The following is a 71,032-nucleotide window of genomic DNA, read 5'->3' on the forward strand; positions in this document are numbered from 1 at the left end:
GAGTTCTATAAATTGTACTGAACCCTGGGTATGAAACAGTTTGTACAGATCTGTAGTGGTGCCTTGTTTATGGCTGCAGAAAAGTCAGTCATCTATGTTATAGAGTTTTTGTAGAGCTCTGCTTTTATGTTCATACACTGATGGCTGGTCCACACTAACCCCCCAGTTCGAACTAAGATACGCAACTTCAGCTACGTGAATAACGTAGCTGAAGTCGAAGTACCTTAGTTCGAACTACAAGGTACTTACCGCGGGTCCACACGCAGCAGGCAGGCTTCCCCGTCGACTCCGCGTACTCCTCTCGCATCGATGGCAAGCACTTCCGGGATCGATTTATCGCATTTACACAAGACGCGATAAATCGATCCCAGAAGATCGATTGCTTACCGCCGAACCTGGAGGTAAGTATAGACCTCTTTCTGTCTCAGCCTGCTACCTCTCTCAGAACCCTGCCTCTTTTTAAAAGCTCATATTGAATTTTCATCTTCTACCCAAGATCAACAGATGACACAAGGGCTAAATGATCAAATAATTGCACTCAGTTTGCATGTCTGCAAAACTTGAGGAAAGTGTGCACAATTCGAGGCAGGTAGTATGTCACACTGATGTACAGTGAGAGGAAAGACATGGACAAAAGCGCAAAGCAGGATGAAAAAAAGAAAGACCAAAGGGGAAGAGGGAGAGACAGAGCTAGAAAGACAGGCACGGGATGGTGTGGGGAAGACAGAGAAAAGTAGAGAAACATTTAGTGGGATAAAGGTGCCCAGGGCTTCTAATATCCTAATAAATTGTCTTGGTGGTTTGGGCAACACATGAGGCATCAAATGACCTTGCTTGGACCTATGGTATTTATCAAATAAAATCACCAGCTGTAACAAATCAAAGCAACCCTAGTTTAAAAATAACCCTTCCTTCTCTCCCACCAATACTAAAATGACTTGGATTTAGCAAATAGAACAGATAGCTGTGCAACACCTCATTTGTTGGCAGGATTGTCACAAACATAATAGAGGTGAGCATATTCCAATGCTTCCTGGTATCCTGCTCTTTTTCGTTCTGTCATGGGTACTACCTGTGCTTTCAGGCTGTTGGTTCAGTTTGTTGGGTTTGATATTGACTAATTGACACTCCCTCTGGCTGCTGTGCCCAAAGTGCTGAGTGTTCAGTAGAAAGAATTTGTATTTCTGTAGTAATAGGTTACTTTTTACATGCTGGAAAACTATTCCAACATGCCATGTATGCCTCATAAGTAAGAGACCAAAAATGACTTGCAAAAAACCAAGCAAGAAAATAAACACATCAAAGAAGATTGTTGGCTTCTTTTATAATAATTTTTGTGGAATTATTATAGGAGAAATTGTGAGATGTTTTTATTTTATAAAAGCTTTTAAAAATTAAGTTTGACTTCAACTGCTGCATTTGAGGTCAAGCAGTTGAGTAGACCCTTAAAAATCAGCAAATTAGTGGCTGAGGTGAAATGAGCTGGTCAAGTTCCATTCCATATATATGTGTCCACCTTAAACACGTACAGTAATCACTAGTGGCACTAATTGGAACCCTTGCTAGCAGTCTCAATGGAAAAGTCAAGTAGGGAATGTGCAGGGAGAGTGAACTCACCCTTCCAGACTTACAGGGTTTTCAGGCACACTGGTGTGGCAAAATGGACACGTTTTCACTTTTACTGCCTTTGCTGTGCGTGCTGTGTAACAGACTGTATCTGTGCATGAATAGATGTCTCTAGGACTGTGAATCTCACATCTTTCATCAGCGTTATCCACCAAGCTCAGGTTTGGACTCTGGGGAAGCTATGTTGTCATTCTTATCATGTATGGATTTTTTATTGTCATGGTTTTTAGACCAAGTGGAAGCTCTAGTGCATTTGGAAATGACCTGTTCTTTCCATGTAGAGGCTTCTGTGTGTGAGACAGACACACTAATAAGTTAATTGATATGTTTACTGGAGGGATTTGCCTAGTGGTGGTGTCCTGCTTCTCTCTGATGGAACGAAATAGGCTTTGCTTCCAACATGGACCTTTCAAATGCTGCTTTTCTGGCAACAGCTCTGAAACGATGAGAGAAAGAGGCTGGTTTTCAGATCATGCCCAGTTTAAATCCACCTCCACAGCACCGTCTCTGCCCCTTCCCAGGACTCCTGCGCCGGGAGCAGGCCAGCATGAATATATCATCTCAGAAGGCAACCAGCAGTAAATCTGCTTGAGGCTTCACGTCATAGTGGAGCCACTTCGCATTTGAGAAGTTTCCTTTAAAGGCATTCCAAGGGGCAGTCTCTGCTGAGGAAATTTTTGCAGTGTAGCTTCTATGGAGACAAACTGCAGCATAGCTCAGAATAGCCATGGAAGAACAGAGCATCTGCATGGATTGCACAGGTCTTCAGGGATTCCCTTACACCCATGTTGATCCAAGAGGATCCATAATTTGTTGTTTTGTTTTTGGGGTGGGGGACTCACATGCACATACCTCAGTGGAACAATTCAATGGGTCTGATCCAAGGCCCATAGAAGTAAATGAAATGACTCCCATTGATTTACATGAGCTTTGGCTCAGGCTCCATAAGGGAGGCTCAGAGATTCATCCTCAAACTTCTGACCTTCAATTTGCAGGAGGGCATGCTTGGGTCCATCATTTTTTTAATTATTGTTGTTATATATGTAAAGTAACCCACCATTTTCAGGCCACTGTAGAAAATGATTAGATTGGGTTTCTGGTTAGTGATATATATTTTCCCTCCTTTTCCATGTCTATGTTTAGGCAAATTATGGGTATAGTTTTCAGGAGTATACAAATATAAAAAAGACAGTTTTCTTTTGTTGTATCTAAAGGAGGACCCTTTTAAAGCCTCACTTTCCCAAGGATGAGGTCTCAGTGATGGTGGGAGAATTTTAGGGTCTGCAGACACCTTTGCTAACAATTTTCAGCTCTTCAAATATGATTATCTTGGTATGGATTATGTGCATTTTATAAAAGCATATTCTCAGATGTTTGCTTCAGCTATGTTTTAGTCAGTTGTAACCTAAAACCTACTGAAAGGTGTTATATAAATGTAAGATGTCATTATGTGATGATGAATAAGACCATCCACTGTTCTCCAGCCTTGTAGAAAATAATTAGGGTTTCCTTTCTGTTTATTTTGTCCTAACTTTTGGTGATTTTCAGGCAAGTTATTGGCAGTGGTTTTAGAAATGAAAAACCAAAGCCCTGATCCTGAAACTGGTTCCCTTTAGACAGACCTCTGAACACATGTAGCACCCCATTAGTGTTTGGAACATTATGCAGATCAGAGGTCTGCCAGTCCAGAGACAGTTGCCAGGATTGGGGCTGTGGTGTCTAGGGTTAACAACAACCCCAGATTGTTGAACATTAAACATTTTCATAAAAATATAATCTTCAATGAACACAGACAACTTGAAACCCAGTCAGTTTCAAGAGAGTTCTGGAAGTGGTTCTGGATACCACACCTCCCCTCTCCTTACACCCCCTCCCTCAATTTTAGTGGTTTCTCTCTCTCTCTCTCTCTGGTTGCTGTGTTAAAGACCCACACAAAGCAACAGGAGGATATTCACAAGGCCCTGATCCTGTGCTGTTCCTTGTAGGTGGGCCTCTTATGTCTCTATGGAACCCTGAATCAGGTGCTAATTGGCTGTCGATCAGGAAGCGTGGAGCTGCCCCCAAAGCATTCTTGAATGCACCAAGAAACAGAAAGGGGGGCATGTTCTCCTCTCATCTCGTTCAGCCACACAGATCTTGGGGCAGCAGTAGGTGAGGCAGATTTCAGCCAGAAGGGTGGCGGTTGAGGTTAACGATGCCAGGCAGGGGTTATCGTGCTCCCACAACCTAGTCAGGGCTCTGGAGGTGGATTGAGCGGGACTGGGGGGTGCCCCACTCGGGGCTAGCGCTGGGTGCAAACCCCGGGCTGCTTTGGCAGCCCCGCGGTGACTGGCTCGGCCTGGGTGAGATTTCAGGCCCCAAGGCAAGGGGCTGCCTGCAGGGGCGCGGGACGCGCCATGGACCCGTGGTGGGTGGGCGGTGACACAGGAGCCACTTCCCCGCACCGCTGCACTGCCAAACCCTGCAGCAAATGGGGTGAGGGGCGGCGCCAGGTCACTCCGCACTCTGATTGGCGGCACAGAGGAATCCGGGTGGTGATTGGTGGGAACAGTTCGTTGGCTGCGATTGGCCGAGTTCCTTGAGGGGATGTAAGCGTTGATTGGCGAAATGGGGCGGCTTCTGATTGGTTACCGGCGAGTTCCTTGGCCTTTCCTGTTCCGGTGCGCGCTGACCTTGGAGCTGGCGGGTCCCGGCTGTTTGCTCCCTGAGGCCCCGGAACCGCAGCCATGGTGGCGTACTGGAGACAGGCCGGTGTCAGGTACCGGCTGCTCGCGCCCAGCCCGCGCCTGCCTCATACCCCCGTCTCCTGCCGGGGAGCGGCCGCACGGGGGCGCTGAGGCCTGGCTCGGAGGTGCCTCAGACGCTCGTGGGGCAGCGGCGCCTCAGTGTCCCTGAGCGGAGGGTCTCTAGCCCGGGACAAGGTGTGCGGTGTGGCCCTGGGCTGTAGCCGCCCGGGGTCCAGGCACGGCCGGGAGGAGGCCCCTGGGGAGCCGCGGTTGGGAGCCCAGCCTGGCCACTGCCAAGCTGGGGAGCGGCCCCGGCTCGTGGCACTGGAACGGATTCTATAGTGAGGTGCGGGAAGCCAGTGAACGAAACGAAACCCTGTATATGATGGAAGCAATCTCAAGCAAGGCGGTGCTGCCACGCCCCTAATTTCAGCACCCGTGGTCTGGTGGGGCCTAGGGCGAGAGCCTGTTCCCCCGTGTGATCACACCCACTGTCTAGCTCACAAGGCAGAGGAGGGCGCCTCGCTGGGAAGGGTGCTCTGCTGCAGGCCCTCACGTAGGGAACTGCCTAAAAACATGGCAGTGCAGTTGTTGGCAGCACCTTTGCCTGCTCCTGGCAGAGCTAGAGTCCCTGGAACTGATTATGTTAATTCTTGGGGCCCCACCTGATTTTTCATCCTGTTTATTTCCTCTTTTCAGCTACATTCGCTATTCCCAGATCTGTGCCAATGCTGTCAGAGCAGCGATGAAACCACAATACAAAGCTGAGGCAGAAAAAGCTGCTGGGGCCACTATAAAAATAGTGAAGCCTAAAAAGGAGTAAGATGTAAGTAAATAGTATGGGAAGGGTTTTTTGGATCCCTTATTATAGGTTCCTAACTTCTTCTCACAGTGAGTGATATTGAGGAATCCTCTCATATTACCTTTCAGGTTAACAGCAATCTCAAACCTGCAGGTAGCTTGTACACTGTGTGGAAAGTGTAGCCCAGATCTTGGTGCATAAGACTGGTTGCGTAGGCTATTGAGTAGCATGTTGAGTGTAGATTTCTCAGACTACCGGTTGGCTCAGGGATAGGAGGAAACTATTTAATTTCAGCTCAGTAAAATGAGATCCTCTCAGCCTTCAAACAAGAGCTTAGGTTGTGTGGACTTTGAGCTCTATATGTGTCTGGGTCAAACTGTTACAGGCGGCTTAAAAGCTTTTAGCTTGAATAGCTGTCTTTTTTTTTTTTTCTTGTTTTTTAGAGTTCCTCCACTTCATTTGAACAAGACCAAGCGATTGATTTGGTCCCTGAACTGTGCCGCCCCACCCCACCCCACCACCCAACCTAGCACACAGAGCCAAAGTTGATTCCTAAATAACTCTTCCCCAGATGGTTAACAGGCAACTTAATCTCATCTACATTGTTTTTCTGTTGAGCAAATGTTTTGTGCTTGTGAAAGGTGGATACTATTTGTCCCTTCACTTGTAAGGACATGTACACTGCAAACAATTAAAGAGGAGTCTTTCCAGATATCTATGGACTGGAATGACTATGGATGAGAAATCTAGTGTGTACCTGTTGGTTTAGCCTGGCTAGTCAAAACAGACCAAAGACTATATGAAGTCATGTGACTAGAACTGCAGTCTAGTGGAGATACTTATCTTTCTCAGTAAAGGTACCATATTTTTCTTCAGCATCATGGCCAAAAGTCCCATTGTATTTATGTTGATAGGAACCATGTCTGTATAGTGTGACTCTTCAAGAAGTTGGAGCAATATTATCTAAAAATTTGCAGATAAAGGTAAAAACTGAGATACAAACTTAAGTAGGATCATCTGTTACAAATGTTGACAAAGTAAATAACTTCAGACTTCTTAGTGTTTTTCTGTCCTCTGAACACACAGGGCTAGATTTACAAATGGGGGCACTCACTTGGGAGGTGGGAGCTCCTAGTTTGAATTCCTGAATTGGAGTGGAATTTGAACAGGTGACTGTCCTAACCACTCAGCTGTCAGATATTCATGGGTGGGTCTCTTTATGTTGAAGCTGTTCCATGTTGAATAAATCATTGTTCATTGAGCTAGGGAGAGAGAAAGTAACTCTCTCTAGTTCAGTGGTTAGGGTATTTAATGGGATGTGGGAGAGTCATGTTCAAGTCCCTGCTCCAAATCAGGGATTCAAACCTGGATCTTACCTCCCAGGTGAGAGGATTTACCAGCCAGCCCCCAAAATTGCTGTCTGTTTGTGAATGTAGCCCGAAGTAATGAATTTCTCAGGGGCCCTTCAGTCTAGTCTTTCTCTACCACAAGGATGACCACTGGGTGAGGAGGCTTAGCAGTTCTAAAAATACAGGGCAGAACCTTTGCACTTGAACTGAGACAACTCTTTTCCCACCCCCATTATGAATAAATACTACTCTTTTGTTTAGAAACACACTGCAAAAGCTAACATCCTGTCTCCTTACCGCAAATGACTTATTACATTCTTTAAATCTCTCATAGGATTGTCCCCGTGATGAACTGTATGGACAAAATATCAAGTGAAGACAAGGTCATGGGTCTGAAGATGTGCAATGTAGTCTCTTCGTGTTAGCTATAAAATCTGTCTGCATGTGTAAGTCAACATGCTAATAAACTGAGCTTCTAGTTCACCATGACCATAGCAGCTATTGTGGTTTCTCTTTGAAAGCATGAGTTACTATCTTGGGTAGGGGCATTTACTTTTACTTTTGTGAGAGAGACAAATCGTTAGACTTTTTCTTAAAGGAAATTTGAGTGGCTTTTATGTTGGAAATTAATGCGCCATCTAGTCTAGATGGCTTAGTTACTGCAAAAGAGTAAAATGGTGAATTTGAGGAGTTTAATAAAAGCTGAGAGGGGAAGAATTGTTGGGTTTTTTGTTTTGTTTTTTTAAGTCAGACTACTCAACTACTTACCTTCCATGACTAATGAACATCTTGGAGACTGGTATTCAATCTTTACAAAAAGCCGTCTATCTCCTTTGAGGCACTCACAATAAACTTGTTCTGTGATACACCTTCACTCCCAACAAGTCTACTACCAAAACCCAGGGATACCAAAGTTGACATTCCTGGTATTTTGAAAGTGTAAAAAAAAAAAAAAAAACATGAGGGAAAAAATAAAGGCACAAATTCAGGTTCTTCATAGGTTACCTTTAGGAGTTGATGTTCCCAATTCACTGCAAGCATTAAACAAACTTCTACATTCAAAAAATGGTAAATTTTTGGACAGATTAACAGTTCTAAAATGTGATAGCTAAAGACCAAATCTCTCTCTGAAGATTATAGCTTACTTCAACTTAACACCCGTTACAGTCTTCTATTGACAAGTGTCATAGCTGTGTATGGAAAGAAATGGAAATTATTCCATTAGGGTACTTTAGCTTCCTCTGAAGGAATTTCATATGTTGAACAATACTCTCATACCTTGGTCTGAAGGGAGCTCTCCTGTTTCTCTGGATTGTCCTAAAGGGTGTTCATAAGTAGCAGTAACACCATTACTGTTTCTGAGTTTGGCACCAGCAGGGTGTCCTCTTTCCCAGAATGCCTGCACAGAGCAAGGGGGCAGGGAAAGGGGCCTTTTCTCTGCAAACTCCAAGGAAGCCCCTTTCGCTCCATAGATATCTACTTCCCAGGTTGTTCAGCAAGTGAGGTCAGGATTGAGGTAATGTGTGTGGCCCTAAGAACTGTTCCTTGCTGAAAAGTCCCTTAAAAACCTCTGCAAGGAAGCAGAAAATTCTAGTACTACTTAAAAAGAAAAAAATAAAAATTCCAGGCATGCTCTTGAAAACACAAGAATTTTACCAAATTGAATATTTTTAAAAAATAATTGCAATGTGGAAATGATTCAAGCTCATAGACTTTGAGGTCAAAAGGGCTCATCATCATCTAGTGCTAGTCTGACCTGCACACTGCAGGCCATAGAGCCTCACCCACTCCTGTAATAGACCCGCAACCTCTGGCTGAGTTACTGAAGTCCTCACATCATGATTTAAAGACTTCAAGTTAGAGAATCCACCATTTATAGTAGTTTAAATATGCAAGTGAGCTGTGTCCCATGTTGCAGAGAAAGGCAAAAAAAAAAAAACCAGGGTCTCTGCCAATCTGACCCAGGGGAAAATTCCTTCCCTGAGACTATCCCTTTTAAAATAGTCAAAATTGAGGGAATCTATAAACTATCTTTGCTGATAAAAGTCCACTTTGAAATAACATTGTAAAAGTTTTGCCTGGGATTTTCAAAAGAGCCTAAGTGACTATTTAGGTACACTGGGACTTGTGCTTCTAAGACCCTCGCTTGCTTTTTAAAATCTCACCCTTTTTTTTTTTCCCCTTGAAATTTAAGCAACAATCACAGTTAAACTCTACTCAAACACTGGAAAATTATGGGTATCTTGTACATGGTATTTTTTGCCACACTTGCTGAATCTTTCTTCAAGGTTGGTATGTTTTATGGGGCAGTTAGAAAGAGGTTATGGGGAGGAGGTTTCCATAGTGGTTGAGTGGCCCTACCATCTATCAGCCAACCTTTTCATTGTAGTTACAGGAAACAATAAGAACCCACAGTGTTCCAGTAGAAGGTGACAAAACATGAATTTGACTAATAAAGTGCATCTCATGGTTTTTTTTGTTACTGAAATCACGACTCTGACAACCCCAGTACTAAGTACAGTGCCCGAGGGTTTGTTTGGTACCATTCGATTACTATCCCTTCCCCCAGTGTCTAGTTGTGTAGCTTCTAAAGATACAAGTACTGTATATAAATGTAATAACATCTAATGCTCTGATCCCATCTTTAACACTTAAACGTTCATCAGCACTCACACATTATTGTGTGGGCAGAATAACAGGAAGTTGGGGTATGCACCACAACCAATTCTATGGGTCATTTCTTGTAAATTGACAAAGTGTTACTATTGTCATTACTGTAGGTCAAAGGATAGGATACTCAAATATGTTCACCAAAAATAGAGCGGTATGGGAGTAGAGGGGAAATAGCAAACAGCAAAGAGGTCTCACAGTTAGAATGTGGCTCTCCCAACTACTGCGGACTGTATGGCCCACAACTTTGCTAGCCTATCTTAATTCAGATGAAGTATATACGAGCCATCTAAGATTCTGACTTCATTCAGCTATTCCTGTTTGCATATAATGATAGGGAAATGGAAATAGCATATGCAGTATTGTCACTAAGTCGAATAACTAGTTTTCATGAAATGGCAGCACCTTTAAAAAGAATTCACAGTGTCATTGAGGCTTTCATACTCCTAACTTGTTACTTATCTCTTTGCTACAGGAGTCCTTTCAAAGTTAATCATTCAGCAACAGAATATGTGAGCTATGTAATATTGTCCAAGTTTAGTTATACAGAATAGCTGGGTCACTGGGCGTGTTCACTTGTATGACCAGACTAATGCAACTGAAGTGTCAAGCATTTTGATCTGGACAATAAACAAATCTCAAACAAGTTTTTAATGTTCTTGGCTCCTTGTATTTGAATTTTTTACAGAAGAAAAAGTTACCTTAAAGGCATATATAAACTTCAGAGTGCTGCTTGGCTTGTAATACAGTTATCTAGACAAAGTTCAAGTTCCATTTCTCAAAACAGAAGGCCAAAGAGTAGCGCTCTAGATGTGACAGAGGAGGTCATTGCACAAATGAAGTACTGCAGGAGAATCTGTTCCTTGGAGTCTTTCAGTATAACCTAAGCTGTGATTCAGAAGAGTAATGCTACAGATTGGCAAAAAGAACAGGAGTACTTGTGGCACCTTAGAGACTAACAAATTTATTAGAGCATAAGCTTTCGTGAACTACAGCCCACTTTTTCGTGGGCTGTAGTCCACGAAAGCTTATGCTCTAATAAATTTGTTAGTCTCTAAGGTGCCACAAGTACTCCTGTTCTTCTTTTTGCGGATACAGACTAACACGGCTGCTACTCTGAAAGCTACAGATTGGGTTTCTGAGTTGGGAGTGAGTATGAGTGATAAAGTTTAGTGCTCAGAGAGAAACACTTTGGCTGGGATTTTCCAAACAGCCTAAAACCTTTTCTAGCTTAGGATGTAAATGCGTGATGTTTGCTAATATGTGCTAGCTAACATGTTTGAAAAGCCTAATGTAGACAAGACACACTGTGTTCAATGTACTGATCAAACTGGGTTAAAGTTGCGATTCCTCCCAAGTCATTGAGACTTGTGCACCTAAATCAGGCTCATTTGAAAATCTCACCTTTTGTTTTTAATGACCCTTTTCTGACAGAGGGAATGCTGTGGACTACGTTGTCTGCATTTGACGCAAGAGACTCTTATAAATAGGTCAGACCTGGCTCTTCCACAGATAACTGGCTCAATTGCCTTATTTCCCAGATAAGTAGTAACCAAGTTTTGTGGTTTGGGCTGAGAAAAATAAATGTCTCTTTTATCCATCATAGTGGGGATTGAGTAATCTACATATGTAGTCATAAGCCATTTGCATAGCAAGACTTATTTAAGTGACCTTGCCATTCACCTCTCACTGGAAGAGAATGTAGTCAGTTGCGTTGGTACAGCCCATAAAAAGATAGATGAAATCACATTTTTAAAAATACTTTCAGAACATACACAACTGAACTATGATTCTATAGTTGATTCTAATATCCAGTGGCTGTAAGATTTTAAAGTGTCCATGTGTTAAGTGGAATTGCATATTAATGGAACTTGCATTCATCTTTTAAGGTTCTACCCTAGAAAAGGTTAATTATTTCATCTCCAAGCAAGTGGCAAAGTTAGAGCTTGAAAGGATGGGAAATAAATGACCTAACAATTTTGTCTTTTCTTTTTATTTTAAATAATGCATAACTTAAAAAAGCTCAAATTTGTCTGGAACATAAACATTTGTTTTGTATGAGATTTAACTTTTAATGAAGCACATTCGATAGACAAGGAAAAATATTTTCAAAAAAGTTTTGTAAAGTAGTTAGAAATTATTTGAGTAAACTGTTACATATTCGTTTAAAGTGAGGGAATGATCAGGAAACATCAAAACACCACAGTAATAATTGCTATATTATAGTGTTGAATGGATAACACCACCACAATGGCTAGCAACAGGATCGGTCTTTGAGTGAGATGCATTGTTGTTTTTAACTTTCCTAAATTTTGTAAACTGAATTGTGACATTGGGATTACATCTCAAACTAGCTGCAAACCATTCTATTTAGTTCATTGTATGAAACAATAAGAGGGAAAGTTATAAATACCCTATATAAAGGGAGAGGGAGGGCACCAAAATAAACTTCTAGATAAAGTTCACAAAACTGAGCTAATATAAACCACTCTAAATATTTAATTGAAGATGAAATATAAAAACATTGTGAATACAAAAAAAATCTTCCATAATATAAAACAAAAAGAAAGTGATTCTATTGGTTAATACTCTTTCAGTCTGTTAAGAAAAGTTTTAGAAGGTACCTTAAAACTTTTTTCTACACTCCTTAACAGATACTGATTCAACTTGATGATTGGAGTGCAGAACAAAATAGGTACATACTGTTATAACCTGATGGGTAAATACACATGTATGCTTCTAAAAATCACAAATTCCCAAATGAAAAACCTAAATCCGCATTTACCTGAGAATAAATAATTGTTATGACAGTTTAGACCATATTACACCAACACTCATTGTCATGACTTTTGTCACACACAACACACTGCTACATTCAGAATCTGACTATACCATTCTAAAAGCTAGTAAATTGTGAAGATGGCTGACCACAGTACAACTTGCTCTCATGGTTGTTATTTTTGTGGGGTTTGCTGTACCAGACATTGTTTATGAGGAAAAGGCACCATGGGTGTTAATTTCAGCGTCACTATACTTCATACTCGTATATACATTGGATATGCTTTGGTTTAATATAGAAAAAAGTAGATACTTTTAAGAGTTCTCCCTTCAGATACGTAGGTGAGTATTACTGCTTTTTTTTTTTATAGAGGACGTACATTCAATAAGTGTTCTTGTATAGCGTTCTGATATTAAAAATCTTTTTCATCTGTTTCTTGTTCTTGGCTAACTTCCACTTCTACCTCTTTATATTCATCTACCTCTACTGTGGCATCCTGATACTGTTGATACTCAGACACCAAGTCATTGGTGTTGCTTTCTGCTTCAGAAAACTCCATCTCATCCATACCTTCTCCAGTATACCAGTGGAGAAATGCTTTCCGTCTGAACATAGCTGAGAACTGTTCAGAAACTCTAATGAAGAGCTCTTGGATGGCTGTGTTGTTGCCTATAAAGGTGGCTGCCATCTTCAGCCCTCGTGGTGGTATGTCACACACTGCCACTTTCACATTGTTAGGGATCCACTCCACAAAGTAGGCACTATTTTTGGTCTGGATAGCCAGCAACTGTTCATCCACTTCTCTGGTAGACATCTGGCCTCTGAAGATGCATGCCACAGTCAAATAGCGTCCATGACGAGGGTCACAAGCTGCCATCATGTTCCGTGCATCAAACATTTGTTGGGTAAGCTCTGGGACTGAGAGGGCTCTGTATTGCTGACTGCCTCGAGCTGTCAGTGGAGCAAAGCCAGGCATAAAGAAGTGCAAGCGAGGGAAAGGCACCATGTTCACAGCCAGCTTCCTCAGATCTGCATTGAGTTGACCAGGAAAACGGAATGAGGTGGTGACACCACTCATGGTCAGGGACACCAGATGGTTGAGGTCACCATAGGTGGGGCTGGGGAGTTTTAGGGTTCTAAAGCATATGTCGTACAGAGCTTCATTGTCAATACAAAAGGTTTCATCTGTGTTCTCTATCAGCTGGTGGATGGACAGTATTGCATTATATGGCTCTACCACTGTGTCTGATACTTTGGGTGAAGGCACTACGCTGAAAGTATTCATAATCCTATCAGGGTATTCTTCTCTGATTTTGTTGATAAGGAGTGTGCCCATACCAGATCCTGTGCCTCCTCCAAGTGAGTGGATGAGCTGAAACCCCTGCAGACAATCACAGCTCTCACACTCATTCCTGACCACATCCATTACACTGTCAATCAGCTCAGCGCCTTCTGTGTAATGGCCTTTAGCCCAGTTGTTGCCAGCACCTGAATTACCTGTGAACGTAATTACAGAAAACCATCCACAAATGTAACAGGCCACATGTAAAAAGTCGTTAATAAGGACGCTGCCAAATATTGACAGATGTAGAAAGGCCATAGGACAAATGACATAGTGGAGAGACATCATAACTGCCCACAAATACAAAAAAAGATGTTCTAAAGAAGCCAGTGTCTAATCATTCCCATTAGCTAAGGAGTAATGTGCATTTGCTGAATCTGGGAAAACTCGGGTTGGAAAAACTCGAAATATGCAATTGCACACCTATCTTGCACATTCAGTTCGGGAAAGAGTCAACAAACTGATTTGTTTCCTCCAAAATTGTTATGAAGAAATGGAATTTCCTTATTTTGCTATTTATCTTCTTTTAAATTTTAACACAGTTCTGGTGTTAGTTGCTAAATTCCTAAATTCATACAAAATTACTACCATTTTCAATAGTAACCACAATTCTTTATTACATGCTGCTTACACACTCAAAGTTTCCAGTAGCACTAGAACAAGTTGCTGCATTTCAAATACAGACAAAAAGCAATTGGGAATTTATTAAACTTTTTCAGATACAAAATATCTATGGCTCATCCCTTTTGTGAACCTGGAACAGTTCCATGGTAAAACTCCTGTATCTTGATTTTCAATAACCCTCTAAATCTTTCCTTAATTGTAATACCCTAACTTTGTGTGACTAAAAATATTAAGAATGTTACTTATTCCGCAGTATGTTATATTTTGACTATGGCTTTATTGGCAAACTTTCCAATTTTAAAAAAAGGTTTTCTCTTCCATGTTGCTGTGAGAAAAGGAACCTACACACAACAGAGGAAATATGGACACTGACTATATACAAAGGGTTGTCAAATGCAAAAAGTTAACTGAGAAAAACAGAATTTTGAATCCGCTTATCTCTTCCAATCTTTGTAATTTTAGGTGTTAATTGCAACATTTTGCACACTATTTTCTAATTATTTGACTTCTTGACATTAAAAAGACAAATTCTGCCAAGATTTTGAAAAACTTGTTTTGAATAGGATGCGTTGCTTAGCTTGGCAGCTGGGATTTTAAAGACCCACTGGCATTTGTATATGTTTCTAAAACTTAGGTTTTGTATAAACCAGTTTTACAAAATCTGAAGGTACAATAAAAATGATTCCATTAAATATTTTGTTTTAAATTCCAGTGAAAACTGTTCTGTATTTTGTTTGTTTGTTTTGTTGTATTTTAACATTCCCAGGCATTTTGGGGAACCCAATCATTACAGTATTGCACTAGCTGAAGAAGGCTGAAAAGTTAAATTGACTTGTTTTAATTGAATTAAATACATACAGTAAATCAGAATTAATAGTGAAGAGTGAATCAGATTTGAAAAATTCAGTTTTAACACTTTAAGTTCTTATTACTATCCCAGACACAAACTTAAAAAAATGTATTGTGTATAATCTGTCTCCCTCTAACACTATTGTAGCAATTCTGTGTTGAGTGAATACTTTTTTGCTTTATGTAGGGATGCTTTTAAAAACAAGCAAACAAACAAAAACAATATATTTAAGGGAAACCCTGTGTTTGGGATTCTGGATCTGTCAACCTTCACAGTATCCCCATAATGTCCTATTTATATTATTAACAACATATTGCACATACCATGAATAAAATTGTCAGGTCGAAAGAGTGGGCCTATTTTGCTGGACCGTACACTGTCCATGGTTCCGGGTTCCAGGTCCACCAAGATAGAACGGGGCACAAACTTCTTGGCTGTGGCAAAAGGAAAGTAAGAATAAGTTGACAGGAAGCCAGGCAAAATCTTACCCCCGTCACATCACATCTCCTCAGTTTAAACATTTCAGTCAGCACATTCTACAAAAATTCTACATTCTGCAACAGAGCAAAGTGCAATCCATGCTATTGAACTGATAGTCCCTTTAGTAATTACAGAAGATCAACTAATGTCACAATCTGGAAAAACCCTCATTGGTCAGTCAACATTGGTCTCACTCCTGCAGTGCTTACAGGGAAAGCTTTTGTTGATTTCAGTGGGGGTTTTGATTTGTAAGAGCAAGTTAGGACTACACGACAGGAAGAGAAGATACAGGGTGGTATTTTCTAAAGCACCAAAGTGACTTAGGAGAACAATTCCAATTGGAGGCAATGGAACTTGTGCTCCTAAAACACTGACTTTGAAAATCCCACCCACCCACAGTATTTTTTATTTTAACCCTCCCATGCTGACTTTGTAATCTGCTTAACCAACCCATTAAAGACCCTGAGCACTTACAATGAGCTTCGTTGAAGTACACATTAATTCTCTCAAGCTGCAGTGGTGAATCACCGTGGTAGTTCCCAGTGACATCAATTCCATGTTCATCACTTATCACTTCCCAGAACTGAAAAAGGAAACAGGACTAAGTACAACCAAGTAAGCACTTCTTGAGTCCCACCATTTACCTATAAACACTGCCACAAGGGGGAAAGCATCTTGCCTAATACAAGCAGTCTAGTATGAAATGCATCAGAGACAATAACAAAACCAATAAGTGCTACACAAAAAGTCAACAGATACATGTTTACAGTTCTAGGCATCAACTGCGCAAGTTGGATTAAGAAGGGCATTATAGTCAATTGCAAGACTCTCATTGATTTTGAGGGAAGTAGCACCAGGCCCAGCCTGTATGATCATACACAGTAAGGGTCTTTTGAGGATTGGCCAGCACTAAAGTGAGTATGGAGGAATTCTAACTGACTCAGACAGGTTTACACATTACAGCCAGAACTTTGTCACCCTTTCATTAGGTGTAGCTTGCATACTTCACAATGCCAGGCGGATGGGACCAGTTAGCTACATAAGTGACCATTTCCACATGCAGTTGCGCACACAGTCCAAGTAACAGTGCATGTGCATTAGGTCTGCAGTTGTGTTTGGGTTTTTCTGAAGATGAAGACGAGTAGAATAAGGAGTCTGGCATAGAAATTGTCACAGATTCTGGGGATGCAGAGGCAGAAAATGCATTCAAGAGTTCAAGCTTGAGTTTACTTTCTAAGCCATTTCACTTTTCCTAATGAATCATATTTAATTTTAGTAATGCAGGTTTAGCGATGCACATTTGAGAGTGTTTGGATCTGGAGTGTGCGTCTGACCCATAACTATTCAAAATAAATACGGCTTTCTTGTAAGAGGCAGACTTGAAGGCAACATGCGCAGAGCATACAGGAACAGATCATCAAAAAACAAAATTAGTAAAACTCCTATCTAGCCCTCCATTCATAGCTCCAGCCCTGGCGTCTCTTATCTAAGCAGCTCACTACAGCAGTGTTAATGCAGTCACACCCGCTGTCATGAGCAGGCTATTTTAATTTTAAAGGTCTCTTGCCTTTAGCACACAACTTCATTTTAAATTTACAAATATAACATATCTAGATGACGGTGCTTATATAGTGTGAGCATTTTGCACCAACATTACTAGAGACCAGCAGTTTGCAGAGCAAAGTTTCTGAGTACGTGTGTATGTGTGAGAGAGGGAGTAAAGTATATACACCTTTAAAAAGCCACATTGACTTTTTCATTCAGAAAATATTTCCTCTCGGGTTAGTCCTGCATTTCCCAGGGAAAGAAGTCAGTGGGCATTGTGGATGGGCGAGAAATCCAGGCCCAGGCTTTCTGTTTTATTCATCTGCTAAAGAGCTTATTTTTCTGAATTGTCCCACGTCATTTTGATAGACTCCTACTTAAGAGAAAAACTCCTGCAAAAGTCATGCAACACAAACAGTATTTCTCCCATCACCTGTGCACACAATACATAATCATTTCCATCACAGCCTATGATATAGGTTTATGCTTAAATAATATTTCTTTCTTGACATACAAACAAAATAAGTTACAGTCACAAGTAATGGCAAGAACCTTAACACTAAGTGCTGACAAAAATCACCTAAAGCCCCTTGGCAGTAAAACTTCACGATACGTTGCAACCTCTTCATTAATATCATCCTCATCTAGATTGCTGCGAAGAGGTGTTTGCTGTCTATTTTTTATGCCATCTATCACTGCTGCATCTGTGTTAATGCTTGTATTTAATTAGAGGGGTAATTACTGTATAGCATTTTATGAGAAGGCTATTGAGACTCAAAGGTCATTGAAAAATTAGCCATCTTATACCCTATAATGTGCTTTAACAGCAATCTTTAGGAAGCTATTTCCAGGGTATGTATCTCTCTCTCTCTCTCTCTCTATATATATATATATATATATATATATAATCTCAAAACTAGTTGAAACAGTTTATTTAAGGATTTTTTTTAATTGCTTTTGGTCTGAACTCTGTGGTACTTGATGCAGTTGTTTTTGAGTTATGTAAATATAAATATACATTTATTTGTCTTTTGTAAGTGGAGTTTTAGACTGGACCTTAACTCCACTTTCTGTCAACCTGGGAAAATTCTACTCACTCATTTATCCAGGTCAAGTAGTTATATTTTTTTATGGTCACGTAAACCACCTTTTAAAATAAATTATTATGATCAACAGCATATTGAGTGTGGGGGTAATACATTATTTGTCTAGACTAGTATATTTGCATCAGAACTTTGCAAGTTACCTGCACACATTCCAATGTTTATTGACAGGATCGATTTCCCTTGAATGCTGATAATCTTCACCTAACCAAATCGTCACATAACTATTGCAGATGTTTTATGCTCAGCCCTTGCACTTGCTTGATGAAGAAGCCCGTCGCTATTACATTAAAACCCTCACCTTCACTGCTCATGCTTCTCAAGCTGCCTATGAACAGAACTCCATGATACCGCACATCAGTCCATATTTAATCACTCCTGTAGTGCCCATATTGTCCCAAATCATTTGCCACTAATGATGGTTACTGAAAACAATTCTCACCTTAGCTCCAATTTGGTTTCCACATTGGCCAATCTGAAGATGCACAATTTCACGCATTTTATGTAGACTGGGAAGATCAGCATCTACAGCCTGGCTCAGTCTCTGGAAGAAACCCTCTCTCTCCTGCAGTATCAGTTACAGCCACACTGGCCTCATTTCAAAAAGGGCCTTTTTTATACTGGTGACGGCGTCACTCAAACAAGCAGGGGAGTATCCAACTACACACGTTATGCTCATCTCCCTATTAACAAAGCCTGCACACATATAGGCAAAACTTCCATTCACTGGGATTTCTTCCTATGTATGGAATGTAAGATCAGACGTACGTTGCAGAGTATGTGGAGAGGAAGAATGTGCTTCTCCCTCAACTAATGTTAAGTCTGTGTGGAATGTGTCCGTTCAGAAACAGGCACTAAAAGTGCGTATATTCCATATTGAAGGAGTGCGGCTCTCTTATCTTAAGTCTGCTTTAGACACAGAGGCAAACAAATTCAAGCTGAATCCTCATCTGTTTGTGAAACGAAGGTGTGATTGTTAAATGCCACAGCCTCTCATCAGTCTTCAAGCAAAACTCCCATGGATTTCGATGAGAGCTCCATGCATGGATTGATCATGGGATATTGCCCATAACTCACTAAAATATAGACCCATCGCTACAATACAAATCCAAATGCAATACAATCCTGAGCAGCAATGAGGATGAAATCTAAACCTCTGCCAACACCAATGCTATTTACATCCCTAAAATGATGTTCTGAATCAGGGGTAGGCAACCTATGGCACGTGTGCCAAAGGCGGCACGCAAGCTGATTTTCAGTGGCACTCACACTGCCCGGGTCCTGGCCACCAGTCTGGGGGGGGGCTCTGCATTTTAATTTAATTTAACTTTAAATGAAGCTTCTTAAACATTTTAAAAACCTTATTTACTTTACATACCACATTAGTTTAGTTATATATTATAGACTTATAGAAAGAGACCTTCTAAAAATGTTAAAATGTATGACTGACACGCGAAACCTTAAATGAGAGTGAATAAATGAAGACTCAGCACACCACTTCCGAAAGGTTGCCGACCCCTGTTCTGAATAGAACTAGTATCCATGACTTTATAGCAATATTCTGTTTAAGAGAAAGAGCTTGAGTCCATAAGAATCAGCTGCTTTCGCCAGATGTTACACATAGGCCCCATAAAAACCATTGCTAATTTAGAGATGTGTGTGTGTTTCCTCACCACAATTAAGTTAAGGCAACATTCACACCCAGTAGTGCCCTTCAAGCATTAGGCCACTATCACAACTCAGCCACACTAATTCAATCCAACAACTTTATCAGCCTCAGGGCATAACACAAAGAAATGAAAAACCACTTGGCAGTGCACACCCTTAACTCTGACCTTAATAATGTAATGAAATTATCTTAAAAATTACAGTTTTAGCTTTTTCACCTACTATACCCCAGGCAGGGAAACAACCAAAGTCAATTACATACGCAACACCACTCTATTTTTGCCTTCATTTCTTTTGCCTGCACCTCACTCTCCCCAGTCCCTGCAACTATTTTATATTTTAACTTTGTAATTGTTAGTCACCCTATGAAGCACTTTGGGTTACAGGCTGAGGCAGAGCATGGGGTGTTTTGTTTTATTGTTATATATTGTCTTACTATAATCCATGTTACACTGCCATGAAGTACCGCACAGTTGAACAAGTCTGTTATGAAATCCTCCTTATACCACAGGGACATTACTGCCTCCCACGAGGAATTTGGCTAGAAAGAAAGACTAGTATGTACCATGGAATCTGCCATCAAAATAGAGGGGAAAAAGCCTGGCCCTATTGCAGTTACTGATAAAAATAGTGTTCCCAGGGAACACTGCAAATGCTTCATTGCATCAAAGACGTAACATAACTCCAACCAGTCCCATGACATAGGCATGTCCCCTGCAGATAGACACAGGTCTGGTATCTCAGAGCACCAGATGGCCCAGCCAGGACGCTTTTGTGAGTTTAAGATGGCTTCATTATACATTAGGCACGTAGTACACTTCAGTGACACTCGCCTTTCAGTTTCCAAGTAGGCCAGCGGAAAAGAACTGAAGAAACATTAAGAAGATGATTCCTTTCAATGTTTATTTTGAATAAACACACAAGACCAGCACAGTGGAAGACCTTGGCTCATTGAATGAGCTTCTAGTAATTTGTTTTATCACATTATGGAGCACTATAAATAAAAGAAGACAATCTAGAGGCCTCCTACCCCCCCCCCAACCCCGCAAAGGAATATCAGCCTAATCCAGACTTCCCCACCACAAAAGTAGTGTCAATCTTGCTAGCGACTAAAGAAAGAGCCAATATAAATAAGACCCAGAGCAAACAATGCTCCCAGAACTACTGTTTGCAGGGAATGGAGCACAACATCTATGTGCAAGCATCAGGCATAATGAGCCTTTTGCCCCTAGATCAACCCTCTCAACCCTTCACATGTCTGAGCATTATAATTCACCCAGTAATTAAGAATGATAGCAATAAGAGGCAGAATGAGCGCATTTCATTTGTTCTTTAGAATGGGGTAAGTGCATCATCTTTCAGCTGCAGAAGGTCCTCTAACCATTCTGTTTTAACAGGCAGGACGTTGTATCTAGATTATCATGTTCACCTACTGCATCATGGATATTTTCTAGAGCTGGAAGAACGATGGGAAAATTGTTTGTGAATTTTCCTTTGAATTGGAAAGCAAATTTGAATTTGGCAATATATATTTTCTGTTCACTGCCTGAAAACATTCAAACACTCAAATTCTACTGCTAGGACAGGGGTTCTCAAACTGGGGGGTCGGGACCCCTTGGGGAGGGGGGTCATGAGATTATTACATGGGGAGGGGGGGTCACACGTGGTCAGCCTCCACCCCAAACCCTGCTTTGCCTCTACCATTTATAATGCTGTTAAATATATATAAAAGTGTTTTTAATTTATGAGGGGTGGGGGGGTGTCGCTATCAGAGGCTTGTTATGTGAATGGGGTCACCAGTACAAAAGTTTGAGAACCACTGTGATAGGAATATTTGCACAATCTATTCTCAAGTGGCGCTTAATTACATCAGCCATGGCAAAGAACCAACAGTGCCTGACCAATGCATTTTTACTTACGCAGTTTGCATTGTAAATCATTACAATTAGCTAATGAGTGGCACCCAAGAACGAGTTGCTGAAGAAAGTGGCAGAATGGTTTTGAGTAACACACACATTTGAGTTTGTCACAATCTTTTTGAGAACAATTCCTGAGCAAAGAACAAAAAAAGTGAAAATAAATTATTCGCTGAGACTCATTCATTGTTAGTATATTTTTCGCTAAAGATAACCACCTGAACCCATTTGCCATGTTTAACAGCTTCGAAATACAGCTTGGATAAATTGTTGCCGGGGGCACAAAGTACCTTAATACCCTCAAATATGGAATTGTTTAACATGCACTTTTCTGTAATTCGTCGTCTTTATACAAACAACTCTGGTTTTTACCCTGGCATGCCTTGGCTGTTTGGCAATTTCAAGCCTGTTTAATGATACTAAGGCATTCCCTATCTGCCAATGTTGTACATGTGTTACCATTGATAAGCAGTGGATGTTTTCAAGTGATCAGCAGCTGTAGCATGCAGGAACATGGCTGAAGGGTTGCTTCTCTATAAATATAGTGACTTAGTTTAAGTGAATGTGACAAAGCGCAGGGGAGTGCTGTATTGGCCATTAATATTATCAGCCCACTCCATGTTTCCACTGTCTTTAATGTGAGTTACATAGTGGCAAGGCATAAAGATGCCTCTCCCCCCCCCCCCGCCCAGCATTGTAATGATTAGGACTAAGTGCACCTAATGCATCTTTCGCTTTTTTAAAACCTGTTTAGTTCTTGCAGAAGGCAATAGCCTCTCAGTCCTGGCGAGGCCTCTGTACAGAGCCACAAAATGGGTGCAGCGGTCAGTGCTAGCATACAAGCTACACCCTCTGGCCTCATCTGTGGCATGCCTGGATCACAACTGAGGAGAGGGAGAGGAGCGCACTACACTCAGTAAAGCTTCATTAATCCTTGGTTCAGTTGCGGACACTGCCAACAAGAACGTCGTTGAATATTCATTCTTATGATGGTGTTTTGTTTGGGGGGGAGGGGCTTTTTTATTTTTATTTTATTGTGATCAGACTGGACTGAAGCCAGCAAATAATTTGCCTTACAGGGCACAGAATGGCCACCAGCCTGTAACCAATTCTAGTCACAACCAAGCGGGGCCATAATGCCATTCCTGGGACTGTTACAAACCGTATTCAGCACTTCCATAGCATGTGGCATCTTCAAAGCCTTTTACAACATCTGTTGAAAGTCAAGCCACCATCTGTTCCACGTATAGCACGCAGGTCATGCTTCAACACAGAAACGAAACTACTTGTTGCCAGCACAAGCTGTTTGCTTTTGAAGTTTCTCTCTCTCGATATAGTTTAGGTTAGAAGAACAGCCATTTATTTCTTCTGCAAAATCTCATCTCTTCAGTCAGGCTTAATGAAGTCATAGAATCATAGGGCTGGAAGAGACCTCAGGAGATCATCTAATCCAACCCGCTGCTCAAAGCAGGCCCTGTCCCCAGACTCCTAAATAGCCCTCTCAAGGATTGAGCTCACAACCCTGGGTTTAGCAGGCAAATGCTCAAACCACTGAGCTATCCCTCCTCCTGGTCATCAATGGGCTATGCGTTGTGTGGGTAAGATGGCCCCTGCTGCCTCATGGACAGTTTTAAGGCTATCTTACCTTCACCCACATTTTGGGATCTCAACAGGCATTTTCTTTATGGTGCACTAATTACCTGACTGTCGGGTAAAATTTTAAAAAACACCTAAATAACTTAGGGGCCTATGGCCCATTTTCAAAGGTGACATGAGCACACAGGAGCTCAGGGCCAGATATTTAAAAGGATTCAGGTACCTTAACAGGCAGCGTGATGCCTAATGTGGGTGCCACTGATGTTTTCAAAGCTGCAGCTCATGCACCACCTAACCCACCCACCCCTGGTGCCTCAGTACCCTACATGCCTGCGTTTCTGCTAGTTGGCATTTTCAAAGCAGCCTCAGTGCTCCAGCCACCCCAATGAGCTGCTCATAGCTGTCAGGGCCGGCTCTAGACACCAGCAAACCAAGCACGTGCTTGGGGTGGCACATTTTCAGGGGCGGCATTCCGGCCATCTTTTTTTGTTTTTGTTTTTTGTTGCTTTGTAGCAAAAGCCTAGAGCCGGCCCTGGCAGCAGCAGTGCGTGGTGCGCGCAGGGCGCCCTGGGGCTGCTACGGTTCACGCTATGGGGGAGCAGCGCCCGTACCTTGTGGCTGGGCCAAGCAGGAGACACTCGTGCTGGGGGCCGCCCTGCGGGGCACAGGGAGCCACCTGCAGGTACCGCAGGGCAGCCGCCCCACAGTGCTGCAGCCGGGGTTGGGCGAAACAGCCCAAGCTGCCCAGGGACTGCAGCAGGGCAGCCAGAAGCAGAAGCAGCAGCGGGGCCATAGACGGCGGGGTGCTGCCATGCGGGGTCCGCATCCTGCTCTCCGGGGCTCCACTCCCTCTGAGGCTACCCTGTCCCGGCTCCTCAGCCCCCTGCCGGGGCGGTCCCCCAGCTCTGCCCTCCCGTGTCCGGCCGTCCTGGAGGTGGGATCCCTGGTTGGAGGGACCCTGGGCTGAGGCGCAGTCGGAGAGCCCCACTGCTTACCCCGACCCTGCCAACGCCGGACTGGCTGGAGGCAAGGGGGCGTGGCCGGAGTCAGCACTGGTGGGGGGGAGCCCAGGGCTGGGACGGCAGGGGGTGTGGGTGGGGTGGGATAGGTGGGAGAGCCCAGCGCTGGGGCGGCAGGGGGTGTGTGTGTGTGTGGGGGAGAGACCAGGCCTCGGATGGCAGGGGGTCCGTGTGGGGGAGGGCACTGGTGGGGGGGGGGGGGGGGGCCCCGGGGGGGGGGGGGGGGGGGGAGCCAAAATTGTTTTTGTTTGGGGCAGCAAAAAACCTAGAGCCGGCCCTGATAGCTGTAGCCCAAGCCCAAGTCCCCCAGGCCCTGAAGCAGAATTTTTAAAAGAGGCAGGCAAACGCCTATCTTGCCACTAAGGTCCAATCACAGGCGTGCTCTGAGCATGTCTACAACCTGACATCTGTCAGACCTTGCAGCAGGAGGGCCTGATGATGGCCACTGACTGGAGGGGACAGAGGCAGCATTAGCACCTGCACAAAAGACAGCCAGGGCACAGTGAACCATAGGGCAAGCATTAGCACAGTATTGTGCATATGAGCGTGTTTTGGCTGCTAGGGCATGGGCTACTTAAGTGACTGACCTGACCTAGGTGGAGAATAGAGTTTGCAGCTGAGGATCCCAAGCACAGGGCGGAGCCTATCTCTGGTGTGTCAGCCACATGTACCAAGTCAGTTACTTAGGCACTTAAATCCCTCTCCTCCCCCTTTAACCCCCCTTTTCTGGCATTTCATGCCTGATTAGGTTAGATGGCTCTCCACTTAGCTGGCTGGCTTTTGAAAAGCCTTTTCTTAGGCACTTAATTACCCCTTTGCACTCCACAGGGAGCTGCTTAACTTGGGGCTGAAAATTCCAGTAGCCACGAGGCCACCTAGGGGATAGGCATTGCTCCACCCAGCCAAGCAATGCCAAAATCCCTTTAAAAAACTGGCCCTCATTTGCTTGCAATTGGATTACGGCTTGTGACTGCCTGGCACTTTTGAAAACAGGAATTAGGCTTTTAAGTCACGTTAAGGCTTTTGAAACTTTTCCATGTATATATAAACTCTCAGGCCTTCCTGTGCTAGTATATATATATATATATAGAGAGAGAGAGAGAGATGTAAGCAGAGTCAGGATGAGCTCTACCCTGACATCTGGTGGTGAATTGTGGCAAGTTGTGGAAAAGAACTTCAGGGGCTGGTCTTGTTTGCATAGGCACACCCACTCCCCCTAGCATGAGCCCACAGCCGCCCAAATGGTCACTTTGGCTGCTGTGGGATCCCCAGTTTCTCTGTTATTGGGGCAGAAAGAATGAAGTGTTGTTACCCTGATTATGTGAATCAAGGCTAGTGGAACTGTTTTATGACAGAGGGACTCACCATCAACTAAGTAGCACTCGCTAGACAAGGGACATGGGTTCCAAAACCCAGTGAACTGAGAAAAGTTTGGGACAGATATGTGTAGGGATTTGGTACAGCCTGAAATATCAATTGCTGTATTGTCTTCCACTGTTCAATAGCAGAGCTAATTTTGATTTTATTAAAAGTCTAGTTACAGGCTGCTGTACTGAATTCACTTTGGGCTAATGGTGCATTAGTATGGGGGCTTTCTTACTGCAAACTGAAATTGCTAAAGAGCTAAAATTACTAAGAGCTGGAGATTGCTGTCTTAACTAGTGCAGAAGCCTGAAAATATATTGCTAAGTGGCAGTTTGCTGCTTGGATGGAGTTGCCCATGGGACAGTGAGTGGAGTGAAATAGAGCAGAGCAGTTTGTGGGATGGCTGGAGTGGTTTATAGGACGGATAGTGGAGTGGAGCAGCTCGTGGTGAAGGTTGCAGCAGAACCCCATGGAGAGGCAGGGCAGTTGGCTTTACCACGTAAGGTGCCCCTTAACACCCTGAGTGCCCCCTTCTTCCCCCACCAGCTGGGAGGGGGGGTAAAACTCTGCAGATAAACTTTTGAACTCTGGGGCTGCACTGACCAGGGACAGAGACTTTTGGGTTATTGGACTTTTGGGACTTTGGGGTGATCTTTTGGGTTGTTGGACTTAAGACCCTGAGGGGAAAAGGACACTGCCAAACTTACTTGGGGGTGGGTCTTTTGCTCACAGTTTGTGTTATGAATCCTGTTTTTAGTGTTTCCCCAACATAATGCCACATTGTTTCCCTCTTTTATTAAAAGGATTTTGCTACACTCAGACTCCGTGCTTGCGAGAGGGGATATATTGCCTCGTAGGGGTGCCGGGGGGGGGGGGGGGGGGCAGGCGGGTATGTAATTGTCCCAAGTCACTGGATGGGGGCTCGAGCCAGTTTTGCATTGTGTTATTGAAACGGAACCCTTAGATACTGAACCCAGCCCTTGTTGCTGCCAACTCAGACGGGCAGAAGGGTTACATATATATATCACAAGAAGGCCTGAGCAGTTAAAAACACATGGCTAACAAAAATGGACATGCCTGTGGTCATGCAGCCTCTGGCCACAGTTTACCAATGTGTTGTTTTGTAGCTCTGTGCTTCCAAGCATCTCCTGCATCTTTTCATACATGAGGGGGCCTTTTACCTGGAATTTGTCATCCCTTTAAAGCATTTGTCCTAATGCAGCTGCATGTGTATCACAAACCTTTGTGTTGGGAGCATCACATCTGTTGACTCGTCTCCGTATGCCAAGTGTAGCAGATGCTATTTATTTTCAAATTCAGTTTTAGTTTTAAAAAAGTGTGACGCCCAGGCTGAGCCCCCAGGTGTCACTCTTAATCACACAGCAATACAGGTGGATTTGTGAAAACTCTAGCAGAGCAGTTTATATAGTGGACCGCATGTCCCAGCTACCATGGGCTGAATGTGGGCAGTGGCTAGCACAGGGATCTGAATGCTCTCACTAGTACGTTGTCTGCTCAAAACTGGCACAAGAGAATAATGACCAAAAATTGTTACTATCTAATGGCTTTGGTGACTTGTATGTAGTGCATTTCATATCTCCTAGTGCCTAATGGACAGGTTTCCATAGCACCAAAGAACTGGGGAAAACCCACTACCACAATTGGCCCCCATGTTTGTCAGCGCAACAGAAAGGACAATCACTGAACAACCATGGAAACGGAACCCTCAGAGATGCTCGTACCAGGTTAGCGTTAAAGACATCATAGGGCACTGGAGGGAGCTTGCATTGCCATTACCAGCCTACATTGTACCTGTTCTATGGTTCAGCAGAGGATTTCAGTCTCCAGGGCTGTCAAGAAGGCACTTTTCATAAGCATGACGCTCACTTAGAAAAATAACTGTCAGGCATTTGTGTTTGTACCACTGTGTGCCAGCAAAATGTGCAATTGAATTTAATTCTCCAGAAAGAAGTGTCACGAGACGTAAAAGTTGCACAACAGTTAGAAATGCGTGAAAAATTGCACCACAACTGGTTTTGCTTCTGTTTTCTGTTCCCACCAAAAGCTTGGTCAGCATTATAAAGGTAAGTCTACACTGCACAAAACCCCACCTCCAGCTGTGAGGCTTAGAATCTGGTTCCATAGACTCAGTCTACAGACTGGGGCTTGTGGGTTATGCTATGGTGTTTTTAGCTGGAAACACCCTAGACGTTCCTGCTTGGGCTCCAACACCTGGCCAGGGGGAGGCTCTCAGAGCCTGAGCTGAACATCTACACTGCTATGTTTAGTGCCGCAGTGTGAACCTGAGTCTCCAGACCTGGGCTCTAAGATGTGCTGCCACAGGGTTTTTGGGTTTGTTTCTTTCCATGTAGACATGCCCTCTGTGGTTTAGACCAGTACTGGGTCACGGACTGGAAGGCACTGGGTCACGGCAGCTCTGGTCAGCACCGCCAATCGGCCATTAAAAGTCCCGTCGGCGGTGCTGCCCGGCTAAGGCAGGCTAGTTCCTACCTGTTCTGACACCGCGCTGTGCCCTGGAAACGGCCAGCAGCAAGTCCGGCTCCTAGATGGGAGGGGGGGATCATGGGGCTCCACATGCTGCCCCCACACTCCCATTGGCTGGGAACTGGCCAATGGGAGCTGGGGAGTGGTCAGAGCCGGCACAACCCATTAGGTGACCTCGGCGGTCGCCACGGGTGCTACAATTTTGGGAGCGGTGACATTTCAGCGGCGGGATCTTCCACCGCCTCTGTAGGGGGCGGCATTTTGGGGCGGGACCTTCCGCTGCCTAGGGCAGCAGAAAAGCTGGCGGCGCTCCTGGGGGTGGTGCCTGCAGGCGAGAGCCTCGTGGAGCTTCTTGCGCCTCCGACTAGGAGCCGGACTTGCTGCTGGCCACTTCCGGGGCACAGCGTAGTCCGCGGTGCCAGGACAGGCAGGAAGCCTGCTGTAGCACCCCCACTGCGCTGCTGACCAGGAGCCGCCCGAGGTAGCCTGCACCCCAATCCCCCGCCCCAGCCCTGAGCCCCCACCAACCCGGAGCCCCTTCCTGCACCCTAAACCCCTCATCCCTGGCCCCACCCCAGAGCCATGAGCCCCCTCCTTCACTCCAGCCCCGAGCCCCCTCCCACACTCCAAACCCCTCATCCCAAGCTCCCTTGTGTCGTGGGCATCCACAATTTTCTTCAACTGGGTCGCCAGAAAAAAAGTTGGAAAAAAATCTCCTTGTTTGGACCACAATCCTGCGAAGACTTCAACGGCATTACTCTCCGTGCATAAAGTTAGGCACATGCACACTTCTTGCAGGATCGGGGCCTTAATGGAAATACCTCTTAAAGAACATAGTTAAAGGATTTACACAGGCAGGAGCCTCAGTGTTTCTGTAGGCAGCCTAGGGGAACTGACCTTGCTAGTTTAGTCCGTACCCTGGAAAAACATCTGACCATAGCACGAAGGCACGTTCTTGGCAGATACCAGATGTTCCTGCGAGTTTATTAAGAGAAACGATCGCAGTATAATCATTAAAGGCGGGGGAGGAGAGGGGGGAGCCGGCTGCTCTCACGACCCCATTCTTCTAGGCTTGCAAATGCCCGCAACTCCCGCAGGGGGCAGGCGCCTGGTTGAGCAACCGAACACACCCGAGATTGCGGAGAGCGCCGGGCGGCGCTGCTGGGGCTATCGCGGGGGGGATGTCCAAGGCTGGGATTAGCGGCGAGGCCAGTGCAGTCCCAGGCGCTAATCCCAGGCGAGCCGCTGCCCCGGCCCCTCTTGCCCACGCGCTCGCCGCCCACTCCCCGCGGGCGGGCCCCGGGCCAGGCGCTTCCTGCGCCGCGGGTTCTTGTCCCTCCCAGCCCAGGGCGCAGCGGGGGATTGACAGAGCCCAGCCCCTGGGTGACTCAGACGCCGCAACCTTCCCTTAAATGCTCGCGCCGAGGACGGGGGGAACCGGCCCGGCCGCGCAGGAAGCAGCTGTAGCTCCAGGACCGCCGCGCTGAGCATGGCCGGGCTGCCCCAGCATCTGCCCCCGCTCCTCCTGCTGCTGCTCGGGGGCTGCCTCTGCCCGGCCTCCGACGCCGGCCTCTACTTCAGGGAGGGGCAGCACTGCTACAAACCGGCCCCGCGCCAGCCCCCCGGGCTCAGGTGAGCGCTCGGCCCCGCTGCTGGGCTGGGTGGGAGGAAGGGAGCCACGTGCAACGCTGCTGCTACGCCCGGGCCACTGGCTGGGCGAGAGGCGGCTCCTCGGAGCCGGGGCCAGGCAGAAGCCGGTCAGCCTCTCGCGTGCCGGGAACGGCCCCGGGGCGCTGCCTGGGCCAGGCAGGCAGAGCCCAGCAGCCGCCCGCCGCAGCCCGGAGGAATCAGCTGGGGGTGAAATCCCGGAATGTCCCTGCCCACGTGATGCCGAGACCTCCCTAGTCCCTACCCTACCCCGCTGCCCCTCCTTACTATATAGGGTGACCAGAGAGCAAATGTGAAAAATCGGGACAAGGGTGGGGGGTAATAGGAGCCTATATAAGAAAAAGATCCCAAAATCGGGACTGTCCCTATAAAATCAGGACATCTGGTCACCCTATTACTGTACCTGGCCTGCACCCACCGCCTGGCCGACCCGAAGCTGCCCCTGGTAACAACGGAGAACTTCACCGCACCAATTAGTTTCGATAACATCCAGGCTCATTGCCATCCCCTAGGGAGGCGGGGAAATGGGGTGTTTGCAATTGGCCCCCGTTTCAGCAGCAGGGCCAAGGATTCTCTGCTTCTCTAGGGGCAAATGGCCAGGACCCAACTCCTCAGAGGGAATCTGGTGCCTAAATACCTATGAGGATGTGGGCACAGGGTGACTATTGGGGGGAGACAGAGATTTGCACTGCTGCCAAGTTATTCCTTGATACAAGACTCCTGAGCAATGCAGAAGGGAGACAATAAATCCATCCTCTTAGTTTTAAGAGTAGATCGAAAACAGCATGAAGGCTGGATTGTTTCATGTGAACTCCTGCAAAGGGCTGCATTGGGGAGGCCTCTCATTTCTTATGTTAATCTCAGCTGCCTACCTGGTAGCTGTTTTTGTGAGTTAACACTAGTCACAAGACCATAGATAGAAGGGTATTAAAGGTCATGGTGGCTAGAACGATCATGTGATCTAAAGCTAGGATGGAAATTCTCACACATCATTGTGAGACTGGAAGATTTTTTTTTTTTCCTTTCTCTCTCTGAAAATATAAAAATCATCTCTGGGAAACAGGCTTAATTCTTACTACTTTGTTTCCATATAGAACCTACCCTCGACCTCACGAGTACCTGGACATCACTAAACTTCCCCCGAGTTGGGATTGGCGAAATGTAAACGGGACCAATTTTGCCAGTACCACTCGGAACCAGCACATTCCTCAGTACTGTGGGTCTTGTTGGGCTCATGGCAGCACCAGTGCCTTAGCAGGTACTTGTTACTGGGTATCTGTTGTTACTGGGTATTGTTTTCTTGCCAGTCAGTCCATTTTCAGGATCCCCCACCATTCTGAACCCCTGATGGGGGGGGGGGCATCCTCGATTTGCAGGATTATCAGCACTATTCAGGGTTGTCACTGCACAAGACAAAGGGCCTAACTCCTAAATAGCTTGGAGGCTCTGGGCCAAGGTATCTGCCCTAAATAAGACAGACGGGGGAGAGGGTAAGGAAGATTTTAAAGTGAAGGTAGTTTTGGTGGTAGCATATACTGTGGGAATTCCCCAACTGGCAGCTGAGAAGGGGAATTTTTTTTTCTTGGTGGAATGTTCCAGTGTGGTAGAGGTGGCCTCCCTCATTTAGAATTATACACAGATTAAAAAGGAAAAATTGGATTGATTAAAACACATTTAGCAGAAGGGGCATTGCTTGTGGGGTGAGAATGTCACACTCTCTTCACTGTATAGTTCTCTTCTCCCTCTTGCATTTAGTCAGTTAGACCCCAGAAAGCCAGGAGAAGCAGGTAGATAAATTATTCTATCATTACAGTGAAAACCGAGATACAACTGTGACTTCCCCTTTTTGGGTGGGGGCAGCAGCTCAGCTGGAGTTTAGCTTTCAGTGGAGCAGTTTCTCTTTTGCCTCTTTTAGGGCAACAGCAGCAGTGGGACAGAAGCACATGGGGCTGGGAGCAGGTTACAGTAACTCCACCCTTAACGTCCTCTCGCTTAAGGTTGTTTCGATCTTATGTCTCTGCTCAGTTTCGGAACATGCTCCATTTAAAGTTGTGTGATGCTTCTCTATAATGTCATTTGGCTGCCTGCTTTGTCTACAGCTGGCAGCCCCCCCACCATCAGCTCCTCCATGCTGCCCTACATACAGCCCCTCCTGCCTGCCGGCAGATCCCATGGATCAGCGCCTTCCTCTTCCTCCCCGCACCTCCTGCCACTGGCAATCAGCTGGCTTGCAGCGTTCAGGGGGGAGGAGCAAGGACTCAGTGTGCAGACTCCCCCTCCCTCCCAAATACTGTACTGTATGGCAAAAAAAAGGGGGTAGGGGGGAAGAAGCGGGTTAAGGGTGGGGGTTTGGGGGAAGGGGTGGTGTGGGCAGGCCGAGGGTTGAGCTCTCCACCCCTGGGAAGGTGCCGCGGCTGCTGCACAACATGCTTCTCCTAGCTTACAGCACCTTCAGCCTCCTTGCCTGCCTCATTGTCTGCAGTGCCAGTGGGCTGTGCTGTGTGGGGTAAGGCGGGGGCACCTGCCAACTATAGTACTGTACGGCACAAAATTTCCCTGGCACCTAACCCCCCATTTACATTAATTCTTATGGGGAAATTGGATTTGCTTAACATCGTTTCACTTAAAGTCGCATTTTTCAGGAACAGAACCAATGTTAAGTGAGGCGCAACAGAGTGCTTTCATAACTGGTAGAGGATGTTAGGCTTTATCTAATTAAGGACTGAAATGAAACATGTACATCCATATATATCTGCCCCTGAAGCCAAATTTGAATGGAAAACAGTAGCTGCACCTGCAAAACATAGACGCCATCATTTTGCCCACTCGATTGGGTCACGATGTGGGCACCTAGCCATTCTGTTAGCATATACCACTGTAGGCTTTTGCACCCACAGCTGTCTGCAGATATTTAACAGATGCAGCTAAGGAGACATAGTTGAAATATTTGGCCCGTAATGAGTTACAGACAACAGTAAAACTAACAAGCACCAATTGTTTATTCTTCTGTTATTACCACAGACCGCATCAACATTAAGAGAAAAGGTGCTTGGCCTTCTGCCTACCTCTCTGTTCAGAATGTTATTGACTGTGCCAACGCAGGGTCCTGCGAAGGTGGAGACCACACAGGTGTTTGGATGTATGCTCACGACCATGGCATTCCAGATGAGACCTGTAACAACTACCAAGCCAAAGACCAAAGTACGGCAACAGATTGCAAACCTTCCGAGCTACTACTCACTCTTATTTGGCAGGGTTTGGTATTCGCTTTAAAGGAAATTAAATATAATTTAGCTAACACACGCATTTCTTTTTCTGCTTCTACTTACTGCAGGCTGCTAGTGAAGCACCTGCTATCTAACTAGGAGCAGCAGTTCCCTTAGAGTAGCTGTCTGTGTTTTGCTTTTTTTTTTTTTTTTTTGAGGCCACCTTTTTTTGCACCAGAATCAGACAGCATAGATGTTGCCATCATGTCTGAACAAGCATCCACCATTCAGGCTGCTAATGTGAACTCACTAGGCACTGATGTGCATCGGTGCTTTCATGCAGTAATATTTACAAGTGTCGTCTTAAGTTACCAGAGCAGAACTTCAGTCTACTATACTTACTTGCAAACAAAGCCCTTGAGTTGTTTCTAGCTCCACAGAAGCAATTTAATTATTTGTATACTGAGACACTTATCAGGAAGTAGTTTTTATAACCTACATTGAAAAGCATGTTTGAAGGCTGAAACAGATAAAGAGCACATAACCTTGAAATATTATTGACTGTGGAGACTGCCTTAATTAGCAATCTGAACTTGCAGCTTTATTTAACCTGAAGAAACAAGCAGTTTTCTCTGCTATATTTAATCTTATAATTATGGCCCCTCAAAAGGAATTAAAATTTACCATTATTTCATTGAATAATTAACTGTAAGAAGAAAAATACTAGCTTGCAATGTTAATCGAATGTCACTGCTTCTTTGTAGCATGCAAGAAGTTTAACCAGTGTGGAACCTGTGTTACCTTTGGGGAATGCCACGTGATAAAGAACTACACCCTCTGGAAAATTGCTGACTATGGCTCTGTCAGTGGGAGGGAAAAAATGATGGCAGAAATCTATGCCAATGGTCCAATCAGGTAAAGACAGTATTACAGGGTAAGAGTTATCCTGTTAATTTTCTTTTAGTTGTTTGCAAGCTTCATGGGATAAACTGGAGAGCCTCCTTATGTAGCTCATTCAGCTACTTCTTCACCAGACCAGGCCTTAGCCTCTGAAGACTGATATGTGCTAAACTTTTGCACAATATCTTATGATCTAGACTCATAGACTCATAGACTTTAAGGTCAGAAGGGACCATTATGATCATCTGGTCTGACCCCCTGCATGCTGCAGGCCACAAAACCGTCCCTACCCCTTCCCTGGACTCTGCTGTTGAAGTCCCCAATCCTGTTTTAGGTGACTTCAATCGGCAGAAACCCTCCTGCTAGAGATCCCTGCCCTATGCTGCGGAGGAAGGCGAAAAACCTCCAGACCCACTTAAGTGAAGAACTTTTCATGTGAAGTGAAAGTGGGTGACGGACACTGTTCTCCTTTAGTCTGCTGTAATTAGTTCTGAATGAGGAAGCTCTTTTTGCTTGTTACAGTTGTGGCATAATGGCTACTGCACAGCTGGATGCCTACACGGGAGGACTTTATGCTGAATACAACCCCTCTCCTATGGTGAATCACATTGTATCTGTGGCTGGCTGGGGTGTGGAAAATGGAACCGAATACTGGATTGTCCGTAACTCCTGGGGCGAACCATGGGTAAGGAAGAGAGAGAAGGGATGTGCTCAAAATGAAATGCACATTTTTAAAAACTCCAGACATTTCTGTATTACAAGTTGTACAACTAGCTTGTTTATAAAAAAAACGAAGTTTCCGTCTTAGCCATAGGAGTTGTCTCAATCTATGATTTTTAATACAGCTGACAACTAGGAAAAAAGTCTATAAACTGAATGTAATGCTACCCCACTACAAAGAACGTAAGGCAATAGCGGGCCAGCCTCTGTGCGGAATCCTAATGCTGCCCTCATATGTGTATGCAACTCCCGTTGAAGCCAGTGGTAAATAGCTTTGTGATATATGGGTCCCATAGCTATTTGGCTATGGATAGTAGGATATGGAAATGAATTCCTGGCTGGAAACAAATGAGTTCACTAGAGAACTGCTATTTCAAATAAGCTTGTTTTGTGAATCCCACTCAAACCCTTTGCAGAGATCTGCCTTCACCTCTAGTCCCCCTTGCTCTGCCCAAAGTACACTGCTTATGAGACAGAAGTTACTTTGATGTTACTAATTTATAAACTTTTTGCCAATACTAATGAAAATTAATTTCCTATAGGGTGAACTGGGCTGGCTGAGGATTGTGACAAGCGCATATAAAGGTGGAAAAGGAGCTGAGTACAATCTCGCTATTGAAGAGGATTGTGCCTACGGGGATCCTGTATTACCTTGATTGTTTCTAGGGTTTAATGGGGTTCTTTCTGGCTTTGAAATTTTATTTCCCCCCCCCCCTCCAATTGTATTTTGTTTTAATTAAAAGGCAGTTTAACTATTCTGTAGTAAAGAATGACCAGGCAGTTAAGAGGAATTAGCTCAAATCACCATGATGTTTTAGAAGTGGAAAAACTGCCTCTAAATTTTTAACTTGCACTGCGTATTTAAAAGCAGCTGTTAAGACAAATTTGCTTATCCTCTGCTTTATGTGCCTGGTACTTACCAAGCAACTTATCAGAAGTTATAGGTACAAATCTTCTCACTGGAAAAATCATTCTTTCTTGTCCATATAAGATTTGTTTTACACTTGTAACAAAGGAGGTTTTCCTTCTAGTACAAACTTTAAAGTTTACTTTAAGCAAGAGGTACGGATTTCTTTTAAAAATTTGGGTTTAGACTTGCAAATTATATACAAAGTACAATAGCAAAGTAAATATCAGTGAGCTACATAAATGCTGAAACCGTACTATGTTTTTTGTTCTCTATTTTAAAACTGTGTCCTATAGTCACATCCTATTGTTTCACTAAGGCATGTGTTGCATTGCAGATTGTCAGATAAAAATGACAAAATGATGCAACAGTAACCAAATCTCTTTAAAACCACTGGAAAATGTTTAATATAAGCAATGATTGTTATTGCCTGATGCTTTCTTTACTCTAATTCTAGGCTTTGGTATTTGAATGGCTGTACTATTTTTCTGTACAAGGACAATAACAGGTTTTTTTAAGGGGGGGGGGGAGAATGGAAACAGGGTTCTGATGAGACATAACATATCATCTTTCCTTGTATGCTAAAAGCTATCTTCCTCTTTCCTGCTTACTCAACCTCATGTGCCTAGTTCTGTAATGGTGTAAATTACAACCCAAACCATATCAAACATTAACTGAATCACAGTTGTTAAACTGACATTGTTTCTTATGTGAAGTGATTAGAGGGTGCGCAAGTGGATTGTAAGAGTTTAATGGAATTTGTTTCTCAACATTAAGTTAGTGGTACCTATGGCAGCATCTCTTGGCAGGACACAGACAAGGTTTAAACAGAATCTGTACTTTAGTTAAATACCATCATGAGGTGCCAGCGAAGGATGGGTGGGGGAATAGAGCCACCTTCAATGATTGCACGTGTCTATGAGGAACTAAGGACACCTACAATTTGCACAGAAACTGAATGCCCCATGTTACCAAGGGTCCTGCTCTTGGACTGAGATGCTAATCAACCACAACATACTGAAGGTCACATTTACCTAGAACAGAGATTAGGGTCTGCATTTCAGGTACGCTACAGGACAGCACGGAGCTACAGCCTTCTGTTTTCCATTTTGGCAAGTTAAGAAGAAACTGATCTTCCAATGTCTTAAAACATCTCTAATTTCAGGAGCCAGCTGCTTTTTTGTTTTAAATAAAAACATAATTTTTCACCTGTGACCTACAACGGAGAGGCACATTACTCATCGACAGTTGTTTCAGTGTGAGAGGGGCTTTATTTTACAAATTATTAGCTTCATCACTGTCCCCCTGATTTCTAACACCATTGCTGCTGCTGCTTTGATAAAGTAATACCAGGTCCAATCTACCTTCAATCTCAGAGGGAGAAAACTGTCTCCTAAACTAATTGCCTAGCAAAATACAGAGGACAGTCTAGGGGCCTATGATCCCTATTGGAACATGCAGCATTGGTCTCATGGATACAGTATAGGACGGGCCACAGGAGCTACATTCTATTCCTAGTTCTGACAGATGTTCTTTGTGAATTTGGCCAAATGGCTTTCCTTTAGCTGTCAAAAAAGGATACTAAAACATGAAGGTTGCAGAATTAATAGTCTTTAGTTACATGGTCACGTTAGCATAATTCATATATGCAAAGCCTGGGCAACCTCAGTTCTACACTGCTTGACTCTTGAAAACTCAACTTTGCACCCTGGCTATTCTTAAAATTAACTTAAACATTTAAGGTTTACTAAAAATATAAGTTCCACAATATGAAGCCACAGTGACAGATGGGTCATCAGCAGGGTTGTCCCTTGAGGTCCATACCACAGACCTTTCACTTGAAGGACAAAATACGGTTGTAGGGGCAATTCTAATTTTGACTTTTCCTAACTCTTGAAAACTCAGCCTTAAGGTTCTTTTTAACAGCAATGAGGAGGAGTTGGCTATCCGCCTCTGTGAGCCAACCACTGCTAGGGGATGAGGTACACGAGCTGATCTTGGATTTCACTGCTATTTGCTGACAGCAGAGTAATGATGAGATTGAAGAATCCTGGGTTCCATTCCAGTTTCTGGAAAGGAGCATTTTAAAATAAATTATAAACCCTTTTATCCTCCACCCCATTGCAGGTGAGTTAGGCTGCTTCCTCCTCACTGCCCAGGCATCAATAGGGGGAAAACTGAGAAATGCAAACAAACATTCTCCCTCCTTTCAGTCCAGTTGCCAGGAGCAGCAAGTTCTGCTTAGCTGCTACAGGCAGGGAAGGAGCATGCTCAGTACCAACTGAATGCTGCTGCCAGCCTCTAACAAACCTCAACTGACCTTGTGCAAACTGAATTTTCAGAGGCCAAATGTGTGGATTTTCACTGGAACAGCAAAGGCCATTTGCCTGAGAGCAGGATAATTTCTGCTTCAACACATGGAGGTAGTAGAGCTTCTCAGTGAAACAGTGGTCAGAATTTTTTTCAAACATGGGCAAAACATTCAGCATGGAAAACTGCAACCTGAATGGTTATAATCTGGTAAAGTTATAAGCTATTGAAAATAATTTATAATGGAAAATGTTAGCAACCTTGAAAGCAATTTATATGGCAGTCATGTCATGGAGTGCATTGTGCTAGGCACTGTATGAAAAGAACAAAAGCTTACAATTTAATTAGAGGACAAGACAAGAGATGGATATAGACAGGGGAGAACAAGGAAACAGTATTGGTCAGCATGGTAAGCACTAGTCTCGGCATACCAGTGGCCTAGCCATTTTTTGTAGGCATTACAGCAAAGGAGAGTTTTAAGGAGGATAATGAGGTCATTATCCTGATGTTTACAGCAAGCTCCTCCCAACCACAAGGGGCAGCAAAGGACAAAGCATGAAAGTGCTTGCTTGGAAAGTTAAGAGGACAATGGAGGCCAATTCAAGGCAGGAGTCAATGTCTCAACAGCAAATGAGAGATGGTAGTAGGGTGGGTATGAAAGGTTTTTAGAGTAAAGACAAACAGCTTCTGTTTGGTGAGACAGAAAACGGGGAGCTTATGGAAGACTGCAAAGAGTTAAAGTTGGGTGTCCCTTCCACCTACAATACTCCCAGAGGTGCCTGAAGCCTTATATTTTAAATGTTGTCAAAGCACTTTGGAATGTTCTAGCACCAAGAACTAGGAAGCACTATTTATGCAAAAGATTCACCTCCTTTGAGCAATGGGCCAGTGTTATGGTAGTAATAAACTAGAGTTGCTGCAGCAGCACTACTCTGATCCCCTTTAGGAAGCACTGTCCCCTTTACTCAACTACTACAGATTAAAGTCTGATAGAGAGTCCCACTTGTATTGGGAGAAAAGAAGGTTCTTGCAGTTCTGCAGAAGAGTCCACAAACAATGGCAAGTTATCTTGTGTATTAGTGCACACATGCCTGCAGTATCTCATTACCAGAGACTCATTAACACATTTATGTGGGTATTTTGAGGTTTCTTTTTATGAATGTAACTCTAAACAACAATTTTATGCCCATCGTTAGTTACAAGTGCAATTTATCTGGATGAAATTAGGGCATATAGATATCAACATTCCTTAAAATAGCATGGCAAGTTTGGCTTCTTGTGCCCCCATTTTTTTCCTGCATGTGTTTGTGTGCAAAATAACAAAACAAAAAAACACCCCACACAGTTATGTTTTAAAAAATCAGGCTACCATATAAAGCATAAAAGAGGTCTCTGTCAAAGTACTGTTTATAAAAATATAAATTAGAATCTCAATGGTTTATTTCCACTGCTTGTCTCCAGACTAAATTAGTAAATGCTAAAGTAATTAAAAAAAGCTACACCAAGAATGTTTAGATATATTCAGATAATTTAGCTACAGTACCAACTGTGACATGGTAATGAAACTTACCAGTAACGTTTAACACATCTATTTAAAAAAAAAAAAAAAAAAAAAAGGAGAGAATTCTGAACAAGGCTGCTTGCACACAGGATTTGTCTATCAGTACAGAACTAGCCTTGATTATTACAACTCAGTTTGAGTTCCATAACACACGTCGTTTTTCAGAAGGTAATTTTGTAGGATATTAAGAACACTCACCTGTCGAACGCAATGATGAGAAAAATCATCCTGGGTTCTCCGCAGCACAGGACTAACTGTGTGCTCATCAAATCACAAGATAAAAGCCTGCAGCATTCAGGGTTACAGTCACTAGAAAAGTGGCGAGGGAGAGAGTGTGTGCATGCGCACACACACACACACTCTCTCTCTCTCTCCTACAAGCTGTGAAAGTAACAAAAAACATTCCTTGAAATATGACTGTATTTCTCATGCTGCTCTTAGGCTGGCAAACTGATTTTTGTAATAAAAATATCCTGAAGTATTAATCCATGTATGGATTGACCCTTTCCCAAAGATGCAATAGAAGACTTCCAGAATAAAGTTCAAAGTTACTGTGCAATATGAATCAGCAAGCATCTCTACACTTCTTCCTTGTTGGCTGCCATTGTATTATCCAACTAGAGAACCCTACTGGTGATGGGCATAGCAAAGAAGTGATTGTCCATAACCTCAGTATTCATGGTGCTCTGCATTCTTGTTTTATCGCTTCCTTAGTTCACCATAATGAAGTTAGATTTGCAATGAGCTTAAAGAAAAAAAGATTTAAAAAAATTGTTCAGCACGCTGTTTTAATTATAACTGCTTTCATGTGCAATGTCTGCATAATATAATTGGTTGTGACAACTCAGTAAGTTAAAGTCTAGGGAACAGATTGACCCTTTTTGTTCTCAGGCGTGAGTGCGCTATGGAGGCAATAGGAAGGGACTTGCTCTGCTATACAGCAGCCTCTCTAGAAGCACTGGTGAAGGACTTTCAAAGGAAGTCCCATCTAGCCATCCCTGATTAAAGGAAAATCTCTCCACATGGGTCTTTAAGAGGAAAGGGAAACTGGAATGAACACAATAGTGCTTGTATAATATATTCTATTAACTGTAATCCCCCTCCCACAAATATTATCTTCAGAATGTAAGAGCGTACATAAAGGAGTGAGGAGGGAACAAACATCTTACCTATGAATTCTGTGACAGGGTCATGTTCACCTTCTGTTTTAATAGTGCCTGCAATGCTTTCATTCTCTAAGATTGGAAGGAAAAGCTGCACAAAGTCTGAGGTATATGGAGGAGCAATCACATCCAGTACCTGAGATGTCAGACAGAGAACTGTGGGTTACTTTTCCAGTTTGGTGACTGGCAGAGACAATTGACTTGTGTTATCCTCCTCCCTTAAATCAAACTGGTGGTATGTTACTAATTCACATTTCTTTCACGCCACCTCTAGTCTCCAGCCATGCTTCGGCCATGTGCTGCCTCTAGCTTGCTGATGTTGCAGACAAACCTATTTAGATCACTACGGGAACTCCTGTCCTCTGAAAACAGTATGCCATGTCCTAGTGAGTATCCAGTGTTAAATATCTCTCTCAGAATCTGATGTGTCTTGAAGTACGGGTATTTGTAAAATCATCAGTTAGTAATTTCTACCAATAGTCTCATCCAAACAGATATAAAACCTATATTAAATCTCATCTGGTTGTGTGTTAGTTGTCCCTTTTCAAAGCAAAACCAACAAAAAGAGCTACATGAATAAAAGTGAGCAGCTGACCTCAGTAACAAAGTATCTAATGAGTGAGATGTCTGTGTCTAGTTTCTCCAGACACTTGCGGATATAACCGACGACAGGTAAGACATATCCCCGACTGAGTAAGTGAACCATTCTGTCCAGAAGGGTTTTCTTCAATTCCAGCTGAAAAGACAAGAGGAAAAAAAGCCATGCATATGAATCAGAATCGCCTAAAAAAAGGTGTTATTGTTCATACTTATCATTTCAGTCTGTCAAGTAACTTTTTATGACGACATAATATTCTTGAAGCAAGTTCCACTGGGAATGTTGGTGCAGCAAGATCAGTCATCATGAGCCTAACAGATAAGGAGCAACATAAAGAACAAATCCTTTAAGTATCACCTGTTCCATGACATCAAGCTGGGAGTGTTCCGTTTCAAAAAGCTTGACAAGAAGTTGCAGAACTTGGGGGTGAAGCAGCTGATGGCATGTGCTGATCTGCAAACATGAGGTAGTGTTAAGGTCACCAGTACTTCTACTTTAAAAAAATCATAGAATCATAGAATATCAGAGTTGGAAGGGACCTCAAGAGGTCATCTAGTCCAACCCCCTGCTCAAAGCAGGACCAATTCCCAGCTAAATCATCCCAGCCAGGGCTTTGTCAAGCCGGGCCTTAAAAACCTCCAAGGAAGGAGACTCCACCACCTCCCTAGGTAACGCATTCCAGTGTTTCACCACCCTCCTAGTGAAATAGTTTTTCCTGATATCCAACCTGGACCTCCCCCACTGCAACTTGAGACCATTGCTCCTTGTTCTGTCATCTGCCACCACTGAGAACAGCCGAGCTCCATCCTCTTTGGAACCCCCCTTCAGGTAGTTGAAGGCTGCTATCAAATCCCCCCTCATTCTTCTCTTCTGGAGACTAAACAATCCCAGTTCTCTCAGCCTCTCCTCATAAGTCATGTGCTCCAGACCCCTAATCATTTTTGTTGCCCTCCGCTGGACTCTTTCCAATTTTTCCACATCCTTCTTGTAGTGTGGGGCCCAAAACTGGACACAGTATTCCAGATGAGGCCTCACCAATGTCGAATAAAGGGGAACAATCACGTTCCTCGATCTGCTGGCAATGCCCCTACTTATACAGCCCAAAATGCCGTTAGCCTTCTTGGCAACAAGAGCACACTGTTGACTCATATCCAGCTTCTCGTCCACTGTGACCCCTAGGTCCTTTTCAGCAGAACTGCTACCTAGCCATTCGGTCCCTAGTCTGTAGCAGTGCATGGGATTCTTCCGTCCTAAGTGCAGGACTCTGCACTTGTCCTTGTTGAACCTCATCGGTTTTTTTCTGCCCAATCCTCTAATTTGTCTAGGTCCCTCTGTATCCGATCCCTACCCTCTAGTGTATCTACCACGCCTCCTAGTTTAGTGTCATCTGCAAACTTGCTGAGAGTGCAGTCCACACCATCCTCCAGATCATTAATAAAGATATTAAACAAAACCGGCCCCAGGACCGACCCTTGGGGCACTCCACTTGAAACCGGCTGCCAACTAGACATGGAGCCATTGATCACTACCCGTTGAGCCCGACGATCTAGCCAGCTTTCTATCCACCTTACAGTCCATTCATCCAGCCCATACTTCTTTAACTTGGTGGCAAGAATACTGTGGGAGACCGTATCAAAAGCTTTGCTAAAGTCAAGAAATAACACATCCACTGCTTTCCCCTCATCCACAGAGCCAGTTATCTCATCATAGAAGGCAATTAGGTTAGTCAGGCACGACTTCCCCTTCGTGAATCCATGCTGACTGTTCCTGATCACTTTCCTCTCCTCTAAATGTTTCATAATTGATTCCTTGAGGACCTGCTCCATGATTTTTCCAGGGACTGAGGTGAGGCTGAGTGACTCCAAAAGACAGTTATTCGAGCAGGCTTACCCTTATTTTCAGTTATTGATCCAATGCTCAGTACAGAATTCTTCAGGACTGGATGTGTACAACTGCTATTCATCCCTTTGCGGGCTAGAGTTGCCAACTCAGTGAGATTTGCTTCAGGAAATCCCATCTCATAGTACCAAGCAGTTAACTTGGGGTACTGAAATGGATTCATCTCAGTAAGTTTACTGGGTTACAGTAACTGACTGATGTAATCCAGTGAGAGATTTCAATGGACTTTGGATCAGGCCTTTAGAATCATTCCACTCACAAACCTAAACGTTGCCATTACCATCACCACCCAGTAACATATCCCTTAAGGTCTTACCTCATCTAGTAATGCCAGATGCACTGGAGTGTGATCAGTCTGAAGCTGAAAATATCGTGGTTCTGACACTGTCCAGTCCACCCACTTTAATACACCCATTGCCACCACAGGAAACCTAAACAGAATAAGCTCCATTAGACAAACTGATTTTAGATACTCCATCCTAAAGTTTGGTCTTAGTCTTGCCTACAATCAGCTGAAAGTTTCATATTTAACTTAGATTAGAATTAATACTCAGAGAGAAAAAGAAATACTCTTCCTGCTACCAGCATGTTCACAACAGGCTCCACTGATAAAGTAAAAGGAGACGCTCAGCCTAGAGAAATTCCTTTTCCCTTCACAAGGATGCTCCCTTAGCAGAGAATGGTATGTCCCATACACAGTGGGCAAGAAGATCTTTCTCCACGTCATCTACTGTAAGGCTGAGCAGGCCCAAGAATGTTCCAGTCGGACTATTCAACATCAGCTGTCTCAGACTTGGGGGAAGAGGGGGGGAGGGAGAGAGAGAGAGAGAGAGAGAGAGAGAGTGTGTGTGTGCGCGCACGCGCGCTGAGAAAGATTCATTAGGTAGGAAAAAGTGACTCCAATGTGACTCATCTCCTTCCAACTGTACAAATGCACAGTCTTCTACAGTACAGAACATTTCAGTTTGGGGAACGGAGTAATAAGATGGGAGGTAGACCAAGCCGGCTTGATTACAGACTGATCCTGATGAGGTATATTTGAAGCCTCAATGTTGCTTACACCTTGCAAATGTGGCCATGAGACAGTTTTTTCACATATATGCTCAGAATGATGATACTCCTAACACTGCCCACAAGGAAGCAACTGCTCCGGAAGAGTGAGCTGTGAATAGAAATGGAAATAGCTTCCCAGTTCAACATTCCCAGAAAAGGTCTTTTGGGGCCTAGTTATCTATCCAGAACACAGCAATTACGTCAGGACTTATTACTGAGAAATACACCTTCCCATAAACAGCAATTTTGAAGAATTAAGGCGTTTCATAAAAATACTGTGTGTTCTCCCAAGGGTTGCAGTGCAGCTACATCATATAATACAGAAAGGAAAGAGAAGCAAGAAAACACAGACAGAAGCCAACATCTAAGTAGCTATCTTCTGAAGCCAGGGACACGTGTAGCATTATGAATTACAACACAGAGCTAGCTGCAGCTTGCACTATTTGCTGCCTTTATTACAATGTAAATTGTACTTTCTTGTTAACAGAAAGGAGTTTCAGCTCTGGAACAGACTTTCTACCTACCTGATGCACTGATAGAGGGTGCTCAGCTCTGCAACCAGCTCTGAAGCTCCTTTGTTTTCGTTGCAGCACAGATTGTGAACAGTTTCAACAGCTTTCGAAGTCGATTTGAGCTCGTCTTTGTTTATGCTCACTCTCTTGTTCTAAAATATTTCAGAATTAAGCTCTGAATGCAAGACTTGAGAACTTACAGGAAATTGTTGGCTATTTAGGGAAAGATTTATTATATGACACGTCTCACATAGCTTTACCTTTCTCAGTGCTGAAATCTGTAAATAATTTGTGAAGTGACCGAAGTACAGATGAGTGTAAAGTACTAAGAATGTTTCTCTTGCATTATTAAAACGATTATTTTCATAATTTTAAATTAATTCATTTGCTTCTAAAAGGAGAGTTCAGATTTTCTAGCACAGCACAGACCTGCAATTGCTACTCTAAGAAATAATGGCAAAAAGCCCCAAACATCTAATTCCAAACTTTTATTCTACTGGCCTAATCTACAGAAGACCTGGAGTTCCCATTTCTTTCAGGTGGAGCTGGGGGTATTAACTCCCCCGAAAAATCAGGTGCACACAATTTTAGCCTAAGCTAGGGGTCGGCAACCTTTCAGAAGTGGGGTGCCGACTCTTCGTTTATTCACTCTAATTTAAGGTTTTGCGTGCCAGTCATACATTTTAACATTTTTAGAAGGTCTCTTTCTATAAGTCTATAATATATAACTAAACTATTGTTGTATGTAAAGTAAATAAGGTTTTTAAAAATGTTTAAGAAGCTTAATTTAAAATTAAATTAAAATGCAGAACCCCCTGACCGGTGGCTAGGACCCGGGCAGTGTGAGTGCCACTGAAAATCAGCTCGCGTGCCGCCTTCGGCACGCGTGCCATAGGTTGTCTACCCCTGACCTAAGCAATGATGGAACTTAAACAACAAGCCTGGATTTTCCTTAAGTATATTTACATTAATGCATTAACTTTAACTTCTATACAGTCAAAGAATCTGATATTACCTTTTTCCATGTCTCCACTACACTGGCTGCATATGCTAATATATGGATATATTTGTGTTTATGGTCCTGATTGATCTTAGCACCTGGCTTAAATAGTGACTGCATGAAAAGGTCCAGAAAGGCAGGTACTCGAATCTGTGAAGGAAACACAGGGTTTCATTAGTGCAACAGATTAAAAAGCACCAAATAAATATCTGGATCTTGTGTACACACACAGAATAGGATACAATAATGCATTATCTGCTGAGTGATAGACCAGATGGTTTAATGGGTCATATTTTTAAAGGGGCTCAAATCAAAGTGCTGGCACAAAGTGGAGGGTACAATTAGTACTGACAATATTATTTAGATATCTACATTTTCCTGTTTATTACTTGAACTCTATACATAATCAGGTAGTTAGAAATCTAAACAGTATAACTGCACCTGTAATTAACTGTGCCCATAACAGATTGGGGACACAAAATTATAAGTCACTTTTTAAACTCTGACCTAATAGATCTTTTCCATATTTAACTTTGGGGAAGTGTTGTAAAAGCATTCATAATTAGATGCTACAAATAGCATGTTCACATTTCTGTATCCCTTAATGAGAGGAGTCTCCATAATGAGTAACTGAGTGCTAGCAAGTGGCAGCACTTATAACTCTCTCTTATTTTGGTTTCAGAGTAGCAGCCGTGTTAGTCTGTATCTGCATCTTATTTTGGTGTTTGTACAGCACCTTGCACGATGGGGCCTGAAGCCCTGAGTAAGGCCTTGAGATGCTTATGTCACAGAAATAAAAAGAAAAACTTAACGGTATAAAGAGGTAACTACGAACCAGTTCTACTGGAGGTGGGTCCATGCTTGTAAACATTTTGAACAGGACTGTGATGTCTGCTGGATTCAGAGCTCCTTTGGATAACATGGCACCAAGCGCTTGACATGCTCGAGGATAGGAGGCTGCAGTACCCAGGGCTAGAGTGATCTGACTAGCATCGTGGCCTCTTGGTAGAGAGCAAGACACACATGGGCATTATATTTTTCTTATAAAGAAACTGAAACATGTTAATTTTAGCCTCAGAAACATATTGATAGAATAATCAGTGTTTGTCACCTAGTGTGCAGAAGACAGCCTTAAAGACTGAGCCCTTTCCTCAGTCAGATAATACCAATGTGGCTACCGTAGGAAATAAAAGATTTACATAGGATATTTTAACCAGTTTTTACACAGTCAGAACATCGACATTACTTAATTCTGTCAGAATGGCGAATTCAGGTATCCCAACGAAGGAAAAAGGGCTCGTGTGTGGCTCTGTAGATATTTGTTTATTGACCACACCTGAGCAGCTCTTACTGCGCAGCTTTATCCTACTAGGAGCAGGATGAAGAAATTTAGGAATTCTCTATTTCAATCAAGAATGGGCAAAGGTGACATTTTGTGGCTTACCATACTGTTACCAGTGAAATTCTGCTCGTGTGAGAAAGAAAAATTAACAAGGACTTACTTCTCGTGAGCAAATCGCTGAACCTCCTGAGCAATCCTGTGCACAGCAGACCCACCTTGCTCTTCTTGGGCTAATATGGACATCATAGACTGAGCAAAGAGATATGTGTGTTCTCCATGGCAAACCATTTTCTGTAAACACAGTCAGGGAGAGGTTATTCGCCAATCTGAAAAATCTGGGTCACCCGTCAACAAATATATTGCCTTAATAGCAGCAGCAAGGGTTAGTTATGGTGCTAAATAACTGAGTAAGATGTAATGTCAATGGAAAGGTGATACCATAGGAAATCCAGTGCAGAATGACATCCTTGTATGTGATGCTATTCCAGGACAAGCTAGATCTAGAGTTCCTGCTTCACTTTACTACCCAACATAAAAGGCTTCTTAGAATTCTCTCTCCTTCACCCAACTGCCAGTTCTCATGGTTGTCCAGTATTTCTCTCACTAAATTTAGAGAATGAATTAGCATTAAGCTATCCAAACCTCACTACAATATTTAACAGAAAAGAACATGCACTTGTCACAGTTCAGGGCAACTGCATCTGTATGTCCCCTCAGTGGTACACCAAGGGTACCCACCCTCAGACATCCTGCTCCGCATCTGTTGCCTCTCTTGGATGCACACATGTGTCTCTATTACTTCTGATTGGGGTATTGCCAGGCTGCACAGTTCCCTTGACTTTACTCTGCAATTCCTAGCACAGAAAGGTTGCCCTAGGACAGCAGCTTGCTTTCTCTTCAGGACGGATAACAGTATAATTGCTTGAGATAAGTTACCGCACAGTTCTTTCTAAGCAAGCCTACTTTATTCTTAAGAGAATACCTATTAAAAACAATAAAAGACACACACACTAATAAGATTACCAGAATTTCATCCCAACTCTCACATGGGCTTTGGCAGGTGCAGTCTTTTAATACCCCATCCTAGGGGCATCCTTATGGTTACAAGTTCATCAGAGCTTCAGCTCAAAACAAGGACATGGCCTACCGGGGCCTCATAAGACTAAGTCCTTCCAATCCTCCCCTAAGCACTGGGACCCTCCATGAACCAGGGGTCCTGTCCATTTGCTGGAACAGGAAGACGGCCCTGATGCAGATTAAACCCCAGGCTTTTATCCAGAAGTATTTCCTTTGTCCGTTGGTCCCTGAAGAATCCAATATGAACTAGTATATTTATTTCTCTGCAGGAGGGTGACTTCAAAGGGTTGATAATGGAGGAAGTATATTAGCCCCCCCCCACTCCTTACTAGGGAAGGTACATATAATGCCACAACACAAACACAACTGCATTTTTACTACAATGTTCCCAAAGGTGTTAACCCTAATGAATGAGGTTTAATTTAGTAACAGAGCAACATCAGCAAATTCCCAGTCCCATACTTTCCCCCAGAAACGTGCGTCTTGTACTCCCCAGTCCTCTCCTGGACAACACAAATTCATATAAAGTCTATCATATTATTAATAGAAAATGATATGCACAAATCCCAAATGGAGTTTCCCAAACACTTCAATCCAAGCACACTGTTGGATGCTGAGGAACTTCTAAGAGTTGCTGCCTTGAGGACCTGCATCATAACCAACATCCTTCTGGGTCTAGATTTTCCAGAGCACTACAATTATGCCAGGTCTGATACCCCCCTGTGAACTGACAGCATGTCAATCAGGACACTGGTGAGACTGCTGAAAGCATAATGAGCTCTAAAATTCCTGCTAGACTTCTGCACCTTCAAATTATTCAGATTAATAAACCTCAAAAAGTGTCATCTCAGCGGCCCATACAACCCCCGGTGGTCAAGACTTTGAACAGTATAAAAGCTATTTTTGATGCATAACTCTTGGTCTACATTTTTTTCTGTGGGCCCATAAACAAGACTGCATAACCAATGTATCTTCAAAATGTTCTGAGATGAAGTTTCTACACCATCACCAGGGAAGCAGAGAGATTCCTTTTGACAAAAGGTAAAAAGACACTTACCGCAAACTCTGGGAGGTTCTTCTCAAGGTTTTCTTCCCCTCCATCTAAAATTGTAGCCAGAGAAGTACGTAGCACTCGAGAAAAGACTTCTAATTGCTGACATGCTGTTGATACACTGGTTATTTCCCCTTGATAACCAGCATCAGATATAAGCTATAACAACAAACAACACTCAAAATGATTTTTGTATCTCAGCACATTTTAGGAAGATTGGATGAAACTACACTGCACAGAATGTTAAATGAGTCTCTGCATACTCTCCATGGAATCCAGGTAATACAAATAAATAATCGTCAGCATCTAGACACTGAATGAAAAATATGACGATAACAGGACAGGTGGATAAACCCAAGTCATATAACATTCCTTTTCCTTTCAGAAAGTACAGGGAAAAGGAAAAAGGGGGGGGGGGGGAGAGATAAAACATCCAGCACATAATATTAAAAAATGCCTTTCCATTCCTTCTCAGTGAAGGGTTTTGGTAATGTCATCAATTGTTAAAGCAAAGTTAAAGCAGTTCATATAAAATAAAAGAATCACCATGAACTGAATTAAGTTTCTTAATTAAGTGTTCTCTTCACTATCTGGGACCACTAAATTACCTGTAAAAACCTTACACAAAACAAGTTAACGAAGCAGTTCGTCTCCTGGCTTGCCTGTGTGCACAGGCAAGCCAGAAGACTATCTACTTCTTGACACACTACAAAAAAAAGATTAACCATTGGTCAGCTGTTCTATAGTCTACATGAAATGGGTTGATGGTCAGTCTCCCTTTACATCACAAAAATACACCACAACTGTTGGCATCCTTGCAAGTGGTTTAAAGGAGGCAATCAAGAATGGGTCACCTGACACTTAGTGATCCTTCTAAAAATAGGGTGAGGTACAATGTGGTGAAGCTTGTACTGAGGATATCTGTACAAATACCTGCTCTTCACCTAACCAGAATGCTATAGATTTCAATACATTATATTTCATAAACACCAAGTTCACTTTAAAGAAGTCCCACCACATGGCAGTCATAATGAGGATGGTTTAGATTGCCTACAAATGAAATGTAATAAATTACTATTAAAATTCACACATGTATATTACTGTCTTTGATCCTTGATTTAGTTATGTCAAATTAAAAGAAAAATATTTTCAACGTGCAGTCTGCAACATTCTTCCCATAGAAAATAGACTCTTAAAATGCACAGACTTAACAATACAATAAATAGTCTTAATATGAATGTCCAGAGATTGGGGAAGGTTACAGTTGGCATGTAATGGAAGAAGAATTAGAAATCATCGTTTCAGTAATAAGCTGTTTATTAGACTCCAGTATTGATTACCTTGACAGTAAAATTAAGCATCAGGCAGTCTGGATGGGCTTCAGCCAGTTTGTAAAAAAGATCTCTCCATGTAGGATGTGCTATCATTTGCTCAAGCCAGGCTGGAGTCTGCAAAAATTACAGTGACAGAAAGAAACACTGCTGTAACAGTGCAATAAAAATCCTGAATCTAAACATTTACAGAATCCAACAGATTCCACTTCTTAAGCTTATCCAGGGTAAAATGTTTACATGCATTATTTCAAGAGTCTTGAGAGAGAACTAGCTAACTGGAACCTTGTAACAAAATAAAATGTATTCAGCATTGAGCAGTTTCCACTGTCTACGTGAACCTACAGGGCTTCTCAGATATGCCGAGTAATTTTAACAGCGAGCTAGTTTTAGTAAAGTATTAAAGAGGAAGCTACAGCCTCCTTCCCCAGTATTTGAATCCAAGGACCAAATTTACCTTGGTCTAAAGAGATACAATCTCATAAAGCTGAGCTCAGAGACATTATGTCCAACAATTGCAACCCTGAGTCTGGCCACTGAGCAGCTGGTCTGTACTTGGCCATGTGTATTCTATGCATTACCTCGCCTTCCTCTGTAAAGATGGAATCTGCTTTCCGAGGGTCAAAGTGTTTGATGAGTAAACTTTTCAAGTGATTTTCTACAGTTTCCTGAACCTGCACCGGCTCAACACCTGCAAGGAAGGAAATGTCACTGGGTGGAATCTAAACTGTCAGAGTAGTAGCAACTCTTTGAAGTTTCTCATGACTATTAGAATAATAGAACAGAAGTCATCTAACAAATTAATTAAAAGGCAAAAAGGGAGACAGTATTCAAAACCCAAAATAGGAATATCAAGCAATAATAGATCAGATATGAAGGATTTAGGATTTCTCTTTCCTAAACACGGACCTACCAGCTGTATTGCACAGGCGCACACATGTGCAGGTTACACTAATCCTTTTCTCAACTTGTCCACTCATGTGAGCAAGCTGGACACTGACGTTTACAAGACAGCTAAATAGGCTGATAAGTACGTTTCAATATCTTGTCTGTGCTCACAAGAAAACATATGGAGAATAGACAGTGAACCTACATGGCTACAAACTAAAAGACAGCTGCTTCCCATATGACAGATTCAAATACATGCTACACCATACTGTATCCTTTTGAATAATGTGTAATGAAGTAACCAGTATCTGTACTGTGACTGCAGTGATTTAAGACATTTCCAACAGTGTGCATGTATTCTTTTCATACTAGTTACATTTGAATCTACCAAGATGTAGATTTCACCTCTTCATTACACCATGGCAAAGATCCAGCAAAATTTACACTGTGAACTTGCCCCTTAAGAGGCAGAGCTGCAGAAATCCCAGAAGGTTTGACAGTAAAGAATTTCAATCTCAATCAGTACTTTTGAGAACTACATTTACAAAACTGTATATTTAACTGATCCACAAAAAGCAGGCCGCAACTAAAATGTAGTTAAATCAACATTAATTATGTTATGCTATAATAAGATGTTAGGTATTTCTAGAGTATCTATCACAACACTACCTAAGCACTAGTCTCTTTACATGGGATTAAAATAATAGACAGAAAGCAGAAAGTCTAAAATACAATAGCTCCTTTCATACTACAATTTTAGTGTTCATCACCACACTACCTCACTCATCCCTTGGGTACAATTGTGTTCTATTAGACAGCTGCCACATCATTACACAAAAGTGGAACTAAAAAAAATATTCTCATCAGGTATATCGGGATTCAAGGCAAAAAAATGAGTTTAGACATATATTTAGGTATAGAATGGCAACTTGGACATCTTCCACCTTTTGGGTATGATCAATGTTATATCTGCCAACAGTTCAGAAGTTTCTGATGTATAAAGAAAAACTACAGCCACAGGACACCGTTAGACCACTGTAGCGTACCTGTTTGAATGAGCCACTCGGCCAGTAGATTTACTGTTTGTGCCACTGCAGTATAATTCTCTGACAGCAGTTGGATAACATTTTCTGGAGAGCCACCTGCCTGGAAATACCTGACAAAGGGGTAAAAAAAAAAAAGGGGGGGGGAGGGCAGTTATTTCTAAATTAACTGAAGAAACAAAAAGTACTCCACCCCTATGTAAAGGCAGAACAATGCGCTCAGGTATCATTTTCAAACTCTTAGTTACATGCAACATATTATCATTACATATCAAAATCTTTTATATTCACCTTTTTAGAGTGTTAAATATAGAGGGCTCCATTATATAATCTCGAGTGGAAAATTTATGCAAACATTCTTGCTGGACTTCAGCATCATCTTCTCCTTCTCCATACTCATCATCCTGCTGTTTACAAACACAGAGTCAGAGTGGTTATTTCTCTTTTACATTTGTTTTTTTCTACTGTGCTAATTACATTTTAGATATCTTGCTTGTTGCCCATAAAGGTGCACGTACACACCATGATTTCCTATAGCGAATGCCTTCTATAGCGGAAAGCACAACCTCTTAACAGAGTTTACTTCAACACCTACCACATTTAGGGGAAACATGTATTTTTAGGGGGAAACATGTATTTTTAGGAAAGCGAGCACAATCAAACCTTAAATAAGAATAATACTGTAACTGTAGACTCAGGGCATTCAATTATAAATCTCTTGGAGCAAGACCTGTCTCTTTCCTTTATACTTTTTTAGCATCAACTGTGAAAAAATCCAGGCACCAGAAGCAGTCATCAAGAATAGGATTTTTTAAAATATACCCCACATTTACAGTATTTGCCAGGTGAAGGAGGACTGGCAGGATCTAAAGATCAACCATGATTACCTGGAGCTCATCCCAAAAAGGACAGGGGCTCAGGAGGGGACAGGTTTTGATATCACAGGGGAAACCATGATTATTTTAAATATTGGCAAAAATATATATTTTTTAAACTACTGAAAATCAGAGAGGGGAACCCCTGTGCCTGCTTTGACCATGCCAATGGGTGAGCAAGTAGTAAGCAGGCAATCAGACACATTTGGGGAGCACCGAGGGCACAACACACCCTCAGCATAGCAACAGGAGAGAGCCTGTGTTGCTATGTGCAACAGAAGCTGCTTTGGTGATGGAGCAGTGGGGACAGGACAAGGGGAAAGTCAGCCTCTGGAACTTCATACAAATGTGTGTGGGGCGGGCGTGCGGGTGAGAGATGGAGCCCCCTAGCCAATACTCCCGCCTCTGCTCCCCCTCCAGAAGGGACCTGCAGCCAGAACCCCTCAGCCAGGCTCCACCCCGCGCCCCTTCCAATCTCCGGTTCTGCTCCACACCCCTTCCTCCACCCCCCACACTGCACCCCCTCTTCTATCCCCCCCCGGCTCGCCCTTCCCCCCGCGCCCCCTCCAAACTCCGGTTCTGCTCCACACCCCTTCCTCCGCCCCCCACTGCACCCCCTCCTCTCTCTCCCCCCCATCTCCGGTTCTGCCCAAGGCCCCTCACACTGCACCCCCTCCTCTACCCCCCCGGCTCGCCCTTCCCCCCGCACCCCCTCCAAACTCCGGTTCTGACCCCCCCGCCTCTCACCCCCCCTCCGTCCGCATCGTCCCCCCACTCCGCCGCGCTGCTGCCGAAGTAGTCAGTGTCCTCCATGGGCTCCTTCCGCTGCGAGCCTCCGACTGCAACCCCGCCCCCCAGCCCGGCTCCGCCGGCGGAACCCGGCCTGGCCCAGGAGGAGGAGGAGGAGGGTTCCCTGTGGGGAGGGGCACCGCCTGTGACGGCGGGGGCGGGTCCCGCTGGGCTGGGCGGGAAGAAGCGGAGCAGGGCCTGGGCTGGGCCTGGCCGCGTTGGCTGAGGCGGGCGGGCCTGAGGAAGGGATCACGGCGCTAGCGCCCGACGGTCGGGTCACCCCGAGTGGCGCGTGCCCCGGGGGAAACGAGGGGCCCCTCGCTGCCCAGGGCGGCGCCTCCCGCAGCCATGGCTGAAAAGGGCCCTGCGCTGCTGGCGGTTGGTGGCGTTGGGCCCCGAGCGGGGCGCTGGCCGCGTCACGCCGGGCCGGAAAGCGGCCGCCACAGGGCGGCGCGCAACCCCCAGGTGTCTCGGGAGGCCGCGGCCGCCCTGCGTGCCCTGGGCCGGGAGCCGGGGCGCAGCTGGGCCGACACCGATTTACTTTTCCGGGCAGGACGGAGCCCCACGCTGGGGAAGCCAGTCGCTGGCCGAGCCGAGCTGGCCCGTCAGCCGCCGTTTAGCGCGCGACTGGCCTCAGAACCGCGCCGAGCCCGCGGCTAGGTAGGCCTGGCCCGCGCCGGGGGCTAGTGCCTGGGACTGGAGCCAGCCCGTCGCGATGCGTATTTTAAAACCTTCCCCCTGATTGCTCTAGTTAAACGTTCAGAGTTGAGCAAAACTCGGGGGGTTAAACTCCCCCCCTCGACATTTCTTGATTGACACTTTCCCAGGTGCAGGACGGGGGGGGGGGGGGCAGACAAAAGAAAACCAGGGGCTCCCAAACTTCACTGCAGGGCGACTCCCCGTCTGACAACAAAAGCTATGACAGGACGGGGGACAAACCCTGAGCCCCATTGCCCCGTGCAGGTGGCCCAGAGTCGAAGCCCCAGGGCTTCAGCCGGGGGGCCTGTAACCTGAGCCCCACCACCCCGAGCGGTGGGGCTTGGGCTTCAGCCCCCGGTCCCAGCAAATCTAATCCAGCCCTGGTGACCCCATTGACACGGAGTCGCGATTCACGGTTTGAGAACCGCTGTAGTAGACATTAGGATCCAAAAAGTTAAAAATTTATAACTGTTAAAACAAATGATCAGTGTCACATGTCAAAATATACAAAGTATATATCCTTAAGTCAAAATCAAGTAAGTTCTCAAAGGGCATTTTTCTTTCTTTGCCTACCCATAAATGTTGATGATTGTCAAGGGAAATATTTTCTCTTGTGTTTGTATGGTGAAATGGATGTTTACCAACATTCACCCAAAGAAAACAAATCCTTCCAAAGCTACATGGGGGGTTTGATGGCAGCAAGCCACAGGTTAATAAACAGCAGGTCTGTGAATATCAAGAGAGTAAGTTTGAAAGATCAGCCATGAGCCCACTTCTCCAAGAGGTCACCCCTCAATGCCCAGGAGGTTCCCAGCACCTCACAGGCTCAGCTACCTGGTCAGAGATTGTTCAGACAAAATCTGGGACCCCCTGCCAAGTGATCTTTGTCTCCCAGCCCACTATTCCATTCTTCTGTGCCATGCCAGCTGTTTGTGTAGGTGGTGGTAGGGTGCTGCTGTTATTCCCAAAGAGGTTGTGATCCAGGATTTACACCCAAGGAGAATTGTGGGTGGAGATTGTGTGTTAATAAGGAGGAAAGAGACTAATAGGATGCACTCGGACCAGAGCCACAATAAAGGGAGAGAGACTCCAACTCCCAAGGGTACTCAAGTTATCCCCATGATTCACTTTCTACACCATGCATCACCATTCATCACCATGCATCATCCTATTAGCATTAGTGGGCCTCAGGAATCTCCTGCAGTTACAGATGTGGCAGCGTGGTGTGAAGTGGCTCTAAGTTTTCTTTACAACAAGCACATAAGAAATTATGAAATAGGATCGTAATTGTTTGTGAGAGGGGAGAGATGGGTCTATGGATGAAGCATATTGTCCTCCTGGGGGAATTGGTGCAGAATTCATGTCCAGTGCAGATTTCTTTGCTTCCCCACAGAAAAATTACTTTCTGATAGGGAAGCAAAGGGAATCTGCAAGACTAGACACACACCGCTCCCTAGCTGCGCAGGTACATCATTTCAGGAACCTGGAGCAGCCAGCGGCGAGGTAAGTCACTGCAAGGCTAGGGACACCTCACCCAGTGACTCCTACCCTGAGCCCGGAACAGCTGCTAATCCCAGTTGGGCTGGAGGCAGGAGAGGACAGGACTTCCTCTTTCCCTGCATGGAGTGGCTGGGGCCGTGTCAGACCCACCCCCAGAAACCTCCCCAGCTGCAGGAAGCTCAGCATCCTCTCCTGCTTCCTGCCCCCATCGCTCCTCAGCGATGGGGGGGAGCGGTGACCATACAGGGAGCTGCTCCCCATCTGCCCAAAACCCATGCATCTGGACCTCCCAGACCCAGACACCCCCACCAAGCCTCACCCCAGACACCCAGAACCCCCCTAGCCTTCCATACCTGAACCCCACCCCATTGAACCTCAACCCCTAGGGCCCCCTGCCTCTGGATCCCCACCCCTGCACCCAACCCACCCCCACAGAGCTCCCTGCACTCAAATCCCTACCCTGATGAGCCCCACCCCCCTGAGCCCCCACATCCAGATCCCCATGCCACTGATTCCCAATTAGTTCCACTCAGACCTCCACTCCACCAGTACCCGTACCCCCTGCTGAGACCCCCACACTCAGACCCCTGAGCTGAGCCCCAACCACTTTCACCTGGAAGCCCCTGCAGAGTCCCATTGCCCCTGCACCTGGAACCCTCCCAACAAGCCTCTGTGCATCCAGATCCCCCCTCACCTAGACCCCCCATTGAGCTGCCTGCACCGATTGTCCCACACAGAATCCTCTCACCCCACATTGAACCCCTCCACACTTGGATCCTGCCTGCCCCAAACCTGGTGTGCCTGGCACAGAGGGGCAGGGCCCCAGGGTGTTTCTGTGTCAGGGTCGGGTGCAGCCTCACCACTGAGTCCACATCTCCGGGGTAGGGAGGCTGGTCGATGATCTCCCACCTTCGTGCAGCCAGTGACCTGTGCTCCCCACTGCCATGCTGGAGCCTCTGCATTTATTTATTGATAAATAAAACTTGCAGAATTTTGAAATACTGTGTGCTAATTTTTTAATTTTTTGGCACATAGTGCCCTCAGGAGTAATATACAGATGGTTTATTTGTAAATATTAATTGCATTTCATTTCTGTTGTCTTATGTATTCAGGGTTTCCTTTACTGGATACTATGTAAACACAGCTCTGCCTCTTTTCTTGAAAATATTTAAAATATTTACATTTAAACCATAATTCCAGATACCATATATTTAATAAAGGGGGGAAAGGAGCTTTGATGCATCTCTTCTACATAAGAAGTTCCTCTTGTTGCTTTCCTGAAGTTCCAGTATTCACTGCCTCTATAATTAGCATTTGTTTTGCTTAAAGAATTGTGAATGTTTTACATACTTGCTGGAAACAAATTGTTTCTCTCTTTCTTGCTCTTTTAAGCATGTTTGTAAAAGCCACTCATTGGTAAATTATGGGTGAGACCATTTTGAGCACGGGCAGATACAAATAAAATGTGAAAATTAAAAACTGGCACAGTAATGGCGTTTTCTAGTGTGGGGTGTGTTTGTTCTTTCTGTTCCAGTTTAAGTGATTTATTCCTGGTTACAGTTGCTACCAGAAATTGAAGGCTAAAGGCACAATAATATTAGCAAAAAAATGAAGCTAGATGTCAGTTAGAAGAGAGGGGGGGGAGTAGATACACACTACAGTTGTGAGTTAGTAGCAACAGCTTCCTATTTACTGTTCTTTGAAATGCTGAGGTGAAATGGGAAAGCCAGTGATAAGTTTATTAAATTTTTATGTTGTGGTTGCATATAAACACTACACCAGGTTAGGGCCTAAAGTGTAAACAATTACCTCCCTCCCCCCCATTTTTTTTATCTTAGGACATGCTCTATACAAAAGACATCCATTTGTATGATCTTATGGACATAAACTGTACATCTTGTTTACTACATTTTAAAAAATAGTTCCTGGTGTGTCCTGGTAGTAATAAATCATATTAAGACAGAGCCCATGTATTCTACAGCCATGGCACAGAATTGTGTTCCAGAGTCTGGGTCTGTTGTGTGTTTGCATGGGTTTTTTTAAGGTATACTTCAAGTTTTTCTGGTTGTAAATAAGACCTTCCAAATGATAATCAAGTGGTAATTATTGCCTTCCTGGGTCTATAGAGAGCCCGAAACCGTAGCTCTGAAATCTGAATTACTCTGCTCATTCATTTAATCTGATGTTACCTGTAAAGCCTACAGATAACATTTTAAATGTCAACATTGATAACTGTTTCACTGCTCATCAGTGGAGGGAATCTGCAACGATGAGGATGCACTGCTCAAATGATCCTGCTATTGTGATCTCCTTTAGCCACGCAAGCACCTACCTGTACAGCCCATCTAATCAGGATATGTATCGAGCAGATGATTTACTCCCTCTCCACACACACAGTAAACAATGTAGATCAACCTTTGTGTTGACTTTTTGAACCCCATATAGCCCATGTCAGAATTTGGCCCTCTAATGTTTAGTCCAGATGTACAACAGTTAATCAAACTAACATGACGTGGAGTGCTAACCTAAGGAAATAGACCAACAGTGGTGCCAAAGTGAAGGGAAAGACTGGAACAGCTGCACCAGGAAGGGAATAAAAAGGCAGGGGGAGGAGGAAAGGAAGAGAACACAAAAGCTGAAATGAAAACTAATCAAACAATCTATCTTTAAATAAGGCAAAGAGATGAGTATTATCAAAACTGAAAGCATGTGAGAGGAATATGAAGAGTCCCTTTGTTTTAGTTCAGAGTGACTTCCTTTCTTAAGTTATATAAGAGCTTATATATGAGACATAGGAGGATGAGGGTGTATTCTGGGGTTTGGAGGGCAGACCAGAGCGTAGCTGATTAGTTACTTAAAAGATTCTTTATTCTGGTTCAGGTTCCCTTTAATTGGAGGGAGGGAAGTACACTCTTCCATGCTTGTCTCCATCTCATGAAATCATGTAGTAGAAAGGAGCAAAAGACCTGTCCATAATTATTTTCCAATAGGACCTGCTAGAGATGCACTCCCTGAAATATCCAAGTGATGATAAACTCTGTTAGTTTATTCCATTTGCAATTTTGATTGGATGAAATAGTTGTTTGCATGCGCCCCTGAACTGGGTGCAGATTGGCTGTATTGTACTTCTCCACAAGCACAGTTGTGTTTCATTGGTAGGCATTGTAAGAGTTTTGGGAACAAACGTTCTAGATAAATATAGGGTAATATCTCCTGATCCTGCCAAGAAGGAAAAGAGACCTCTTCACAAACACAAGGACTGATGAGACTGAAACAAAGAGGAGAAAGGAGCAGGCCTGTGATACTGTTCTTCACTTGTGCTGACATTGCTTCCTGGCTGCGGGAGAGTAAGACAGCAAAGTAACATTTCAATTATTAAAGCAACACTGACCATTTTTATGAGAAAAGACTGGGAGTAAAGTGACAGTGAGAGCCTGGAGGCCAATGGAAATCTCTCTTTAGAATAAAGAGCATGTTCTACTCCTGAGGGCATTCTGCGCCAAAACATTAAAAATTCTGTGTACAATATTTTAAAATTCTGCAAATTTTATTTGTCAAATAAATATGGAGGCTCCAGCATGGCATTAGGGAGCACAGGCCATTGGCTGCACAGAGGTGGAAGATCACTGTGCAGCTCCCACCCCGGGACATGGACTCAGTATGAGGCTGCATCCAACCCTGACAGAGCACAGGGACCGGGTCTGCCCCAGAAACACCCCAGGGCCCTACTCCTCTGTGCCAGGTGCACCAAGTGCGGGCAGGCAGGATCAGCAAGGATTCAAGTATGGAGGGGCTTAGTGTGGGGGGATCCAAGTGTGGGTTGAGAGGGTTCTGTGTGGGGCAACCTGGGTGTGGGCAGCTCAGTGGGGGAATCTGGGTGCAGGGGGATCTGGATGCAGAGGGGCTTGTCGGAAGGTTCTGGGTGCAATGGTAATGGGAGTCTGCAGGGGAGTCCAGGTGAAGGTGGTTGGGGCTCAGTGGGGGGGGGGGGGCTGGGTGCGGAGGGGTCATTGAGGTGGGGGGGGGACAGGGGGGGTGGGGGTCATGGGGGGGGTTCTGAGTGCAGGTGGGGAGGGGAGGCTCCGTGGGAGGGTCTGGATGCATGGGGATTGGGCAGATGGGGGAACAGCTCTCTGTATAGGGATCCCTCCCCCTGCAGCTGAGGAGCAATGGGTGCAGGAAGCAGAGGGAGTTTGCAGAGCAGGGGAGAAATCTGTGGGTGGGTCTGACCTAGCCCTGGATGCCATGCAGGGGAAGAGGAAGTCCCGTCCTCCCCAGCCCAGCTGGAGCTAGCAGCTGAGCCCGGTGCAGGGTAGGAGTCCCCTGCCCCACAGTGATTTATCTATCTTCCAGCTGCCCTGGGCACCCAAAACATCCTGCTGGGGAGGGTGGCATGACAACTCTTGTGGCTTCCCTTTGCTTCCCTGTCAGAAAGTCATTTTTCTGCAAGGAAGCAAAGAAATCTGCGGGGGGACATAAATTCTGCGCATGCGCAGTGGTGCAGAATTCCCCCAGGAGTAATGCTCAAACCACAGCTTTTGGTACATTTTCCTTTAGTCAGGTGGTAATTGGCACCTAACAGCAGTGAAAGGAGAAGAACATAGCACCCATCCAGTCATTGGGGTTAACAACATGGAACAATTCAACTTACGGGGAGTGGCACTAAGCAGTGGGCAAACAGTACTTGTTTTTTGGATAATGGTATGGGTAAATCAACCCCAAGTTTTGTTTTCAGTCTACATATATTTTAGTTGGTGCAGCCCCGCGTAGTTAACAGAAGCAATATCTGTGCTATATTTGGGTTATCAGATTCTAATGCTACCAGTATCACTGCTGAGCAGATTGCACAGTTGTAACCAACTCCTGAGTGCTGAAACTCTCTGGATAGAAAAGGCAAGTACTAAGCAGCAATGCAATGTGTTAGCACAGTTAGAAATGCCCCATTCAAGCTCAAGGAGAAGTGAGAACTCCAATTACATCTTCAGTTCTGGTGTGAGTAGTTTTCATTCTATCTCAAGGTACATGGCACACCTGAGCTGTATGGAATAGTTGACTTACAGATATAGAAATAAGACATTTCTATACTGCACCTGAAGCTACTCTAGCCAGGGCAAAGACAAGAGGCAGATCCTCCAAGTTGTGTTCATAATCCAGAATGGTGTGCAAGGCTGCAAACTGTAGGACAAATTTTTGGAGGATGGTTGCAGGACAGCTACTATGCTGTCCCATCTAATGGAAGGTGGAGGAAATTCAAGACAAGTTATCCTGTACAAAAAAGGAAACCAAACACTAAGACTTCAAAGTCCAGCCTGATCAATACTCACATGGGAAACCACAAAGCAAAAACCTGGCATTGCCAAGAGTAGTCCTGGTGACTGCTAGGGTGACCAGCCAGCAAATGTGAAAAATCGGGATGGGGGTGGGGGGTAATAGGAGCCTATATAAGAAAAAGTGACTGCCCAGAGCTCCCTTCTCTCTGAGTAACACAGAAGATCCCCGCATTAGTGGGGAGGTGGCTGTTACTGCAGCTTTCACAGGATCTGTAATTCCAAGGCCTGAACCATTTCTGATTGAGATCTGCTGCACCTTGCAAAAGTAGCATGTTAACCTGCCGGCTCTAGGCACCAGCAAACCAAGCATGTGCTTGGGGCTGCACAATTGCAAGGGCAGCATTCTGAGGGTGGCAGTTGCGCTCTCGGAGGTGGTTTTTTTGTTGTTTGTTTTGCTTGAGGCAGCAAAAAAACTAGAGCTGGCCCTGTTTTTGTCATCTGTATACACTGGATTTCAGTTAAAATATTACAATCCTTTCACCATGAAGAGGAAACTTGGATCAATTATTAATTTATATAGAGACAAATTATTTGCATAGGCTCCTAACTTTGGCGTTTTACTGTGCGTCATGTTTCTTGCTTCAAAAACACCATGCAAAGTAACATGATTATTTCTGAGGCTATTTGGAAGAGGTCCAGGCTGGCATTTTATTCCCACATGTTAAGTTTTCTGGTGTAGATTAGACAAAACGATAGATGATAAGCAGCTGCTTAACTCTTTTGGTTACCGCAGATCAATACCCAACACAATCTATGTGCTGTGAATACAAACAAAGCAAGTAGACACAGGGCCTGGATAGAAGCCATATAGATTTCAAAATACAATCTTTAACATTAGAATGCACTGTGCAACAGTGACTTGCAAAATTATGCCTGTATATTTGCACCCACAAATAATTGCAAACTATTTTATAGAACGCTAACTCGTAAAATACTGCATCTTCAACGCTATAAAATACATATGCAAAAATGGAAGGGATGGTTGGGGAGAAAGGGGCACACATGAAAGACCCTTTTTGAAACCGAGGCATGAGAGTGAAATTCTTCCTTCACTGATGTTAAAGGGTTTCTGTGTCTTTGAAGATAACATTTACCTCTTACTGTGCACAAAAGTTTGGTTTGTCCCCATTCTAGGCAGACATGGAAATTTAAGAATGAGCTTAAATTAAAATGTGGCCTGTATTCTTGGTCTGTGGTACTGAACATAGAGAATAAATTCATGGCTGAGCTCAGTAATGCAAGAGTCATGTTTCTCCTGGAACAAGTTGGCAGGTGTTGGTGAAAGTTGCCTGCTGAGTCTGGAAGGAAGTGGGGGAAGGTGGAAGGACGGAGTGATTTACCTCACTGCACACCAACCCCTCTGGCTAGTTAATTAGTAGCAATGACACTCTCATAAAGAAGTTTCTAGTCCCCCCTCAGCAGCAAGATAGTGGCAAGAAGGAAGTGGCTAAAAATTGGTGGTTATATATAAGGGAATAATCAGGGGGAGAGATGGTCCCAGAAAACCATTGAGGGAATGGAGACAAGATTAGAGAGAGGTATTGGAAACAAAACAGCCTAGACAAATGGAACAGTAAGTCCCAGTCCAATTATCGAAAGTGGATGCATCTTAAAATGTGACTGTACTCTGACAAGTGACACTACAATGGTAGCGGAAGGTCTGTGTGGATCTTATTAATTCCCTATATAATAAGTTCAGTATACAAGTAAAAATGTGTTTTCCTTTAAATCCAGTCCTGCAAGGTAAGCTCAGTTATTTCTTGCTTCTACTGCATCACCATAAATAGACAAGAATTGTCTCACTAGAACAAACCAATTATCCATGTAGTGCAGTGGCCAGTAGCAGATGGCTAGGTTCAAGAAACCCATACACAGTACCTGAAAAACCCACCGAGAAGGGAAGTGTCTTCCTCACCCTTATCAGTTAGTATTGATGTTTGCTTTGAAGCCTGAGGGAGGATTTTTTTCATCCCATCTCATTTTAAATAAGTGTCTGGATTGTACCGAAGAGATTTTTCCATGCAAATATGTAGCAGTTATGATACAAGTTATTTCTGTGGCAGTTCCAGTCATCTGCAAACACTGGATTTCAGTTAAAATGTTTACAATCCTTTCACTTTGAAGAGGAAGTTTGAAGAGCCTTTATCAAATTCCACCAACCTCTTGGCCTCAATGATTTAATGTGGCAATGAAGTCCACAGGTTAATCATGTGTGGTGCAAAAAGTTATTTCCAATAAATAAGTTTTACAGGTCAAATTCCGCCCTTAGTTACACTTTTGCAATCTCGGTGTCTACAGAGGGCAGAATTAGGCTCTGCTAGTGGAACTTGGTTAACAATGCAGTTAATAATGCACAAACCAGAATAGAATCTGTTCTTTCTCCCACAGCTGTACTATTGTATTCTAATAGATTCCTGTGCCATCTTCATCACCGTGTTATTTGGATTCCATAGCACCTAGGAGCCCCAGCTATGCACCAGGGCCTCTTTGTGCTAGGGTGCCGTACAAACATCCAAGCACCTTCCAGTAGTGCAATAAGTGACATGACTTAACATGTCACAGGTGCTTCCTTCTCTCTCATCCTCTCCTCGGGGGAAGAATTGTGTGTGCAGTGCAGTTTTGTATTTTTGTATGAAACATGCATGCTGCTCTGCGTTAGTTAGTTGAAGAAATCAGCTTTGCTGTTGGAAGGTGGCAAGGTCTGTGACGGCACTGGGTCTGCAATTCTGATGTTTATTATTTTACAGCACCTAAGAGTGTCTTGAGCATTTTGTAATAGAGAAAGACATGGCCACTGTCTCAGAGAGCTTACCGTCTAGTTGCAGACATGAGGCAATGAATGGGAGTAATAAAACAATACAGAGGGGTTTGAAAAGGAAGGACAGGGAAGACGTCAGTGAAAGCTGTATCAAAGTAAATAAATGGTCACAAATCTATATATGGTATTGTTGGCTCATACCTTGGAGGTATAAATAATTTATATTTCACACACACAAACTATAGGTTTAGGACCAAATCTTCGTTCCTTACAGAAAGCCCAAATAAAGGGGCTTTGCACAGCAGATCTCAGGAGATGTGCATGCATGTGTGGAAATACTATTCCCCTTCCTCCCCCCACAAATCTTGAGGTCCCTGATGTGTGCACCTCTTAAGTAGGGTGTTTGGCCAGTGGACAGGTCTGTTATATTTAGAGCTTCACAGTCAACACACTCTGTTTGTAGTCCCCATAAGCATTCCCAGTACAGGTTGAGAATCCACCCAATGACAATGATCAGGACTGCTGTCCTCTGGGGGTGACCATTACAGTCATGCTATAATACCTAAACTTATCACCTAGGCCGAGCAGGGGGATTCAATAGTCCACAGCAGCAAATGCCATCACTAGATCCAATATTAAGAATAAGTGACATGAGCACTTTCAATGATTGGATCTTAAAATTAAAAGAAGTTTTTAACTCTTTATATATTTGTATTTCTTTATTTTGATTACAGTAACAGAAAATTAATTTTCACCTTTTTATATATAAGAATGAACAATACTCAAAGCATTTACTTCCAACTTTCCTGGAGAGGAAAACCAGGGACTGCACCAAAGTCAAACTTCAGCTGAATGACCCTTTGCAGAAAAAGTATGATCTCCAGGCTTTTTTCCCTTAGGTCAATAAACAGCAGGCAAAGTGAGATAAGAAAGACAGCCTCAATGTATCAGTTAAATTGTTACTAAATATTCTGAGTTTACCAGAATTTGAAATTTGCAAACTATGCTTTTACAACTCTGAATAGAAACAATGTTGATGTCCCCTTGGCGTTATTGTACTTTCCCGTATGCATTGGTGTTTTTCCAAGGTTTCAGTGCAACGTTTAATGTTGCATTATAATGAATGCACTTACATTTACCTGAATGTCCTAAAGATTTTTCATTTTCCAGTAAATAAATAAACAGGACTTCCCCTCTTAATTGCAATTATTTACATTACCTTTCTTTCATATGTGAGGCTAACATGGTCCAGAGGAATAAGCTATGGGTGGACTGTCAAATGCCTGAGTTTTAATTCAGACCCTGCAACCAACTGGCTGTGTGGTCTTGAACAAGTTAATATACCTGTCAGCCTCAGACTTCCTACTTCGCAGGGCTGTTGTGAGGATTAGTGTCTGTAAAGCACTATGCAAGTGCTAGGTATTGTATCAGAGAGCTGGATGTGAGTATGACCAACATGACTTTATGCAAGACTGGGAAATATTGTTTGCAAACTAAAGCTTATCAGGGAAATAATAACAAAACAAAAAACAAACCCGAAGGAGAAGAACTGATTTCATACCAAAGTTTGTCTTCCATTTCTGTGTTTTCACACATTCCACCCTGGAATTGTTCTCTCTAACCTAATTACCCCTGCCCTCACCTCTCACCGAATTCATTTAGTAGAAGCTAGTATTTCAGTAATCAGTAGCCCTTTAAGACCCAGTCAATACATTCAAATAGAAATAAGGTTCTAATAGCTTTCAGATCAACCAAGAAAATATAGCAGCATCAAGTTAGGCTAATGAGATGTGGCTGAAGGGTTCTTCCTCTTGGAAGAAAAGCTCAAGATTAAGCACTTTTTTTACTTTGAGATTCACAATTTAAGGGTAACACTGCAACATTAAGACAATTTGCTAGGTAACTGGGAAATACTTTAGAGACAAAACAAGGAAGTGGGGGAAGAGAGCATGAGTGGCCACCGATTAGAGACGAAGCAGCACGATTATAATATCTCTTTAAAATGTTCAAGTTAACTATTGTTACATACTGTAAACTGCTAAACAACAGAACCTCACAATACACCCAGGTACTTTTCAAATGGAACCTATAGCAAAACCATGTTACCTAATACCAGAGCAAGCACCAATCAATCTCTCTCTCTGTTACCAAGGAGCTTTTAACTTGTATATTTTTTGTTTTTCAGTCATGTTCCTTAGTTTAGGGCATCCTAATCTTTTTAATGAAATAGCCCCCATTGCCTTGGATAAGTTTTATAATGATCCAAACTTGAGAAACTTACACTGAGGAATGAAAAATTCCTCCAATTTTTTTTCTACCCCTGACAAGGGCATTAACTGCCTATTTAGCATTTTCTCCAGTTCCTTTGATCCTTCGTGGGGCTGTCTCCTGCTGTCTTTCACAGCAGCTGTGGAAAAGAAAGAGGCACAACCCAGTGGTATTCCCAAGAACAGAGCAGAGTAGAGGCTTATGGGGTACAGTATTGAACCAAACAACCTGCCTGCGGTGGAACTTTAGGCACAGGTATGTTATTAACATGCTATTGTGTGTATGAGCACTGGGCTCAGAGAGCCTGTTACACAGGTGTAACTTTGCAGCCCAGCATAGCTCTAACCTGTGGGAATGGAAATCAGGGCAAACTCCAGAGCCTTTCATGTAATCTGTTCCTGGGACACCTTTTTGGAGATGGTGCCTTCAAGCGAACAGCAGAACTGATTATGACTACTTAGAATCATTAACTCTTCCCAAAATACCTGCATTGTTTCATAGAGTTCTAGGTTTAAAAAAGGGTTGAGGTGTCTTCATCCATCGGTCCCTATTGGGGTTTTATCACTCCCTTCCATGGAAATTCTCCTTGACTTGGCAAACCTAGGAGTGGTAACAGAGTGAAAATGAACTTGAATGTGAATCCCTTCAAAGGGCCCTCAATACTGCATTCACAGGACTTAAGTGGTGCTTAGGATGCTGGTGGGACAAACCCAGTTCTCTGGCTGCTCCTCACCCCGGAATATTGCTTGTACAAATGACACAAATTCATAGATTCATAGATTCTAGGACTGGAAGGGACCTCGAGAGGTCATCGAGTCCAGTCCCCTGCCCGCATGGCAGGACCAAATACCGTCTAGACCATCCCTGATAGACATTTATCTAACCTAAAGAGACCAAGCTAATTCTTACATGAGACCAAGAGCGGGACAATTACAAAAAGAGAGAAATACCACACTTCATGTTTTATAGACAAATGTAAGTCACCGTCCCACAAACATTATTTAGATTATGTAACAGATCAGCAAAACCAAACAAATTCAAAACACCACTAGCCTGCGCTCAATCACGCCTGGATGAGGTATTGCAGAGGTTTGACATTAGCACAGGGTAGTTATTACATAACATTTTTAATGCAAAAAGAACCAAAGTGAGTTAAGGAAGGAAAGGAGAGGTGTTCAAGCCTTAACTTTTGAAATTCTTTGCATTTGTTCCAGCCTCAGAATGCAGTTAGCTCTATTTGATAAGTGACTACATAAAGATGGCATCTCTTCTTACTGGACACATGTATTCTGGGTCATGTTTTCAGACCTTATTGACCGAAGTAAATTTTTGCTGCTTTTCATATTAGCAATGCAGAGCCAGTGGGATGGAATGAGCTGGGGATTCTATTCTATCTTGTTCCTCAAGACAACTGTTTACCAACTTTCAGTCAACTACATCTCACTGCATAGGTGTCACTGAACTTTTATTACTGGTGATGATGCACAAGATGGAAAGAACCCAGCTTGACTTCCAGAGCCCTGGCCAAATTTGCAGGGCTGGCAGACAAGTAAAGAGGCATTTTTTCTAAGTACCAAGCACATTTGATGCAGAAATCAGTGATAGACATGGACACAGAGCCCCATAATGTCACTCTTTGGAGGATCGTGCTTTAAACTGTGCCCATTTTAGAATAATAGAAATGTAGCGCTGGAATGGACCTCAAGAGGTCATCTAGTTCAGCTCCCTGCACTGAGGCAGGACCAAGCATGGGTGCCGCATAATGGACGCTAGGGGAGGCCAAGCCTCCCCAAACCTCGCACTGTCCGGGGTGGTAGGGGCAGCGGCAGATTACTGCATGGGCCTACAGGGCCCCAGTCAATTTGGAGCTCCCAGAAAAAGCTCCCCTTGCCACAGCCCCGTCCTGGAAGAGCTCTTGCCACGGCGGGGAGGGGGGAGAGGGGAGGAGTGTGTGTGTGTGACCAAAAGGAACAAGTTGGGTACAGAGCTGTGGGGGAAGGTGCGGAACAGGGGAGGGACTCCGGGCTTGGAGCTCCAGCAAGGGCTGATTCTCCGCCACAGTCCCTGCCGGGACTGAGAGCTCAACCTTGGACAATCTCTCAGCCCCTCTGCCCCCTCACTCATGGCCCTGAGCTTTCAGCCACCCCCACCCCCTGCCCTGGCTGGGGCCACATGGGGGGGCTGAGAGCAGCGAGTGGGGGCCTGGCCTCAGCTGGAAGAGGGGGTACATGAGGCTTCACCCACCACCCATGGGAGCCAGTAAACTTATACCACCCTGACAGGTGTTTGTCTAACCTGTTCTTAAAAACCTACAATGACAGGGATTCCAAAATGTCTCTCAGTGACCAATTCCAGTACTTATCTATCCCTATAGTTAGAAGGTTTTTCCCAGTATCTAACCTATATCTCCATTGTGCCCATTACTTCTTTTCCTACCCTTGGTGGACATGCAGGACAATAGATTACTGACCTCTTTGTAAAACCTTTAACATATTAGAAGACTGTAAGGTCCACCCTCAGTCATCTCTCTTTTCAGTTTTTTCAACCTTTCCTATGTCAGGTTTCCTAAACTTATCATAATTTTTGCAGCTCTCCTCTGGACTCTCTCCAATTTGTCTACAACTTTCTTAAAGTGTGGTGCTCAAAGTTGGACACAGTACTCCAGCTGAGGCCTCACCAGTGCTGAGTAGAGTGGGACAATTCTGACCCATGTCTTACATACACTACTCCTGTGAAGAGGGCCGTCCCTGGGGGGAGTGCGGGGCCCGGGACAAATCAGCCCCTGGTGACTTGGGTGCCCGCTCTGCATCGGCAGCTGGGCAGAGCTGTGGGCATGCGGGGCAGCAGCAGCCGAGAGCCTGGGGGTGCTGCAGCACCCCCCGCACCCATAGTTCCTGCACCTGTGTCTTTTGGGACCAACCGCACTGGCCAATCGCACCGGCCCACAGGGCCCCCTAAAGCACAGGGCCCAGAGCGGTCACTCCGATTCGCCCTACCCAAGGGACTGCGCTGCCTGTTAATACATCTCAGAATCTTAGCCTTTTGACATTAGCTTGCATGACATTGTTGACTCATATTCAATTTGTGATTCACTATCAGCCCAAAATCTTTTTCAGCTTTGCTCAGCACATTAAAAGTAGACAGGATGAAAAGCAGTTTTCACCATTAATAAAGAAATTTAACTGAAAATACAATTATGTATAATGGTTATTATGAGCCCAATACTGATGGCTGCCATTTACTGACCTGTGTGTGACACTGACAGAATGATACTCAAAATCAGTTCCCATCCTGCTTTAACACTGACCTAACAAATGAAATACCAGCTTTCATGCCTAATATTCAAACTAATTAACTTCATTTTTGGATGGTTCCACCAATAGGATGGAAACTAGTTCCGTATGTTATGCTGGAACTCCCAGCTTGCCAGTCTCCAAATGAGGTCATTTTTTGGTGTCAGGGCTTTCACCAATTGAGGTTCAGAAATCCCCTTTGTAACTTATTTTCAAAAACTTTTCTAAGTTTGTTAAAGCAGTAGAAGGTTCCTCCCCCTAACGCTGAACTTTCAGAAACACCAAGCTGAAGGAGAGGGGTACAGTTTTCCTCTGTGAATGCAACGAGATTTTGCCTATAAATATTTTTCATGGTGGTATAAACAGAACATACCTTATGAAGGAAAAAGGGTCTGGTTTTGTAAGTTGCTGACTGCCCTTGGCTGCCACTGATGCAACTCTATGTGCCTGATTCTGCTTTTTAAAGTTAACAGGAGTTTTGTCATTGACTTCACAGGGAAAAGGATTCAGTGCTAAGACTGCCAACATGGATAAACACATGTATTGTACGAAAAAGCATAGAGGGGGGTTTCTCCTCCAATGTAAATTGTATTATTTGATAGCTCATAATTATTTTATCTACCTTCAGCATTTATACAGCACCAATAACCAATGGTTTCATTGTTAAGGCACTGGACTGGGACTCAGATGACCTGGGTTCTAGCCCCAAATTTGCAACCAGCTTCCTGTGTGGTTTAGGTACATCATTTCATTTCTCTGTACCTCATTTCCCCATTCGTAAAATGGGGATTTAATACAAACATCCCACTTCACAGGAATGTTCATGGTTATAAGGTGCACAGATACTATCGTGATGAGCACCACAAAAATGCCTATAAACAAATGATAAATCTATGCATAGATTTATTGGTTAAAAAATATTCTGCTGCATGTACCAATTCTGAAAGTGTGCAGTATGAGACAACAGGAATTAGCTCCCGTTCCTCATGGTAGTCCCCATTCACACATTTTGGGGGAAATCCTGGCGCAATGAAGTGAGTGGTAAGAAAAAGACTCCCATTGACTTTATCAGGCCAGGATGTCACCCTCTATTTTAAAAGGTCATTGTTGATGCTGTCTGAGCTATCTGGGTTTGTAGGGTAAATCCTCCACAGTTAATAGATTATTTCCCTTAACAGACCATAGAAAGCACCTCTGGAGACATGGCCATTGACTTTATCACACTGGCTGGTGCACATGTACACTAAGTCCACACTGTTAAAAATTCTTGGGTTGAAATAAGTTACTGCAAATGCACAGTAGCTGATTTTGAAACCACGACACTGC

General features: G+C 43.9%; 4 protein-coding genes across 4 annotated transcripts; 2 read left to right on the forward strand and 2 right to left on the reverse strand.

The window, feature by feature from the left end:
- The first annotated feature begins 4,232 nt into the window (after positions 1–4,232).
- ATP5F1E (ATP synthase F1 subunit epsilon) lies at positions 4,233–6,997 on the forward strand. Its single transcript, XM_034787857.1, has 3 exons — positions 4,233–4,384; positions 5,052–5,178; positions 6,838–6,997. The coding sequence occupies exons 1-2, from the start codon at positions 4,353–4,355 to the stop codon at positions 5,173–5,175; spliced, it is 156 nt and encodes a 51-aa protein (XP_034643748.1). The 5' UTR covers positions 4,233–4,352; the 3' UTR covers positions 5,176–5,178; positions 6,838–6,997.
- A 5,310-nt stretch (positions 6,998–12,307) lies between these two features.
- TUBB1 (tubulin beta 1 class VI) lies at positions 12,308–18,680 on the reverse strand. Its single transcript, XM_034787855.1, has 4 exons — positions 18,339–18,680; positions 15,723–15,831; positions 15,092–15,202; positions 12,308–13,449 (listed from the first exon to the last, which is right to left on the reverse strand). Exons 1-4 carry the CDS (start codon positions 18,393–18,395, stop codon positions 12,365–12,367), a joined length of 1,362 nt encoding a protein of 453 aa, XP_034643746.1. The 5' UTR covers positions 18,396–18,680; the 3' UTR covers positions 12,308–12,364.
- A 10,419-nt stretch (positions 18,681–29,099) lies between these two features.
- On the forward strand, positions 29,100–35,838 carry CTSZ (cathepsin Z). The gene is made up of 6 exons (XM_034787007.1): positions 29,100–29,597; positions 30,728–30,891; positions 32,655–32,834; positions 33,604–33,754; positions 34,262–34,424; positions 35,002–35,838. The coding sequence occupies exons 1-6, from the start codon at positions 29,455–29,457 to the stop codon at positions 35,113–35,115; spliced, it is 915 nt and encodes a 304-aa protein (XP_034642898.1). The 5' UTR covers positions 29,100–29,454; the 3' UTR covers positions 35,116–35,838.
- A 3,335-nt stretch (positions 35,839–39,173) lies between these two features.
- Positions 39,174–53,972, reverse strand: NELFCD (negative elongation factor complex member C/D). The gene is made up of 15 exons (XM_034787008.1): positions 53,817–53,972; positions 52,486–52,601; positions 52,198–52,307; positions 50,845–50,954; positions 50,273–50,380; positions 48,939–49,091; positions 46,965–47,095; positions 46,298–46,463; positions 45,478–45,612; positions 44,475–44,614; positions 43,214–43,328; positions 41,356–41,451; positions 40,996–41,136; positions 40,407–40,536; positions 39,174–39,982 (listed from the first exon to the last, which is right to left on the reverse strand). The coding sequence occupies exons 1-15, from the start codon at positions 53,880–53,882 to the stop codon at positions 39,948–39,950; spliced, it is 1,752 nt and encodes a 583-aa protein (XP_034642899.1). The 5' UTR covers positions 53,883–53,972; the 3' UTR covers positions 39,174–39,947.
- Between the last annotated feature and the right edge of the window lie 17,060 nt (positions 53,973–71,032).

Source organism: Trachemys scripta, chromosome 12 (assembly GCF_013100865.1).
Source record: "Trachemys scripta elegans isolate TJP31775 chromosome 12, CAS_Tse_1.0, whole genome shotgun sequence".
Taxonomy (NCBI): Eukaryota; Metazoa; Chordata; order Testudines; family Emydidae; genus Trachemys; species Trachemys scripta.

Coding starts and splice junctions, on each gene's coding strand:
- ATP5F1E (XM_034787857.1), top strand. CDS start 4,353: ATGGTGGCGTACTGGAGACAGGCCGGTGTCAG. Junction 4,385..5,051: donor TGGAGACAGGCCGGTGTCAG/GTACCGGCTGCT, acceptor TCCTCTTTTCAG/CTACATTCGCTATTCCCAGA.
- TUBB1 (XM_034787855.1), bottom strand. CDS start 18,395: ATGCGTGAAATTGTGCATCTTCAGATTGGCCAATGTGGAAACCAAATT. Junction 15,203..15,722: donor GTACTTCAACGAAGCTCATT/GTAAGTGCTCAG, acceptor CTTTTGCCACAG/CCAAGAAGTTTGTGCCCCGT. Junction 13,450..15,091: donor ACCTGACAATTTTATTCATG/GTATGTGCAATA, acceptor TTACGTTCACAG/GTAATTCAGGTGCTGGCAAC.
- NELFCD (XM_034787008.1), bottom strand. CDS start 53,882: ATGGAGGACACTGACTACTTCGGCAGCAGCGCGGCGGAGTGGGGGGAC. Junction 52,602..53,816: donor ACGATGCGGACGGAGGGGGG/GTGAGAGGCGGG, acceptor GTTTGTAAACAG/CAGGATGATGAGTATGGAGA. Junction 45,613..46,297: donor ACCCACCTCCAGTAGAACTG/GTTCGTAGTTAC, acceptor TTTCCTTCACAG/ATTCGAGTACCTGCCTTTCT.
- CTSZ (XM_034787007.1), top strand. CDS start 29,455: ATGGCCGGGCTGCCCCAGCATCTGCCCCCGCTCCTCCTGCTGCTGCTC. Junction 29,598..30,727: donor CGCCAGCCCCCCGGGCTCAG/GTGAGCGCTCGG, acceptor GTTTCCATATAG/AACCTACCCTCGACCTCACG. Junction 30,892..32,654: donor CAGCACCAGTGCCTTAGCAG/GTACTTGTTACT, acceptor TTATTACCACAG/ACCGCATCAACATTAAGAGA.